This window comes from Euleptes europaea, chromosome 6, assembly GCF_029931775.1.
Source record: "Euleptes europaea isolate rEulEur1 chromosome 6, rEulEur1.hap1, whole genome shotgun sequence".
Classification (NCBI taxonomy): domain Eukaryota; kingdom Metazoa; phylum Chordata; class Lepidosauria; order Squamata; family Sphaerodactylidae; genus Euleptes; species Euleptes europaea.
The window spans coordinates 50,629,596-50,701,684 of NC_079317.1; the positions used below are offsets into that span (position 1 = coordinate 50,629,596).

The following is a 72,089-nucleotide window of genomic DNA, read 5'->3' on the forward strand; positions in this document are numbered from 1 at the left end:
TGCGCTGACAAACTCTTGTGCGGGGAAAGTGGTCAGAATCCGGCCCCGATCAGCATCTAGGCCACCCCACCCTGATAGAATGGGTGCCTACAAGTGTCCCAAGATAATGCTTCGGTCCTATGCATGCCTACCTGGGATCCAGTCAACCGTGCTCGGGGCAGCGCTCTCCGCTGCTTGAGGCGGCCTGGGAAAACAGCCCCCCTGCGGGGCAGCCCCATCCCCTCTGCGACCAGCGCCAGACCTTTCTGAAATCAACCTGACAGCCTTGTTGCCACCGCGCCTGCCTGGAAGTGTGTGTCGGATTGCAGCCCTTCTTCCGAGTAGACTGGTTGAGAACTGCCTCTGGGCCGGTGCAGAGGGAGTCAGCGCTGTGCTCCCATTCGCCTCCCTGCCAGGGACGCTTTTGGCCATTTGCCCTTAGGCGATCTCCTTTTCCCCATCTGTGAAAGGGAATGAGGCGAGCCCGTGGCAGAGGGCTGTGTATGGCCGCTGATGTAACAACCACTTCACAGCTACCAAAAGCGATCATAGAGGACTCTGTTATTTATGTTTCTTGCCACAATAAATGCCCACTCTTACTTGACAGTGTAAGCCCACTGAATTCAGCTGGGTTGCTTCCGAATAAGCATGCATAGGATCTGGCTTCTGGTCTGTAAAGTATCATAGAATCATAGAGCTGGAAGGGACCACCAGGGTCATCTAGTCCAACCCCCTGCACAATGCAGGAAATTCACAACTACCTCCCGCTGCCCACACACATACACACGGAGCTTCAGATTCTAGGCAGGGGCAATAAAAGCATAACTTCTGCAATACTGTGACCAAATTTAGGGTCCTGAGCTTGTTGGCCCTATAAAGATGCCGGCAACGGGTCGCTACTCTTGTTTTGCAAATGGGAAGCTGAGTCAAGGGATTTGCCCGTTCCAGTGACTTCAACCCGAATCTGATCCGAATTCTACACCCCACCGCCAGTTCTCCTCGGCCCAATGCCCTGAGCATCCTGCTCTGGGACACCTGTTCAGTCCCTTAATTCCCCCCCCCAGGCTTTTCTTTGGGCTTTCACCGCAGCTTGCAACCCTGTGGACTCCCAGCCTCCCAGCAGGGGACGCTGGGAATGATCTGGTTCACCATGGTCGAAATCCATCGCTCCCCGGACTTCTCAAAGTACCTGCAGCCAGAGGAGCCTCTCTTCTCCCCCCCCAAAAAAAAACACGAACACCACTGCGGGCACACTGATTGATCTCTCCACATTTGGCTCACTACAGGGCTTAACTCGAAGGGGAATCTTTTCGAATGCCCTTAAATGCGTGAAGTGTCAAAAAAAGCAAGAGCTTCTCCGAGAACGTGCAGAGTGCAGTTATAGCGGAAGTCAGTGGTCTCCATTTTTCACGTTTGCGCCCGGCTCCCGCACTTGGGGTGGGGTCAGAAGATGCTCAGAAAAGAGCAATCCTATGCAAGTCTACTAAGGTTCCAAATGAGGTCTACTCCACGGGGCTTACTCCCCGGAAAGCGTCCCTGGGATGTCACTGTGAATTCTGCGCGAGTTCTCTCCGGGGAGCAAGCGGGCAGATTGAAGCGGCTTCGGAGGAGGAGGAGGAGGGCCCCGAGCTCGTTTGGAGGAAGAGGGGAAGAGCTGGAGCTGCGGCGGCATCTGGCCTTGGGGGTGGGTGGGGAGAATGTCCCGAGAAGCTGCTACACTACATTGGGAGATCGATTTATTGAATGGCAGGTGTTAGCCCCCGAGCAGATGGAGAACTCGGAGGCATAAACAGGCATTTGTATGGAAAAGAAGCCATCGATTTGGAACCGAGGAGTCAATAGTCATCGTTATCCCATTGCGGAGAAAAGGCCTCGTCTTTATGGGTTAAGTTCGGAATAACAAGAGGAGGGGGGGTCGACAGCCACGGAGCCGGAGCCCGGCCCAACTCTCACATCCCCCGCCCCAGAAACTTACCAGCTTTTGCCGCCCAGAGTTCAGTATGGGGAGGGGCATTTGGGGACACTCGGTGCTTGTCCAGCGTGCACGACGGCCCAGCTCTCCCTCTCTCGGACTTAGAAAACGGACTTAGAAGGAAATGCCTTTAGGATCGGGCTTCGCCGGGTCTGTGCTGGGGAGGGAGGGCGGGCTGGGTTCCAATCCTGCCTCTCCTCTTCAAAGCCGCCGTGCAGCGCCTGGCGCAAGCTGCCGGGTGAAGAAACGAGGGACCGGTGAGGCGCCGTCCGCGGGTCACCAGGGCGCCCAGCCCGCTCTCCTGGCCTCGCCGGGCGTTCGTGGGAACGAGGCTGGCTTTCGCTCGTTCGCTGCACCTCGGGCGGTCTCAGTTGGCCCTCGGTAAAAGGGAGCCGCGGCGACCGGCTTGCCTCCTCCCGGGTCAAGGGGAAGAAAGGCCCTTTGCAAATCCAAAATCGCCGTCCAGGAGGGCGCGATCCTTGCTTGGGAAGAAACCTTCCTGAATCAAACATACAGAGGACCCTACAGATCGGTAGGGTTGCCAACCTCCAGGTAGTAGCTGGAGATCTCCTGCTATTCCAACTGATCTCCAGCCTGTAGAGATCAGTTCCCCTGGGGGAAATGGCCACTTTGGCAATTGGACTCTATGGCATTGAAGTCCCTCCCCAAACCCCGCCCTCCTCAGGCTCCGCCCCCAAAACCTCCCGCTGGTGGCGAATAAGGGCCTGGCAACCCTACCAATCGGTGAAGCCTGAATTAAGCCAGATCTTCCTTACGTGGCGGACTTTCATTCCCCTCCCACACACACACACACACACACACTAAGAGCGCAAGCGGGACCTCGGGGGCGCACGGCTGAAGTGCTTTGGGGACCGATCCGCGCAGGGCAGGGCAGGGCGCAGGGTGCTGCCGGCTGGGCAGACACGTGCTCCGGGCAAGCCGGCTCCTGGCTGCGGGCTGGCTGCCGGGGCCGCCGCCTCCAGCTGCCGGGGCTGCAGGTGGCCTTTGTGCGCTCCTGGGCTGTCCCAGTTGGCACGTGGCGGCCCGGACTGGCTCGTGGCAGCTCCCCTGCAGCAGATGAGGCACGCGCCGGCCTCATTACAATGAGAATAGAGCCATGTGGCAGCAACAGTTTGCAAATCTCCCCTCCTTCTGTGCAGATCGGGAAACATTTCCAAACACTTGTCTCCCAAATCGACCACATTAACACACCCACACACACCCCAGAGTACGCCACCGGGGGCGCGGGGTGGGGAGCGGCGTGGGAAGGGTGTCTAAGCAGGTTGGGAAAACAAGGAAGTGTGTGAACGTATGCTTTCCCCTTGGCTTGCTTCGATTCTTCAGCATCCAAAGTCCCTGGATCAGAGTGGTGGCTTTCTAATCAAAAGATAGTAAACTCTTATAGATTATAATATTACATGATAAAAGATAATGAGCTCTTAAGACCCAGATGGGGAGTTGAGAAAAGCTAAATTTTTATTAAAAAGTAAATCAAACGATATATCATACATTTTTGTAATCAGAGTGTTAAGTAGGTAATTTTGTATAACTAGATATGCCAGTTGAAGGTGTTAGAAATTTGGATATAAGCAATAGTTTGTTACGATATTGTGTAGTTTTATTAGACCATAACATTGGGGGGCAGGGTAGTAGTGTACACTAGAAGTCAAGATATTGTGTGTGTGTGTGTGTGTGTGTGTGTGTGTAAAGTGCCTTGAAGTCGCAGCCGACATGGCAAGAGACTAACAGAGGTGGTTTGCCAGTGCCTTCCTCTGCACAGCAACCCTGGTATTCCTTGGTGGTTTCCCATCCAAATACTAACCAGGGCTGACCCTGCTTAGCTTCTGACGAAATCAGGCTCGCCTGGGCCATCCAGATCAGGGCAGTCAAGATATTGGTATCACTATATTCTTGATGTCACACAGTATCCATAAGATGACAGTTGGGGTGGTAAATAAGTATGGGCTGGGATTGAACACGGATGTAGTATGTAGAATACCCTTTTGTTTTTCCCCTTCTTCCTTTTTGTACCCCTTATTGAAAAAAATAATAAAAACTAATTTTAAAAAAAGATATTAAACTCTTATCAGGGAAGCCAGGCCACACAGCTAGGGATACCATAGATGAAGGGGAACAGATTTTGAAAGGCTCAAAAGGTCTCAGGCCACATAATCATGTATTCCCACTAACTTCCCCAAGATTGCTGTGGAGTAAGTAATTTGAAGAGTGCAGTAAAACCCTACAGGGTTGTGATAAATCGGCTACAACTTGATAGCACTTTACACACACAGAGAGTATCAAATCTAGGCATGTGGGAGTCAGAGGGAATTGTAAATTTAAACTGGTAAAAGTAGACCCCTGTGCAAGCACCTGTCATTACCCATGGGATGATGTCACATCACGAGGTTTACTAGGCAGACTATGTTTATGGGGTGGAAAGCCATTGCTTTCCCCAGTCCTCTACACTTTACCCCCAGCAACCTGGGTACTCATTTTACCAACCTCGGAAGGATGGAAGTCTGAGTCAACCTAGAGTAAATTGTAAATTTACTGAGCAAAAAACTGACACCATGCTGGGTACACAATGCTGGATTTAATTTTTTGCACTGAGCTACTAAGGGATGGCCTGGTTTCAAGGTTAGAAATTCGATCTGAAGCATGGTCTGACCACTACCCACTTAAAGCCAAGGTAAATGTGGCTCCAATACCTTGCATGAGAAGGGGTCCGGTGGAAAGGGTCTGCCCATGGAGATTCATGACTCCTACTGGATTCCACAATGCTCTAAGGGATTTTAGGATCCTAAACCCATGCTCATCTGAGGCTTTAGTGGGAGTTTTTTGCTGATAAAATATCTAACCTGGATGTCAGTTGTAACTTATGTATACCAGTAGACAGGACTAATATACCACCTGGCCTATTCATGGATCATTTTGCCCCAGTTTCTGTCATGGATGTCATCAAGGTCCTAGGGTTGGTGAAGGCCACTATTTGCACTCTGAGTCCTTGTCCAACCTGGCTGCTAAAATCATATAAGGACCACATCAACAAATCCTTAGTATTATAAATCAGTCACTAACTCAGGGCACCTTCTCTCAGCCACTCAAAGAGTCCACTACTTTAAAATGATGTCCGTACAGAAAAATGATGTGACCATTTATTGCTCGGTCTCTAACGTGTCTTGTCATGGCAAAGTGATTGAGACTGCAATAGCGGACCAACTCCAGATCTTCTTGAATATTTTAAAATTAAGAATTGTTAAATAGTAATTCATATGTATTAATATGATTATTTAATTGATTGTACAGAGTGTTGTTTATATTGGTTGTAAGCCACCCCGAGCCTGACTTTGTTCAGGGAGGGCCAGGATAGAAATAATATATCTGCTCTATGTTGGCAGAGTGCTAATTATGCAGAGAAGAGGCAGACTCACTGATTAAAGATAAAGCTAAATGTTTATTGGAGAACTACATTGCAGATAAGAAAGCTGAAAGACAAAGAGCCTCTAGCTGTCTAACTGGCTAAGAATAGGGGGGAGGAGAGGGGGCTTCTGAGAAGGAGGAGGAAATTAGTCCTGAGATTATCAGTCTAACGATGGATGAAATGGTCTCTAACCTATCTAGCTGACCACTTGCCCGCTTCCTGCGGGGTCTTCTTCTCAGTTCCTTTGCATTGCAGACATTCTTCCAACATGCTAGACCCTTTTCAGTCTGGCTTCAGGCCAGGCTATGGGACAGAGATGGCTCTGCTAGCTTTAGTTGATGATCTTGGTCTGAGTATAGACAAAGGACATGCCTCCTTGTTGCTCTTGTTGGACTTATCTGCAACCTTTGATACAGTACATCTTGTTGAGGTGCTTGGAGGCAGAAGTAGGTATCAGGGGATGCATGCTAAACTGGTTCAAATGATTCCTCACAGATCGGACTCAAAGGATTGCTATGAGAGACCAGTTGTCATCAGTGTGGGACCTATCCTGTGGAATTCCACAGGGCACAATCCTATCCCCCATACTTTTCAATCTCTATGTAACACCCTTAGGACAAATCATTCGTAGCTTTGGGGGTGGATGTCACCAATATGCGGATGATACCTAGCTCTATATGTCCTTATCCAGATCCTCTGGTGATACGGTAGAGGACCTGAATAACTGCCTGGCTGCTGTGCTAAACTGGCTAAGAGTGAACAAATTGAAACTAAACCCTGGAAAAGCAGAGGTAATGTTGGTTAGGAAGGTGATCTTGAAGGACATTGCGCTCCCAACATTTAATGAAGTTCAGCTGACCCTTGCTGACTCAGTTGAGAGCCTTGGGGTTATACTGGACCCAACTTTATCAGCGGAGAAACAAGTTAATACAGTTGCTAAAAAGGCTTTCTTCCAACTCAGCCTAGCCACAAAATGGCCCCTTGTCTTGATACGGCTAACCCAACCACATGGACCCATGCCATAGTAACACAGAAACTACACTACTGCAATGCACGGTACATTGCAGTACCCTCAAAATCAATTTGGAAACTCCAGCTGGTGCAGAAGGCTGTGGCTCAGCTATTATCAGGAGCTAGATGGAGCATGTAAGCCGATTTGATTCTCCCTTAAGTGGTAGAGAAAGTCAGCATATTAAACCAACCAACTCTTCTTCTTCTCATCCTCATCCTGCTGGCACTTCACTGGCTGCCCATCAGTAACCAGGCTCAATTTAAGGTATTAACTATCACATACAGAGCTTTCCATGGCCTTGGACCCTCATATCTGTGAGACTGCCTCTGCTCCTATGCTCTGCCATGACGGTCATCGGAGCAGGGTCTTCTGCAGGTGCCAACCTGCAAATGGACAAAATCAGCAACTGCCCATGCATGTGGCCCCACCTTATGGAATGGCTTGCCTGAGGAGGTCAGGAAGGCTCCCACCCTCATGGCTTTTCACAAACTATGCAAAACTGAATTATTCAAGGAGGCTTTTCTATGCAGGCAACAGACTTGCACTGTACTAAATGATTCACAGAGTTACTTAGAAAAAAATATTAGGGACTGTGTCCTGTGTACTACTGTGTATAGCTTGCTGAAACTATGATCCTGCTATGGAATTCTGCATCATTTAATGTGTCATGTTAATACTTGTGCTTTGCTTCAGTTCTGTTTTTAGACTTCTGGCTGGTTGTACAACCCTTATCCTATTGCATTGTTTATTGAATGTCCCATCCGTCTAGCTATTGACCTACTCTCTGTAATCCACCTTGAGTCCAAGTGAGAAAGGTGGGGTATAAATAATGGAAACAAATAAATAAATAAACTAGGTCAGGTGTGTTTTTGGATAGAAGCAAATCAAAATCCCACCTGAACAGATGCCATTTATTAATACTGTTATTAGAACATATTTATGCAGAAAATTAATCACATGGAGCAAGAATGAGGATAGGTTATTAATACTTTGCATATTCATGAATGCCTGTTTTTCATTGCATGTCAACGGGGGTGGGAGAGAGAACAGGACTCAACATAAGGGGTGTAATACAACCCCCCCCCAAATTGCCAGTGTTACTGCTGAACAGGAGAGTCGCAATGGGTGTGCCTGTGCCAGTTTGCATGTTTCTTTGCACAGCTGGTGTCACCACCTTTCATTGCTCCACTTCAGTGGGTTGGGCAGGGCTTTCTGATTCTCCATAAGCATATACCTTGTTTGTGTGAGCTGTTTTATTAACGGTGTCTGCACTGGCTACCAACATAAAGGACTACGGAGACTGGGGTAGGGAGATAGTGGCAGAGGCTAAGGCTTTGCCACACTGCTACATCTCTTACCAGCATACTTCTCCCAGGCAGGCAGTAATGGTAGAAGTCATCCAGGAAGGGAGCTCAGTGTCACAATCAGACAAGCATAGTGAGATATGACCAAGAGGGAGGGTTTAGCTCCCTTCATCTGCATCCTACATTTTTGTCTCAGAACAGACCCATTCCCAGCTAAGGGTCCCAGTCATTGACATGCTTCCTTGGGCCCTGTATAGAAGAATTTAGTTACTTCTAAAATGGGGATGCTCTGCCTGAAATTGGGCTGGGAGGATTCCCAAACTGAGAGGTGCAAATCCTATGCTGGCTGGAAAACAATAAAAGTTATAGCCAGAAAAAAAAATGATTTCCATTGAATTGGTGTAAGTGAAATTTCTAAGTGTGTCCCTACTAAATAGCACTACATGTCTACTGGTGTTCTGGCTGTGTGCTTCTACTACAGCACCACTCCAAGCCACATGGCAACACAAAGATTTTTCAGAATCAGTTTGTGATATGGTATGGTGGTGTGTTCCAGGGACAGTTCCACTTAGCCTATCAAAGCTGATGGGTATGTCCAATAATATAGCTGTCTGGATTGTGTTCAAAGCCTCTTGATCTGGTACAGTCAAGCACCAAGATAACAATAGACCCAGTTTTTATTTTGCAAATAAAACTTGTGAACAGCATCAGTTCAGACAACCAGTTTCCTTACTGCAGTGGGACCACAGGTCATCTGAACACACAGTGAAACAAACAAACAAACAAACAAACAAGCTCTGACCTGACAATCTGACCTTGTGGGGCCCACATTGTTTCCTTTTGCATGCATGTGACATGAGCACAGGGCGAACTCAACAAATTCATTTTTTCAACAACAGAACTTATAAGATATACAGCCTTACAGGAAATCATGCACACCGTTTGGCTGCTTGTATCCCATTGAAGTCAATGGCCCTCAGCCAGATAAAGTTAGTGATATTATGGTTTTTGTCATTGTTGTTGCTATCCCTTTTTCCTTGTCAGCATATCTTACTGGCAGCGCAATCTAATGCAGAGTTAATCCAGCCTAAGCCCACTGGAGTAACTCTGTTTAGGAATGCACTGCTAATTACTCAGGTGACTGTTCTTTTAATATTGTCTAGTATTTTGCTCTTGGTCATTTAAATTGTTGTATTTATTACATTATTTTAAGTGATCTGTTGCTCTCAGTATTTGTTATTATTACAGGACGTTAAATGTTATATTTGAAATTAATTTTATTGTTTTTTAAGGGAAAAAATTGAGCTGAAAAAGAATCTTATTTGGCTAAAAACACAAATTAAAATGTGTTAAATGAATAAACAAAGTTCCATTGACTGCACACAGTATAATAGTGAGAAAAACTGAAGCCTCAGCTGACAAATCTTTAAGTAGGATTTAAAGTATGATGCAGAAGAATGTCATATGGATAAACTAAAATACCAAAATGCATAGGTAAATCCTATTGATTTGCATAGGGCTTGCCTACCATGTATATGTTAATCAGGTAATCAGTAACTCACTGGTTTAGAAGAAGAAGAGTTGGTTTTTATACCCTGCTTTTCTCTACCTTTAAGGCAGGGGTGGGGAACGTCAGGTGTGGGGGCCATATAAGGCCCGCGAAATAATTTGGTCTGGCCATGGGTCCTGGCAGATCTCTAGCTCAGAAGGATCTAAGACTGGCGATCCGCCTTCTCCCATGGACAGGAATAGCCTCTATTCAAGGTGGATGTGAGATTGTTTTGCCAAGAAAAGGAACCTTTTTTCCCCCTTGCAGAAACCGCCCAAGAAACTGTGTTAACCCTTTCCCACCCGGGCCATGGAGAAATGTATTCCCTCTGTACTACAATATGGCTGGGGGAGGAAGTAGCGACAATGGAGGGGTTAAAGGAGGCAGGGCCAGAATGCGCAGGGGGGGGGGGGAGTTCTTAGCCAGTGTGTCCTCATTTCATCCCTGCAGGCGGAGGTAGCAGGAGCTGGCTGTAGAATCCGGCCCCGACCATGCGGAGCAGGAGCAACTCCAGTTTGTGGCTGGACGGCTACTCCCGGCTGGTGCAACAGACCATCCTGTGCCACCACGTGGGCAAGTGCACCACTGGTTGGATGCCTGCCTGCTTGCCCGCATGCAGGGGGGGGTCATCTGGGGCAGCTGCCTGCTTGGGGTTTGGTCTGCTAATTTTTACGTTGATAATTTTGTATTGCCCTCGAATGATGTTATAAATATCGAAATGGCCCTTGGCGGAAAAAAGGTTCCCCACACATGCTTTAAGGAGTTTCAAAGTGGCTTACAATCTCCTTCCTCTCCCCACAACAGACACCTTGTGAGGTAAGTGGGGCTGAGAGAGTTCTGAGAGAACTGTGACTAGCCCAAGGTCACCCAGCAGGCTGCATGTGTAGGGGTGGGGAAACCAACCTGGTTCACCAGATTAGAGTCTACAGTTCATGTGGAGGAGTGGGGAATCAAACCCAGTTCTCCAGATTAGAGTCCACCGCTCTTAACCATTACACCACACTTCAGAAATGCCACTTAATCACCACACCACACTTCAGTAATTCACATCACAAATTCAATTAAACCATTCTTTCTGAAAACTGCAAACCATTCCTTTAAATCTAAATGGGCAATATGAAAAATATTTAAGGTATGAAAGTGCAAAGAAATCACATAGGACCTCATGCTTCTTCCCTCCATAGCTGCCAATTTTAATAATGAAAACCTGTTTTTGAATCACAGACATTTCACTCAAGATATTAAAAACCAAGCAATTTTACATTTTTAACATTTGGAAAAAAACAAAATTAAGCCCAAATTACATGAATGTTATACTTATTTGAAAGTAAAACCACTATACTTATGAAAACTGTTATTTCTTATTACACATCATTCAAAAGTGTAAATATGTTAAATTAGATTCTGACAAACATGAAAAAATTTACAATCATTTTCAACCTTTAGTCCCTACTTTGTGAGCGTATGTAGGCCATTGGAATACAAGTGTGCATTTACAAGATTTAGGGGGGAAAACCCTGACAAACCTAGTCCAGATAAAATACCTTTTTCTAAGGACATTAGAGTTACAGGCTTCAATGGATTGAGAAGGCATGAATCCTGCTTAGGTTGGGTTTCCAAGGAACCATTCTAAACACCACAGGAACAGATAGCCCACTTTTAACCATGCTGTAATGCTAAAAATAAAGGTAGCTTAAGGATAGTATAATTATTCTTTCATTACTGGTTTAGGAAGGCTCTAACTAGGGTTCTAATGTTTAGCCAATTAGCCAACAAGATTAATCAATTAAAATAATTTTGGTTATTAAAGGGTGTCCCAACCAGGCAGCAGATATTAAATTATTCGTTGCTGCTGCTGTTATACAAGCACCTCAGGTGTCAGCCATCATGTTGTAAGAGGCATTCTCTTTTCTCTGTCAGATAAGAAGCAATGCCTCTTCCAAGATACTTCTTGTTGTGACCCAGGCATGCAACTTTGGGAGCCAGGCAATGCTTTTTCCCTTTTCTTTCAGAACTATTGTTGTATTTGTATGCGATGTCATGCAGATTTAATTGATTAATTGTTTGATCGATGGATTCTTTAATTGGATGACTGACCTAGTTTTGCCTCTTACTGTTTGTAGATCAAAGGTACATGTTCTGGGTTAATTTACATGCTCTTAGATATATGGCAAACCCACCACCACCCTTAGGCCCCACATAAGCGAGAGAACACGCCCTCGGAAATGCTCCCAAAGAATTGGCTGCAGGCAGGCAAAGAACCAATAATGACATATCACTGTCCTTCGAGCCTGCCCTCAGCAAACTTTTCAGTCCACTTGCCTGATGTTACCTGATGCAACTTTTTATCTGTACTTTTTTTTGTCAATACAAAACAGATGGTCTCTTATAGTTCATGTTTATTATTTTACTGCAGTCTCTTTAATAGCTACAATCACAACAATATAATACCCCCAGACTTTCAAGAAGATTTCACATCTGTTCTGAGCCTCCAGGAAGAGGGATGCTATTGGGCAATGTGTGTCATTAGAGTAGTCATTCTCTGATTGGCGGGTGGGGGGGTGATCCCCAAAAAGGTTTGGAATTAAAACTAGTGCCAGCTTGAGGTTTCTAAGGGGGTGGAAACTTCACTGCCCACAACATAATATTTTGACCGAGGAAGGGAAGTCGATGCCTGACGCCTGCAGATTAAAGGTGAAATTCTATCTGCGAAGGTGCCGGTCGGGAGGATTGCAGTGAGGTTTGGCAGAGTTGTGAAAAGAAAAAGAGATCTGTTTGTCTTGCTTTAACCTACATTAGCTCAGAAGAATAGAGAGAGTCCATATGGTAGATGCTGCCTGTGGAAGTCCAGCACCAATGCGATGCCCTGCTCCTGCACGCCGCCCGGCTTGTGCCAGATGGTGCCTGGGCCAAGTGGCCATGCGTGGGGTGGCTCTGGTTAGCCTAATAAACCTCCAATACAAGTCAAAAATCAAAACACACACATACTAACATCTGCTAGAGCCTGCAGAACCCAGCTAGCCTTTCAATAGTGAATTAAAGAGCCCCACCGCCCTTCTGTTCCCCCTAGGTTAGGCACTCATTACCATTTATCAAGCACTGATGTTATCTGGCCTTCCATTTTATTTAGTACAGAAGCTATTAGCATCAGATTTGATTTTGACAGTTGACGCTGTCGCTAGTGAAGCGGGGAACCCTGGCTGGGCAGGAGGACATCAGAAGGATCGCCCAGTTCTTCTACCCTGACATTCCTCCCTTCCAATTTGTTTTCTTGGAAATGTCACCCAAGGTAAGCTGCTTACTTGAGAGTAACTTTCAACAAGACCAGTCTTACTTCCAAGGAAATGTGTTTGGCAACTGCCTTTAGGAACACTTGAAGAGCCGATGTGGTATAGTGGTTATGGGATCGGGCTGGAATCCCGGAGACCCAATCTCTGCTTGCCATGAAATTTACTGGTTGACCATGAGCCAGTCACTCTTAGACTAACCTACCTTACAACAACTTTGCTGGGTTGTCGTGAGGGGAAACTGAAGGATGGGAGAACCATGTACACTGCTTCAAAAAAAGAACAGGTAACACAAGTACAAGCAAGAGATTCAGATAAAAATAAAAAAGAAGTGGCAAAAGTGAGTGAAAATACTTTCTGATAACTATGAACTGCAGAGGAGGAGGAGAAGGAGAAGGAGAAGAAGAGTTGGTTTTTATATGCCAACTTTCTCTGCCACTTAAGGGAGAATCAAACAATCATCTTCCCTTCCCCTCCCCACAACAGACACCCTGTGAGGTAGGTGGGGCTGAGAGAGCTCTAACAAAGTTGTGACTTGCCCAAGGTCACCCAGCTGGCTTTGTGTGTAGGAGTGGGGAAACAAATCCAGTTCACCAGATTAGCCTCCGCCGCTCATGTGGAGGAGTGGGGAATCAAACCCGGTTCTCCAGATCAGACTCCACCACTCCAAACCACTGCCCTTAACCACTACACCACACTGGCTCTTCTCTTAAAAGAGAAATTGAGGCTGAGTGTGTGCACACAATGTTAATGGATCTGTGCCAGTGACCGCTGAAATCTTGAGCCCATACAAGTGCAGATAGTACAGGAGGGCGTCACAAGCGGACCCATCCTTCTTTTTTTTTTTTTTAATGAAATTTTTATTTTATTTTTCCAAATAATCATTATACATTCCATTGCGCATTTTAAAAAGTATAATTCTTTGACTTCCCCTCCCCCCTCCTCTGATCTTTTAGTTAACATTTTTTCCCTCTTTGTATTGTTTTTCTAATTCAATTATAACAAAGCCATCCATGCCCAATACATCCTTTCTGAATTAGATCAAAATACATTTGTTAATATCACATTTAAGTACATCTCTACAATAATTAATCCATGCCTCCCAATCTTTTGCAAATTCATTATCATCCTTTTGATTTACCGACGCCGTAAGTTTTGCCATTTCTACTAATTCCATCATTTTTTCAATCCACTCCGATTTGTTTGGTATATCTGTCATTTTCCATCTCCTAGCATATACCATTCTGGCGGCAATAGTAGCATACATCAAGGTGACCAGGGGTGTTCCCTTGTTACCGTGGTGTGTGTTAATGTTCCAGGGGGATGTCTTTATCCCCCTGGAATATACCTTCCCTTTCATACTGTGGATATTTGGAAGAAGAAACAGGATGTTTGAAGTAAATGTGTGTCTTTTAAAATGTTTAAGCCAATAGAAGCCCAGCAATTCACAAATGCTTACATTCATTAGCCTCCTTTCCCAGTTTTCTAGAGCCAAATAAGATGAACAGAAGTTTCCAACCATTTCTCAGTATGGCATCCACCCACCCACCCCGGCACCCATCAATTTTCTGGCATGCATGAATTTTACTTATCCACTGTTGGTGCATTATAAAAAAAGTTAATTGCACTCTATTCTCCTAAGATTTGCAGTAGGGATTGTCCTTCTACACAAAAGTTGCTTCTTTCTATGGTGCTCACGCATTAACAAACCTAAAATTGGCTTTTGGATGATTGGGAGGGGGGATCCACAACTTTTGTTTTCTCAGTCACATCAAAACTTGCTATTTCCTAAAGTCTCTTCAAGAATTAGTCGCATATACTAAAGAAAAGTCTACTGTCAAGGAGAGTGTTTTTCAAAAATAATGTATCAACTGGTTATTTCAGCTCTTTTTCCAGGTGAAGGGCAGCATAAACCTTCTGGACAGGGGCTGGCATAAAGGTGGCAAGACCTCATTATCATACAGCTGAAGGTTTATCTTCTCCCAGCTTCTCGCTGCCGCCCCCCCCCCCTTAACAAGCTGAAATAAAAGCCACATGAAAGGCCTTCTCTGTGCTCGGCTTTAATGAGGGACACGCGACCCAACAATAAGCACACATTGCAATCAGGCCAAGGGGTTTACTGGCACACACCAGCCCATGGCCAGGATACAATATGAGCTCAAGAATAGCTGCTAAGGTCTGCTTTGCAAAACCTAGGCGGAGTAATAATGGACACCACCCAGCTCCATTAAATCGAGTTGGGATTTTGCAGCTGAACAGGGTTGCAGGCAAAGAGTGTTCTTTATTTACGACCAGAGTTTCCCAACTTTAGCCAGAATTGGTTTAGTTCACCTAATTCCGTCTGGTGACAGAACAAATGTGAATACATGATGCCCTGCCAATTTTTTGCTCCCATTCTTAAATTTTGAGCTGTACCTACTGGAGTTTAAAACAGATACAAGGGTTATTAAGATAGGGAAGGACTTTTTCCACACGCTTGTCTCCTACTTAAAGCATGTTAATCTGGGTGGTTTGGCAAACAACCAGGTTGCTGATGTTTAGAGAGGTGGGACAACATGAAGTCAATGGTGTCTTTCGGTTTCTCAGGGACAGATTCGTTTCTCGTTTCTACTGGCTTATCAACTAGCCAGGTAACACTTGTTACGCAGAGAGGGCTAGAAGTACTCTGAGCAGTTGGTCTTTAGAAATCACCCAAGATGCATCATCTTGATAAAAGTGGGACTAGTGTGGAATAACCACAATGATAAAACAACACTTTTTGGGTGCCTGTTTGAGTCTCTATTGTCTGGTGAGTTGTAAAATCTTCTTTCCTCTCTTCTCCAAAGCGCCTGATTTGCAAGGGGACCGTCTCCGTTGTGAGTGCTGGAAATATCTCAACAGATGCTTGGCTGGTTAATAAGCAGCTCCGCTCCTTGGTGGTCAGTGCAGAAGCAGCAGCAGGGTATTAATTCTGGATCTGAGGCTCTCTGCAACATTTGGTTCCTTTTCCAGAATGATGAAAAAGGGGAGGGGCCGCCTCAGTCTGACTGACAGTTGACATAATGAGCTCGCGAGGACAAGAGGCAACTATATAAACAGCTCGAAGGGAAGCAAGTTTCCCATTTACCGAGCGAGCGCGGCCAGCCCCGGGAGAGGAGCCGTCCAGCGCGAAAGAGACCCCCTTGCGCGTCTTTCCACCCGGCTTGGGAGTTTACAAGGGCGATCGCAGCCAAAGTTTCCTGGGCGAGGACAGGATTAATCCCTTCAAGTGGATGGTCTCAACCCCCTGGATTATTATATCTTCCCGTTCGGACTGGGGAATCTTTGGAGCCGGCCGCTCGAAGTGAATGCGTCCGTCCGGCAGCTCCAGCCAAAAGCACATCCCCGGGCAACCGGAGGACTACGGCAGCGAACTAAACGTCCATCCCAGGCAGAGTTGGGAGCCTTAAGCCAACGGAGCAGGAGGATGGCGGCAGCCTCGCAGCTCTTGGCCTTGACGCTTGCCTTAACGGCGATCCTGCAGGTAACGGCGCGCCCGTCGGCGGAGGGGCTTCTCCGCAGGTGTGTTTGCTCCTAGCGGGAACCGGGGGGCAGCGACGAGCGGCAGGACCAAGCTGGGGTAAGGTGTGACCTGGCTGTTGTGTGTGTGTGTCTCCTCTTTGTGCAGAGGGCGTCCGGCTCCGGCGTCTTCCAGCTGGAGCTGCGCGAGTTTGTGAACGGGCAGCGCTCGCTGGCCAGCGGAGAGCCGTGCGCGGCGGGCTGCAGGACCTTCTTTCGCGTGTGCTTGAAGCATTACCAGACCGTCATCTCCCCGGGGAATTGCACCTTCGGGAGCGTCGTCACCCCCGTGCTGGGAACCAACTCCTTCGCAGTCAAAGAAACGGAGGGATTCGGCAGCCCCATAAAGTTACCTTTCAACTTCACCTGGCTGGTGAGATCTCACCTTCAGCGGCTTTGTAAAGGGGCGGGGGGGGGGAGGTTAAAGCCAAGGGCAAGGGTTCAGCTGCTCTAGGAGTCGCAGCTTTCTTACGTTGATGGCCATAACTTCGTTGAATATAAACAGCTGCTGCAGTCGAAAGGCATCCATTGCAAAAGCATTTAGAAATTGCATAAGATGAACAGAAATGTAAATATGTGTAAAACGGAGACATTTGTGTTCGTCTCAAAGTGGAAATAAAAGCCAGAGAGACTCCCCCTCTACACAATACAGAAAAGCAAGAGAAACGTTTTCCCAGGAGATGAAAGCTGTCCTGAGGAAGCTCCATTTCATTGACTCAGACAAAGTAATGCTATCTGCAATTAGATTAATTGAAATGTATATCTACGTCCTGCCAGCACTACCAGCCAGAGGTTTTCTGGTTTCACCCAATTGTTTTAAACTCCAAGGCGGACCGTGCCCCTTTCCGATCACTTTTCGAAAGAGCTTTCTCCTTGTCTTAAATTCTGTACCTTCCTCTCACTCCTTCTTTTCATTCACAGGGCACTTTCTCATTGATCATTGAAGCCTGGCATGCTCCTGAAGGTTACCTTCCAGCAGGTGAATATGTGTGTTTCACTCTGTAGTCACTAGGGGGCGACAGCTTTTCAAAACTCGCCTTTAAACTAATCTTTAAAAGCAACTAGTTAATTCAGTGAAAATCATGATAAAGTAGCTTTCACAAAGCTAAATAAGTTTACCGTCATGCAGATGTTTAGAATCTCTTTCCACTACTTGCTTTAGTTTGCAAGCCAGAGCCATTCCCTACATCAATTTTGCTTTGATTTTTGTCCCCTACTTAATCTCCACACAATTGCGTTTCCTCCCGTTTATTTTTGGCGTGGGAAAGAAAGGAGCTCTTTGGTGAGAAAACTACAAGGCTGCCAAAAAGTCCTGACTGCCTTTTCCTGTATTTTACACCTTTTTCAAATTCCGCCCTTTGGAAAAGGAATAATGGCTTTGGGATGTTTTTCTGACACAGAGGAAAAGGATATTTCAACAGTACAACAGTTCTTACTTTGAAAAGATTTCTGCAAAACTTTTCAGGAGCATGGTTAACAATAATTGATTCTGAAGCCCATAGAAAAATTATGTAGTACAGTACAATTTCTTCCTGGTTTCTCCAAACAAATGACTTAGCTTCAGGCATACCTAGTTGTCTCCACATACTACAGGCTGATTAATATTTTAATCAACATTTTTAGCTGATTACTGTTTTAATCAACACTACATGGATTGCATTCATCTGCAATTAATCTTCGATGACAAACTATTTAATGACAATTCAAATACAATGGCAAAGCTCTGCCACAATGGCCATTGGCAGCCTAGTTGATTCTCTTTACTTGGAAATCATTTGCATTAGTTACTCTGTTAAGTCTTCAAACTCTGTTAATGCCACCAATCAAATGGAACAAAGCTTTTTTTTTTTTTACTGAAGGCATGGCTGATAGATGGTACTCCTGCATTTGTATGCACTGGAGCATTGTTGCTGGTTACTGTTATTTGTTATCACTGGGGAGAGGTAGCTCGTGCAGGAGTGTAATAGGAGAATGGTTTTAATAAGGGTATAGTGTGTAGTAGCATTAGGCGCAGTAAAATGAGATGGCATGTTGTGTGGGGATTGCCTGCATTGTGAGCAGCAAAGGTGCATTGATAAAAAAAAGCATGGCTAGTTGTACAGTGCAAGTACAAATATATCAAGGAGTGACCTGTGACTCAGAGTTACTGTCTTGTGTCTGCCAGCGAGGAATAAATTCAACAAGTGGTGTCTGCACAGAGGAGGTAGTGATAAGAAAATGTTAATCTGTTGAGTTGTAGCTTGTTACTCAGCTCCTAAAGACATGGAAGCCCTATAACATTTTTTTGGGGGGGTAAAACTGGCTACCAACCTGTGAGGGTGCAGGAGCCGCTGTGAAAAATACTGCATCATATGTGGAAGATGGTGTTTGGGGAACTGACACAGGAGTGCAGTGGTAACATGGGGACTCTCAGAAAGTTAAGGGCGGCATGAACTAGATAGAGAGGGGCTGACTTGGAGGCCACAAGCGCTTTTTCTCTAACGAGAGTCGCTGGGTCTGGTCTGCCTGGAAGTCTTCAGGGTCTGCCTTTCAAGATGCAATAAATGGCACTGCCCAAACTCAGGGGCACTTGCCTTTGTTATTACGTCACATATTCCTTGCCTCATAAATTGTGGAACTCCCTGCCTCAGGATGGGGTGATGGCTGCCAACTTGGAAGGCTTTAAGAGGGGAGTGGACACGTTCATGGAGGAGAGGGCTATTCATGGCTGTTAGTTAGAATGGCTACTAGTCATGCTGCATACCTATTCCCTCTAGTATCAGAGCAGCCTGCCTATTATCTTAGGTGCTGTGGCACACAGGCAGGATGGTGCTGCTGCTGCTGTCTTGTTTGGGGGCTTCCTAGAGGCACCTGGTTGGCCACCGACCGCTGGACTTGATGGGCCTGGGTCTGATCCAGCAGGGCCTTTACTATGTTCTCATAACAGGAAAACAGATCCAGCAGCACGAATTAATTTCTGGGGAAGAATGGCCGGTGCTTTTAGGCTGCTGCAGGCCACCACCTGGGGTGCACGTGTTGTGGCAGCATCCCGCCGCTTTCTGCCTCCCCCTCCAACAGCGCAGGATGGCTCCTTCCCCCGCTCACCGAGCGCCTCTTCCCGCCGCAGGTCCCGAGCCGCCCGCCCAGAAATGGCTCATCGGCAAGCTGGCGATCCAGCGGTCGCTGGCGGTGGGCGAGGCGTGGTGGCAGGAGGAGCAGAGCAGCGCGGGGGCCCGGCTGAGCTTCTCCTACCGCGTGGTGTGCAACGAGCATTACTACGGCGACAACTGCTCCCGCCTCTGCAGGGGCCGCGACGACCACTTCGGCCACTACCTGTGCGAGGCGGACGGCCGCGTGGCCTGCATGGCGGGCTGGACCGGGAACTACTGCACCGAAGGTGAGCGCGGGGGGCCCCCCCGGCCCGGGGCTTGGAGCGGCGGCGGCGCGCGGACGGGCAGCAGAGCAGAAGGCGGGCCACGGGCTGGTGGCGGGGAGGCGGCGCGGCGGCTAAAGGCGGCAGCTCCCCCTGCTGGCCGAGGGCCTCCATTGCAGGCCACAAGCGGCGCCTGGGGCCAGGCTGCTGGTGCTTGAGGCTCGGTGGCGAGCGCGGGAGGGGCTTTCTGACGCCGAGGGTAGCCCGGTTGCTCTGCAGGTAGAGTCCACTTAAGGAACCCACAACTTTTGGGGGAACCAGCTTTCCAGAGTCAGCGCTCCCTTCGGGGCGTGTGTGTGTGGAGTTTGCATGTGTGAACGCATGAACACAAGAAGCTGCCTTATCACTGAATCCGGACCTCGGTCCATCCAAGTCAGCATTGTCTACTCAGACTGGCAGCGTCTCTCCAGGGTCTCCGGCAGGGCTCTTTCCCATCACCTGCTTGCCTAGTCCCTTGAACTGGAGATGCCGGGGATGGAACCTGGGACCTTCTGCGTTCCAAGGTGATGCTCTACCACTGAACCACAGCCCCTTCTTTTTTGCGAGCTATTTTGCATGGGTGCACGACAGAATTGAAGGGCAGATGGACTGGCAGGGCGGGCGTAAGGCAATAGCAGCTCCGAGTTTCATTTACAGGGCAAAAGCTCTGGGGTGGCTTTTCTTTCATTCTTTGCATTGGCTTGCTGAGAACCAGAAGTGTCACCCCGCCCTCCCGCCGCCATTGGTGTCAACACCTTCATGCCTGCTGGGGAATTGGGTGAGGGGAGAATTTGCCTAGCTTATCCAAAACTGACATGTTGCAGACACCCTCCCCGAGTTTCTCTTTCATGGGGAATATGCGCTTTTTTTGGTCTCAGAACGTAATTATCTGCATTACAGTGTACTTATTCTTTGGTATAAGTACTCGGAAGTATGGCACTCAGAGCAGGAAAAGTAATATGTGAAGCGCTTCTTAGTTCTACACAGCTCACTCTCAAAATGTCATTTGGAAGGCTTTGCCACCATTTCCTATGTCCACACTGCAAATTAGCAATTTTTTGGATCCATGTTCAAATGTTTTTCAAAATTTTTAGTTATAGTCACAGGAGCTGCTTCAGATCGTGCATATGGTGGCAACAGGTGTGCCTTCCTACTGGCTACAGGCGGTTTCCTGGCTACAGTCCCTTCCCCTTTCTCTACCCAGATCACTAAAACAAATGCCACTCTGTAAACTTATGGGGTGGGGGGTGGTCTATAGCCATGAAAACCACAGGATGGAAAGCCCTATTTGTCCGTGCCCTATTCTCTAGGAATAACAGGGTTTGTAGGGAAGGTGTGTGTGTGTGTGTGGCCCTGTCATAAATTATTCTTCTAATTCCTTCTGCTTTACTACTTCTACTTTAAAGAAAGCAGTAATTTTCAAGCTTTCACCCTCAGCACATTGACTACATAGCCACCTGCAACCGCCACTAAGGGCTTCTTAGAAGTACTGAAGGAAAAAACCCTGTTGTATCCCTGTCACTGGCATTTTAACTAACCTAGTGTATACATACTGCGAAGTTCAGAGCTTATACCATTGCTAAACATTGTGCATATATACCACTGTTGCCACCAAACCTAATAAAACTGAAGGCAGTGCAGCTGTAGGAGAGTTAAAAATACAAACACATTTTCCTCCCCCCACCTCCTTCATCTGAGAGAACCAAACCTATATTTGTTGTGAAAACAAATCCAATTCTGGCCTAAAGGAAATCTATATTTACATACAATGGCAGTGTTGAGGCCTTCCTCTATATCCTTTAAAAACAGTACATATATCTTGGTCGTACAACTTTATGTAAAACTGGTATGTTTGCACACTTTACATTGATTAGCATGATTCTATCCGTGACATATGAATATCTTTAGAACAGAACTCAAGGGGGGTTGCCACAAAATATCCAAGTTACAAACTGGCATTTATATGGGTGATCCAGGGCCAGTTACTCTTTGCCAGCATTAACTCAGGGCCAGTTTCCTCCTTCCCACCCTAACATAACTCAGAGTTGTTTTGAAGATAAACTGTGGGGGTGGGGGGCTCAAGATTATTGCAGGAAAGGCATGATTTAAATGTGACAAGTGTTTAGAAATATATTCAAGTGAGTTCGAAAAATCTAAATTTTAAATTGTAACTGAACTTTCTTTTTTTTTTTTTACAGCTATCTGTTTAGCTGGGTGTACAGAGAAAAATGGATTTTGCAGAAATCCAGAAGAGTGCATGTGAGTAGACACTGTATCTCACCTTTTATGTAAAACCCCCCCCCTGTTCCTGCGCCCATTATTAAAGTCTTATAACATTTGGTTTCCGTTAATTTTCGATTAATTTTCTTCCAGCTGTCGCAGTGGTTGGCGAGGCCGTTATTGTGATGAATGTGTTCCTCATGCAGGTTGCCGCCATGGGACCTGTAAGAAACCAGGGGAGTGCATATGTGATGAAGGCTGGGGAGGCCTCTTCTGTGACCAAGGTTAGTTGATGTTGTTATGGCAAGAATGGATTAATATCAATTCAATTTTCCCCCTCTTTTTAAATCATTGTGTTCTAAATGTTGCTACTGTCAAAAAGTCTGAATTATAGAGTTTGCAGGTTCTCCTGGATTAATGTTACTTTTGGAACCAAATTTCAAAGTTTCTCCTCCCTTAGTCATACTAACAATAATTAGATGAAAGCCTGCAGGAACTTTCCAAAATATCTATCTTCTTCAAAATGGATTGACATATTCAGCTTTCAGTTTGTCATTTGTTCCATACTAAGAGCCCGTACAGTCAGCTATGTATCAAGAGAATTCATTGAGGTTGTTTTCTGAACATTTTCCATAAAAATATATTTCAGACCTTTCTTATTTCTATCCATGACGAATAGCCCCATCCTAAGATACTGGTGATGTTGGCCAACTGCTGCTTTTGTGGTGTTGTTGCTTTGCTGGTGGCCCAAGTTGACATCCTATGGAATTGCAATGCAATAGAAGTGGCCAGAAATGTCTGTTGGAACAGGCCAGGGACCACACCAGAGTCCCAAGCTAGGGTGAGCGTGATAGTCAGCCGTGATGCAGCCGATCAGCCCCACCTGACATGGCCAGTGTCCCAAGGCCACCTGGATGTGTGACAATGGTGCAATTGGTTGTGGCAGGACAGGCTTAGAAAGATGACTAAGACCTGTTTTGCCCACATTACCCCCCAGTTTCACCTGTGTCTACAGCAGGATAATGTCTAAATTAACACAGCTCTGGCATACCTTTGGGATGCTGGTGTCACTTGGACATATGCCACCTGTAACTTGGACAAATGCAGAGTTTAAAATAAATTAAATCTCCAGGTTATGTTTTAAGGGACACTTTTGACTTTGCAGGTTACTTAACTTCCAAACTGGACTCAGCTGTATAACTATAAATCTCCAAAGTCATATAGATACATTTAAAACAGAGTTTTAAAATGGTTTTGATGCTATGTAATCCTTATGGAGACAGTTATAGCCTAATTAAGAATTATATGTCCACATAAGCAGTAAAAAATATTCTGTTTTGTCTGCATTTGGTTCTTTATTAACCATGCGTATAACCTGTCTACTTATGTTAGCTATATTTATTCTGTCAACTGGTCTGATTAACTGCAATCCTTCATTTAAAAATGACCCCAAACCTTTGTTTAAGCAATCTGCAGCTATTTATGCAAGTGTTAAAAAATAGAAATTTAATTCATAAAGCACAAGACAATATAGGATGCTGGTTTAGTTTCTTTCGTTAAAGCATCACAGAGTTAAACAAATACCTGGCAGATACTTTGTCAAGACAAAATGTTGGGTCGCACACACCTGTTCTGCTAACAGCAGCACCTTCTTTCTATCACCATTAGCAGAATGGATTAGCAGTATCCAGTCCAAACAGTGTGCTGTTGATACTCAGTGTTGTTGCATGAGCTTTTTCATAAGATATCTGCTGTACAGACTTACACTCCTCTCAAATGCTTAGTTCAATCGCATTATTGCTAATAGGTTTAGGCACGTACTAATGAGAGTGGGGGCTCCTAATGCACTAATACAGTTAAAGGCTTGTCCAGCCTCTCAGAGTTCAGGGCTTAGACATTCTGATGGTGGGCTCTAAAGCCATCAACCAAACACAAACAGTCACTAAGGACTTCCACTGATCCCCTTGTAATGGGAGGGGGCGTATATTTTGATAGGACTAGTAGGTAAAATGCTGACTGACCCCTACAATCAATGCATTGTACATATTAAGAGCATGCCATCCTTCCTTGGTTGTTTTGGTGACTCTGAAAGGTGATAACTTTTATTTTTCATGAGCTGTTCATTTGAGGTAATTCTAAAGCACACCCAAGGCCATCTCTTTTCCTGTCACTTTGATATGCCATCCTCTTGACCTGTGACAAGTGTGAGGGGCCATTGGCTGAACTGCCTCTGTGCTGTGTCTTCATTACACAGAGGAAAGCTTTCAACTTTGCTCATTCCAGTAAAAACTGAGAACCTTTCTGTGGAAGAAGGTTAAAGAACTGACCTCACACACCCCTTACACAAGTTTGTTTACTTTAGGCATGCAGAGTAGTCCTCTGATCAGGCCCTTATCCTAGTCCTTTTACTTCTAAACCCAAGTTAAGCAGTTTTCAGTGTTTCTATTGACAATAAATTAAAGGTGTTTTGTCCAAACTCTCGTTGTTTGTGGTGCCTCATCTGTTGTGCTGCCATTTGTTGAAACATAAATATCTCATTGACTGGAGGTTCCCCCCCGCTTCTTGTGTGCTTTTGTGTCCTTATAGATCTGAACTACTGCACTCATCATAAACCCTGCAAAAATGGAGCCACTTGCATGAACACTGGCCAAGGTAGTTATACATGTTACTGCAAAGAAGGTTTCACTGGCATTGACTGTGAACGGAATATCAGCGAATGTGACAGTAACCCCTGCAAGAATGGAGGAACCTGCACGGTGAGGACTAATTTTATATTGGAGATTGATTTGTGAAAAGGGGAATATTTTATTCATGCCCTGTCTTTCTCCTGAAGAGCTTAGGGCAACCTGGACAAGATTATCACACTTTACCTTGCAAAAACCATGCAAAGTAGGTTACAGTAAGGAATAGTCATTTACCTAAGGTCATCCAGTAGTAGGTAGTATCTTGGAGGCATTGTAGTATTAGTGAAAAAGTAAGGCCACCCTCTATGTGGATAATACAGTTACAAGCTGATTCAGAGATGGTGATACCCTCTCATGCTGTATTTTAGAGATTCCTTGAAATACCCAAAGCATGAACACACATACACCCCATAGGCCTTATTTTGATAATGGACTTGTCCTGCATAGTAGGAATGAAATGCTGTTATATAAAGGTGTTCTCTAATTCTATTAGTGTAATGTCAGTAGTTTTCATATGCACTGCTGTCATCTTATACTTTTTAGTCCAGATGGTATCTTCTCCAATGGCATTCTCAGCCTTACCTGTTTCATTTTGATAGTGTGTACATGCACAACTCCACAAAAGGTTAATGACCTAGTTCCAGCACTTGAAAAGAACATCATTCAGCATTTCTGTTGGAGAGGAAAGATGTAATTAAATTAGGTATCACTTGTACTGTCTCTTCAGTGCTGGTTCCCTAGGATACACGGTAGTAATGAATTATGATTTAATTATGCAGCGACAGCTAGTCAAGTATAAACTTAGCGCAGTGGCACTTCCAGTGTTTGTCCAGTAATAAATATGTAGTATATTGGTAGTATGATCTCTTTTGAGTATCATCGCTTAATCATTATGTTGGTTTATTTTTCTTTACCTGCAAGACAATTTAATTATGTTCTGAGCACAGTATTCAATAATAGCCCTTATTTGGTATAATGAAACTTACTCCTAGCCAAAAATAACAACTCCGAAGACAAACAGGTAATTCGTGATCACCAGCGTCACCCAGCAATCTCCCGTGGCAGATGTGAATCCTGACTCTGCCATGGAAGCTTGCTGGGTGACCCCTGGGTCAATCACATACTCTCAGCCCAACCTCGCTCCCAGGGTTGTTGTGATGATAAAATGGAGAAGAGGAGAACGATGTAAGCCTCTTTGGGTCCCCAGCGAGGAGAAAGGTGGGGTATAAATGAAGCAAGTAAAATAAATATTCAACATTCAGTGATTAAATAGTATATTTGATTAGCTGCTTCCTCAGTCCCCATCAGTGTAACAGCTCAAGCTGTTTTGGGTCCTCTTTGAAGAAACCACAGTATTTCATGTTAACAGGAGAAGCAGAAAAGAATACAGAGCTGACTTGCTTCTTCAAAGTGCCTGCAGTTCTATGGGTCTAAATTTGAAATGTCTTGTGCTTGGTTTTTTTCCTGCAGGATTTGGGAAATGATTACAAATGTACATGTTCCCCAGGATATGATGGTGTTAACTGTGAACATAGCGCCTTGACTTGTGCTGACTCTCCATGTTTTAATGGTGGCACATGCCTGGAAAAAGAAAAAGGAACCAGCTATGCTTGCCTTTGCCCTATGGGTTTTACAGGATCCAACTGTGAAAAAAAAGAAGACAGATGTACTAATAATCCTTGTGCTAATGGTATGTCCTTACACTAGAAGGATTTCACATTTTAAAGATAATAATGGAAGCAACTTTAATCTAATTAGTAGGTTAGATCTGTCAGTTTTCCACTACTAGAATAATGTATACTGAGCATCTTCTCCTGGGCTCCATTTTTTAAAAACACACAAATCATTCTGGCAGACTGAAGGAATGAAACACACAAATCAGTCTGGCAGACTGAATGAATGGAAGAAGTTGAGATTAAGAGAAGCTGCTAACCCTTTACGGTACAATGATTTTTTAACCCAAAATTACCTTCTACAAACTTCTTGTTTACTTATGGGGTGGGGGATTGTGGAAGTGGCTTGAAATGCTGTTTGCATGCATATATGACAACAAAATATGACTTATAGTAGATGATACCTGAAGGGACAGAGTGATCAAGGATAAAAAAGAAGGATGTAGTCTTACTGAGGCACCGCCATTTATTTAATGGAATATTTTTGTAAATTAAAGTAATTATGAAACTATTTTTCTTTAAAATACAGAAACCTACCTGTTTCTCATAAGTAGTCTGATCCTATTTTTCCCATAGTTGCTGGTGCCTAAGCACAGGCTTCTGGTCTACTCTCTTTCCCTCAAGAGGTTCCTTTGCAATATTCCTGTAGCACACGAGAGCTTTTCTTACTTTACCTATGCAGGGGCAGGACCAGCTCTCAGAACAATGGGATGGGGGCTTAGTGCAGCAGGTGCAGCAGCCCAATAGAACTTGGCTTTTAGTGACAATTTTCACTCTTCAACAGTTTTCATGGCCCCCTTCTTTTACCTGTTTCCTGCCAGTAGTACTCATGTAGTATAAGTTCCAAGGGCAGAGATTTCTGTGCTCATTATGGTATACATCAAAGTACTAACTGAACTAGTAATTAACCAGGACATTACTCAGTATCTTGATTTTAAAGCTTTTTACTGTGTTTTTTTCTATACAGGTGGACAGTGCTTTCTTTTGGGCCTGATGCGTGTGTGTCGCTGCCGCCCTGGATTCTATGGACAGAAATGCGAGATAAACGTCAGCAAGTGTTCCAGAAATCCATGTTCCAACGGAGGAACTTGTCATGACCTTGTGGCTACACATGATTACACATGTACTTGCATGCCAGGTTACACTGGCAGGAACTGTGATATCAGAACTAGAGATGGGTGTACCTCTGGGCCATGCCAGAATGGGGGAACGTGCTATTTTGGGCTTTATGCTACAAGTTTTGCCTGCCACTGCCCTCTTGACTTCATGGGCACTCATTGTGAAGTTCCGCAGAATAATACAGAGCTTCCCAAACCAGTTCCTTGGATGGCTATATCCATGGGAGTCGGGCTAGTTGCTCTTCTCATATTGTGTTGCATGATAGCTATAGTTATCCGGCAGATGCAGAGGCACCCAGAGCAGAGTTCAGAAACAATGAACAACTTGTCAGACTTCCAGAAGGAAAATCTCATCCCAGCTTCTCAGCTTAAAAACACAAATAAAAACAAAGACCTTGAAGTAGACTGTGTACTGGAGAAATCAAACTACAAACCTAAGAATCACACATTGGATTATAACCTGGTAAAGGAACTGACAAGCAGAGGAGCTCAGGAAGATAAATACCATAAAAGTGAAAAGTGTATAGGAGAGAAATCACCCTTCTGGTTACACAGGTATGAATTCAGTTTTTTCCTGTTCGTTTAGTATGCCTGTGTTCCAGTATTCACCTGCACAAGGTGAACAAGGAAGGTTGTGTGTGAGTGCTAGGAATCTGAATAGAGAATAAATTAGAAACAGGTTTGATCATTAGTGTGCAAGTAGATGGAAAATCTCTAATTTCTACCGTTTTGTATTGTGGACTTCCATCATGAGTCAAGTTCTGGAAGTAATTTACTTTCCTAATTAGAATAGCAAAAACAAAAAATGGAGCTAGGAACTAATTTGTTTCATTGAGAAGGTAGATAATCACATTATAGACATCTATATCAGTAGAACTCAACCAGTAGACCTCAACATTTTCAGATCTGAAACCCACCTTTATCCCCAGCCTTCAACATGACACCTTCCTTTGGGCCTTGCATGCAATATTGGAACAAAGTTGACCAAGGGTTCTAAGGCATCAGTTGATTTAAGGTGAAATCAGACATGTATTTTAAAGCACAAAAAAGGTGAAATATGTATACCAACCCTTTTGCATAGCTATCATCAAATTTAGCAACATGCTACAAAAGCATATAAAGCTATATTTCGGTTTTTCACATATCAAAAATGTGATGCTCACATATTGAGACATGCCTTTTGGTTTTACACACACGTGTGCCAACAGAAGGAGAAAAGCTGAGAAGCTCTTTAAATGGCACATTTGAATTCATGGTCCTGAGAAAATCTCTCAATCGCATTATCCCCTTTCTGAAATGTGAATAATATTATAACTCATGGGATTGTGGGGAGAATAAACAAGATAAATATTTTTAAATGCTTGGCATTTTACCATAGAAGTTCTGTAAAACAGATAAATATTAATAACTAGTGAAGTGCTTGCTAATCCCATTGACGGACTCTGTGTATGTAAAGGGAGGAGGGTCTCTGTGGCAGGGACCCCTCAGTGGGGTGCTAGTGCAATTAATCTCTGTACCTTCTGGGCTCAAACCAAATTTTCCCATGTTAGTGGAGGACAAACTGTTCTATGCCAGCAGCGCTGAGTGATTTTTCCTCCACTATAATATTGTTTCTTAGCGCAGCACCTTTTATAGGAGTGGGGAAAAGTAAAGGAGTGCATTCAGGAACGGGGGCGGGGGGGGGGGAGGTAAAACAACTCGTTCCTGGTAACTCTCCTGTACAAGGAAAGGGCAGGTTTCGACTGCTGTCACACGATCCAGATTACAGCTGTTTTATTTTGTTGCAGGATGGGATTGGCTTCCAATAGCTCTCATGATCTTATAGTCCAGCCTGGTTATACTTCTTAGTCTTGCTAGAGTGTAAATGAACCCCTGAACTGGCATCCTTATTTGTAATCTAATAGTAAATTGGCCAGCCTCTGTGTTGATAATGAAAGCTACACAACAAGGCCACAGTAAAGGCAGAGGTCTCCGCTTTTTTGGGTGGCTCCTCAAGTTGGCAGACAAAACATGATTTTTAAAAAATTGAACCAAATAGAAAAGGATAAAACCCTGAAAAACAGCCTGAGGACTAAATGGGCTCAAATAGAATGGAACGTTCAGAGCAGCTGGGAATCAATTACATGAAAAAAGAGGGAGAAGGAAATCAAGTCCCTGTAAGAATACGGGAGGGGGTGTTTTGGGGTGTGTGCTGGGATTTCCAAACTGTGCCTTCTCCCCACAGTTCCTCAATGGCCCCCAGCTTGTTTTTATATATCTGCAATCATACAGGACCCTTCTATACCAGCTGTGCTATAAGTTTAAGATCCTTTTTTCTGACATATGAAACTGGAATATTTTGTTCAAAGTTTTTATGGTGTTTGTATATTTTCCTACAGTGAAAAGCCAGAATGCAGAATATCAGCAATATGCTCTCCAAGGGATTCCATGTACCAATCTGTCTTTGTGATAACAGAGGAGCGAAATGAGTGTGTTATAGCCACAGAGGTATGTCATTCATGTATATAGACTATGTATGTAGTACATACAGAGAAGAGTTATCTAATTTTTTATAATGGAAAACTGAAAACAGCAATGCAGTTTCAAGTAGCATTTGCATACATGGCTAAATATTGGCAGGTGGAGCACGGTACTTTTCTTAGTGCTACTTCAGACCATGCAAGCGAAGGAACTAAATATGGAAAACAAAGAAATCAATAAAATAAATATCTGTCCTTCTTTGTTTAAGGGGCTCAGTACCAAAGAAAAGATACTGATATTTGAACATGCTAAACATAGAAAATAGAATCAAATTAATCCAGATAATAATCCATAAACTCTCTCATAGGTACTGAAGAAAAAGGTTTAAAATGCTTACCACAGAGCCTGCTACTTAAGTTAGGGATTGAATTGGAGGTACTTAGTCTAAATTTCCCTTGTTTTACTTAAAATATACATCGGACTACCTATGATGAGTTTCTGTATTCTCTGAGCTGGATCTATTGGAGAATTTCCAGAAATGGAAGGGGGAGGTTGCCAATTCCCCCTCTCCCATGGAAGACCTTCAGCTTCCCCCCCCCCCACTGTGTTTCTGGGGTTTCCTGTCCTCCAGAAGCTGTGCTGGGAGGATATTTTAGGATGCTGATGGGGGAGGCAAGAAAGTCATACTCTGCAGGTAGAACTAACTTCTGTCCAAGGAAATTCTTGGCTGCATTCAACTTCCTGTTTCTCTCTCTTTTTTTTTTATGGACAGGTATAAGAATGAAGGCAGTTCTGTTTGCACCTCAGACTCGGAGATGCCACAAGGTGGATGCTCCCACTACATTGTTTACAATTCAGAATTGGATTGGACTTGGATTTTTTAACTATATGCAATTTGCTGCTCTCAGGGGGAGACGGAAAGGATGGAAGTGGGTGAACTGGACAGTGAATTTATTAAAAGATGCAACAGAGCTTTTTGTTCCCTTTTCCCTTGTTTTGAAGTCTCATACAAGGAATGTAACTGACAACAAGGAGGAGACAAACAGAAATGACATCTTTTACTAGCCTTTGAAATTACATTGCTGCCAGTTGCTCATGAACTGTTAATGAGAGTTTCTGGAAATTCAGTCTTGGGACATGCCAGTAGGTGCAAAAGGCACTCAGTCATCACAGATGTGTACCAACAATATCTTGAGAAGAATGAATTAATAAAGAAGCAAATGTTGCTATGCAGATAATGGATACAAATTAAATTAACTCACTGTTTCTTCTGGATTTGAAAAAGTGCCTAAAGCTTGTCTGAGAATCTAGAGAGCCCAAATAAAGACAAACCTCCCTACAACCTTTTTACAGAACCCAAGCAGTATTGGCCAGGGTATAAACCTCCTCTTGCTCATCTGTTTTACATCCCTTTTGCCCTTTCATGTAATCCAGGCAATGTGAGAGCAGATAGGATGATGGATCTAGAAGTGACATTTTATCTCATATGACAATGCTTCAGTGAACCAAGCAGTAAAATTAGGGATTTGGTCCTTATTCTCAACCGCAGCCACATCCATGAAATGAAAATGAATGTGCCTCCTTCTCCTTGACATGAGGATACTTAATCCCAGTGCTCGCTGAAAGCCTTACAAGTGCGTAGAAAAGCAATCAGCTGTATTCACACCCTTTGCACTGCTAGTCACCATAAACAGAAGTGTGTTTCTTTTCCATCATACAAATTGGGAAGGAATTTGGATTTTGTGTTAGATATCTGAATCTGCTTCAATCACACCTAATCTCGAAGTCCAAACTGTCTTGTTGTCACAGGCAGGGAAGCAGTTACTAGCTCTGGCCCTGCTGCAGAACCATTACCACCACCACTCGCTATCTACAATTCACAACCCTTTCCGCAAATGTTTAACAGAAATACAGCAATTAAGGTGACTTCTGGAGCAACATACCATGGGGCAAATCTTAACTCTTTTGGTCTGCCCTGCTTTTTCATTCACGTTGCTGCAAGGAAAGGGATAAGGTTAAATCTTTGAGTCCAAAGGAGCAGTTCACACAGACTAACGTATACATTTACAGCAATAATAATAGACATTTCAGATAGGAAGCGCTGTGATGTTTGTAGTGATAAACAAATACTGTGGGAAAGAGAACATGGCGGAAGCAGAGAGAGGAAGCGAATTCTCATTCAAGGAAGCTGTGATTGTGCTTTCTGTGGTGGAAGAGTTCCTGACCTTGTAAATCTCAGTGTTAGATTAGTCCGCCTACAGTCTTGAATTGTGCAAGGAAATCTTGCTTGGAATGTTCACTACTGACCTTCTGTTCTGGCCATTATGAAGATGACCTTCAGAAATCAATAATATGGTTTATATTAGTGTCTGTTTGTAGCTTATTTTGAAGTCTAGTATTTCAGTAATTTAAAGAAAATCAGAAGCACTGAACTTTCTACATTTTGTAACATTATTTTGTATATAATGTATATTTATAATCAAAAACAGAAGTGTAAATATGTTTATTACTTCTCATGCAATGTTTTAATGTGATGACAAAGTTTGAATTTTATTTTTTTTTTCAAATAATGAAAACATGTTCCTGCTACTACAAAGTTTAGTGTGGTTAATCGTTATATCATCTGGCCTTCATGATCTTGTTATATTTACAGGGTATCCCATATTCATAGAGACAAAGAGGTCATACTGTACAAAGGTCATGTGGGTGTTCTTGGTAAATGCATTCAGTGTATTTTTTGAGTTGCAGGCAGTACAATCCTGAGGGCTGTCATGGCAGAGGCAGCTTGTTTCTGACACAAGAGTAGCACTGCTGGATTGTTCCCTAGCATGGGCTGGGGACTGGGCATACGGCCTTGCAGTAGGGACGCATGGGCCATGCCTGCATTAGCAGCCCCAGCAACCATGCTGTTGTACCCACAAGACATCACAGTAGGATTGCCAGTTCTTCTTGGCCACCAGTGGGAGGTTTTGGGGGCAGAACCTGAGGAGGGTGAGATTTGGGGAGGGGAAGGACTTCAATGCTATAGAGTCCAATTGCCAGAGCAGCCATTTTCTCCAGGTGAACTGGTCTCTATTGGCTGGAGATCAGTTGTAATAGCAGGAGATCTCCAGCTTGTATCTGGAGGTTGGCAACCCTACATCATAGGCATGACGGGGGAGGCAACCAACCACAGGGAGGCAGCCATGTGAGCCAGCCCCAGGGACACGACTGGAGGGGAAAGGTAGGGCCATGCAGCACCAGCCCACTCCAGCATCCCGCACCCCCTTCAATGTGTACCTGCCACCTGCCCATATCAGTGACAACCAAATGGAATGGAAGCAGTGACAAAGGGAGGGGATAGGGCCCTCACCATCCCACTGTCACCCAAAGCTCAGTTGTACCCCTGGGCCCATCCGGGTCCAGACCAATGTGGGCTCTCACAGGAACATGGGGCTGATCACAAGCGAGTGACAATCAGCAGCAGGGGCACTTCTCAGCACCATGGGCAGGTTGCAAAGCCTGGCCTCAGGAACTACCCCAGGCACCCCAGCTGTTTTCATTGGAGGGGGGGGAGGCTCGGGCAGAGGCTGGCAGAAGCCCATGGAGCACTACTGACAGGTTTGCAAGCAGACCTTCAATGTGTACCTGCCACCTGCCCATATCCATGACAACCACTAGCTATACAAGGTGGCTGGTAGCCATCCCTGGACCACTGCAAAACACTGCTGACTTGGGTCATAGTATTCCTTCGCTCGCACCTGGTCTCCAGCCACCCCTTCCCAATAGCTGCATTAGAAGATGGTGAGATGCACTGTGCAGGGGGTCAGGCAGAGGCTCTGAGTCCACACACCCACCAGGGACCACACCAGCCAAAGCATGGGGCCAGTGGAATAGAGGAGGTCTCCCAAAGCAGCCCATGCATCTAACAGGCCCCCTCTCCAAGCACTGGACGGCCTGCGCCAGGATGGTGGCCCTTCCACATGCCACCCCCACCCGGGATCTAGATGATTCACTTCTTGCATGTGCTGTACATCTGGGTGGCACAGCAATGCCACAGGAGGCACCGTGCCAGGTATTGCCTTGAGTGCATCAGCACCTTGTGTCTCTTAGCTCTTTCCAGGTAGCCCCCGCAATGGAGAGAAAGGCCAGGATGAACCCCATTCACAGTGCAATCCCAAAGCTCTACTGAGTCTACAACAAGGCCAAATGATGCAGTGACGAGTGTTCATTTAGCTGCTCAGCTGTGGAGTTGCCAACACTTTTTCTAGCCTGGCTCCTGTACCATTGTAAAAAGCTTAACAGACAGCTCTGAGAGAACATACTCAGATCTTAAGACTGAGCTGTAACAATGCAATTCTCTGAGGACTGCAGTTTCACAAATTAATTTCTCAGCTTCACCATCTGTTAACAGTTAATAAAGAACCATTACTGACTTCTCATTGCTGACTGTTCTAACAGAAGTGCAAGATGTATCTGACCATCCATTCCAAAACCCTGTAAAAGCGGTATCAGTAATAAGGCGAAACATCATATGCAAGATAATGCTAACCAAGTCTACTGTATAAACTGCAGATGTGGTACCATAACTGACTGAATCCTTGTCAGGCATCAGGTTGGTACAATCTTGCTTCTCCCAAGAGTGGCAGGTTCACAGCCCCATGGACAGGGAGAAGTTCCTTACGGAAAATATACCTAGGCATCAGGTTGGTACAATCAGATGGCTGCTTCTCCCAAGAGTGGCAGGTTCACAGCCCCATGGACAGGGAGAAGTTCCTTACGGAAAATATACCTGGGCACTGCAGGTTTTACACCATGGTTTCTGGCCACCATGTAGATCCTTTTCATCTATTTGGACTAGCAACAATCAGTATGGAGCCTGGGTCCTTACTGTGTAAATTGCAAGTGGAACGAATACTTTCAGCCCACCTGTCACTTGTAAAAGCTCATATCTGATGTTTCCCTAACGTAAAAAAGGTCTACTAAAACTATTATTGCTGACTTATTATCAAGTAAGTTTTTAAAAGTAAGTCATTAGTTCACAGGGTTGTCATAAGTCAGAAGAAACTTGACAGCACATAACACACAGAGATCTACTGAAGTACAACCTAGTTGTAGGTGATGGGAAAGACCCCTGCCTGAGATCCTGGAGAGCTGCTGCCAGTCTGAGTAGACAATACTGACTTGGATGGACCAAGGGTCTCATTCAGTATAAGGCAGCTTCATGTGTTCATGTGTGTGTATGCTGGAGTACTTGGATTGAAGCCCATGAAGTTAGTGGAAATAACAGTGCACCCTAAGCAGAGTGAGACCCTTCTAAGCCCTTTGACTTAGGGCTATACTGTCAATCAGTTTACACCCAGCTTCGTTGGCACATAGATTTTAGTGCGTATTTTTCAACAGAATTTGAAATTACAAAAAAACTTGACACAGAATTTCTACCATGTTGTGAACCAATGGTCACGAGAACAAAACATGGTGAGTGTTCTGTAGTGTTCTGTAGTATGCCCAATCTCTTTTACTGATATGCAATGTTGTTTACTTTTTCAAAAAGACTGTGCATGTGTGTTTCCCTTTTAATTCTTTTCTTAGTCAAATCAGTTGAAAATCTTAATCAGCCTCCTTGACTACCATCTGAGGCAAACAATAATCAAGATGGAATACAGAAATAAAAGACCCCTCCCATCCCCAAACACTCACCCTGTAAAGCAAATTATGAAAACAAGCCATTGACAAAAAGCTGAGCAGATGCTCCTGATTTGCAGACTTTCCTTGGCAATGTGAAATAAACCCAACAGATGCTTCTTTTAATTGAACGTACGGATTACACACACACACACACACAGTCTTGCTTCAACCCCCCCTCCCCAAAATAAAAACATTGAGCTCTTCTTAAAGTTTAAGCAAGCAGAACTGCATAGAATGAACCAGGCTTTTGGATCTGAAAAATTAAACAGGAAGTCATATTTTAAGACAAGGCTAAGAGTATACTCCCAGTTTCCATTGTACAAACAAAAAAATTGTTTTCAGAACTTGTAAGAGAAAGACAAGAGGTTCTATATTTCAATGCTACATCATTCTTTGGGCTTTGTATGCTATGCTGCAGCTATTCCAAAGTGCATGTATTCCATAACAATAAAGATTTAATATGTAGTAGTGCTAGGGTTGTGTCAGACTTCAATATGTTGCGTTTCTTTCATAGGGAACTTCACTCCAGACGTAGTCGCAAGTTTAAAAGTTTTATTAAGAAAGCCAGCAAGTTCAGTAGGTCCATAGAAACATAAGGCTAGAATACAGACGTGGGGAAACACCGGTACATTTATAGGGTACATACAATAGGATTGATTATGTTCAGGGCATAACACAAAAGGACAAGGTGTGGCAGAGCTGTCTTGATACTTCAGCTACAAGGAAACGATACGGAAGGTAACTGCTGGTAATTACTCATTGAAAACGCATACAAGAAATTAACGTGTGAAATAGCTAGGCGATCTCCAGGGCTCCCAGGCATTGTTCTGCGGGACCTGGTATTATAGTAGTGATTGTCCGGGCGGGTCTCCATTGAAGTGCAGATGCCGGGGGGGGGGGGACAGAAAGCCCTAGCTGACATCTTGCCTCCCCCAAGACCCCTCCCCCGGGCCTCTCGGTTTGGTGGGGCAATTCCGGTGGAATTCAGCTATCAGGGTTTACGTGCACAGCGGACACCCATTTGTCATGGCTAGAGTTCAGGTGTTTCCAGTGCACGAGGTATTCCAGCTGACCCCTCTATATTCTGGAATCTAATACCTTGGAGATTTCGAAGTGCTGTTCCCTTTGAACCATAATTGGGGTTGCCGCCATGGGTTCGGGGTGTCAATCGGGGGCCGGCAAAAAGTGTTTCAACAAACTCACGTGGAATACTGGGTGTACCCCCTGTAAGGTTTTAGGGAGGTCCAACTCTATGGTGACCTCACTGATAACCCGGGAGATTGGGAACGGGCCCACATACCTTTGTGGAGAGATACACCTTTTCCCCGACCCTAAGGTCCCATTGGGGCGCTCTGTGTTTATCCGCCTGCGCCTTGTACTTTTCCTTCGCCTGCTCCAAAAGCTTCACTAACTGGGGCCAAGTATTCCTTACTGTGTTAGCTCACACTGATACTTCCGGGGGATCCCCACCTGGCGGGGAAGGAATGGCACCCAAGGGATCAAATTCCATACCATAAACTGCCTTAAAAGGGCTCAAGCCTGTAGCTGAGTGTACTGAATTGTTGTAGGCATACTCAGCCAGCGGTAGCAGGTCGACCCAATTGTCCTGGTGGTAATTTACAAAACAACGTAAGTAGCATTCTACCACCACATTAACCCTTTCCGTTTGACCATCAGTCTGCGGGTGATAGGCCGACAATAAACCTTGTTGCACTCCTACCAGTCCTAAGAACGCCTTCCAAAATTCTAACACTTCTTGCCGCAGTTTCTGGGGGACATAAGTCTTATCCTTCAGGGGGCTATCGTCCTCCCCCACCTGAGGAGGGAGGGACTTAGCCCTTCGCTCCTCCTGAAGGGCTTCCCCCCACCTATTGTGGATGGCTGCGGGAAGATCCCTTGGGACTGCTAGGGACCGGGGGGTAGAGTCAGCCCCCTCCTGTGAGGAGTCCGGGACTGGCTCCGGAGCCGCCGCACGGGCTTGAGCTCTGGTCAGAACCCCTGCGCTTGCCCCTTCTGGGTCCAAGCCTAGGTGTTCCGGGGTAAAGAGTGACCCTACCAGCCGCTCAACCTTGCAGTCGTACTGTGGCATCCGGGACAGCCCGTCAGCCAGGCTATTCTCCCTCCCCGGGACGTGCCTAATTGTGAAACAAAACTTGGAGAAGAAGTCCGCCCAGCAAAGCTGTTTGGCCAACAGCTTCCTCTGCCCCAAGATAGCCTCCAGATTTCGGTGATCCGTCCAGACCTCAAAAGGTTCACCTGCACCCTCTAGGAACTGGCACCAGATCGTGAGGGCATGCTTAATCGCCATGGCCTCCTTTTCCCCAATCGGCCAGTTAAGTTCGGGACCGGAGAATTTCTTAGAAAAAAAGGCGCAAGGTCTGAGCACCCCCTGAGCATCCCCCTGAAGGAGCGTGCCTCCCATGGCCTTCTCTGAGGCATCCACCTGAAGGGTGAATGGACACGAATAGTCATGGTGGGTTAGAATGGGTTCGGAGGTAAAATGCCTTTTCAGACTCTCGAAAGCCGCCTGACAGCGGTCATCCCAAGGGACTTGATAGTGAGCAGCAGTAGCCGCCTGCCCCTTCCCTTTAGTCTTAAGCAGGTCCGTGATCGGCAAGGCTACCATCGCAAAGTCCAGGATGAAATTTCGGTAAAAATTAGCGAACCCCAAGAACTGCTGGACCTGCTTGCGAGTCCTGGGGGGTTCCCATTCACAGAACGCTTGAACTTTCTCGGGGTCCATGATCAAACCTTTGGGGGACACGACATACCCGAGAAAGGACAGTTGGTTCTGATAGCACATTTCGAAAATTTGGCATACAAATGGTGCTCTCGCAAGCAGCGCAAGACCTCCCTCACCAACTCTCTGTGTTCTTCCAGGTCCCTGGAGTAGATCAGTATATTGTCAAGATAGACGATCACTCCCTTAAACAGTAGGTCATGCAAGATCTCATTGATTAGTTGCATGAAGCACGACGGAGCCCCCGACAAGCCGAATGGCATGACCATGTATTCGAACAACCCATAGCAACATGTTAAATAGGGATACAGGAAAAAAGGAAAGGAAAAGGGAAAAATCCATCAGATAAACCATCAGTTAACCGTTCATCAGACAGCATTGCGCAGAGAATATATATATATATATATATATATATATATATATATATATATATATATATATATATATATATATATATATATAGTTGTATCCCCTTATAAAGTTCAAATTACCATCACTTATTAACATAATATATTTGGTCGTCCACTTAGCTAGAATACAGACGTGGGGAAACACCGGTACATTTATAGGTACATACAATAGGATTGATTATGTTCAGGGCATAACACAAAAGGACGAGGTGTGGCAGAGCTGCCTTGATAGTTCAGCTACAAGGAAACGATACGGAAGGTAACTGCTGGTAATTACTCATTTAAAACGCATACAAGAAATTAACGTGTGAAATAGCTAGGCGATCTCCAGGGCTCCCAGGAATTGTTCTGCGGGACCTGGTATTATAGTAGCGATTGTCCGGGCGGGTCTCCATTGAGGTGCAGATGCCAGGGTGGGGGACAGAAAGCCCTAGCTGACAGGTTGCCACATCAGGGTTAAGAAATTCCTGGAGATTTTTTTTGGGGGGGGGTAGAGTTTGGAGGGGGGGTTGGGGAGGGAAGGGAAGGGAAGGGAAGGGAGCTTAGAGGGGTATAATGCCATACAGTCCACCCACCAAAGCAGCCATTTCCTCCAGGGGAACTGATCTCTGTAGTCTGCAGATCAGTTGTAATTAGGGTTGCCAGGACCCTCTTCCCCACCGGTGGGAGATTTTTGGGGAGGAGCCTGAGGAGGGTGCGGTTTGGGGAGGGGAGGGACTTCAATGCCATAGAGTCCAATTGCCAGAGCAGCCATTTTCTCCAGGTGAACTGATCTCCTGGAGATCAGGTGTAATAGTAAATAGGGGGGATATCCAGCTAGTTCCTGGAGGTTGGCAACCCTAGTTGCAATTCTGGGAGATCTCTAGGCACCACCTGGAGGTGCCGACCTTACAGTACAACCTGATCTCCTGGAAGGTGTTCAGACTGTGTGACAAAACACATGTCTGGTTGTTGCATGGGCCTCAGAAAAATGACTTCATCACTCACTGCCAGTCCCACTAATTTGTTCACCGTAACTTACAACTGCCGCAGCAGGTACTATGGTTGCACCTGCCTGCTACCTGCCTGCAAGACAGTAACCAGAAGTGGCAAAGCGCAGTAGTTAATGTCAACATCCACTGGACAGCAGACAAGGGAAAGCTGTGCTGCCCAGGAACTCATCCTCTACTGCTGGTTGAAATCCCTTTTTCATATTAACTTTAAAAGTTATCTGGCATTCATACTTCCTCTAACTCCTGACATGCTTCAGTTTCTCTAGCTTTTGTGCTGAAATAGAATAGATTTTAGCAATCTGCAATCTTTTCTTGGCTTCATATTTCTTATGCATTTTTATTCTTGCAAGTCTGATTTCCAAAATAAGCCTAAAGAATTCAGTCACACTACATGCAGTGGGTGATAAGTACCCACTCAATTTCTAGTTTTGAAAGACAACAACTATAAACCGTTAATTTTAGGCCAATGTTCATGTTCATACCAGGGAACAAATAATTCTTCCCCACTTCATAATAGTTTGGAGCAAAAATCTATTCATCAGTGTTTGTAGATGATTTTCTAGCAAGCCTTGCTATGTAAGTGAATATGCATAGGAGCGCAAACTCTTTCCCAGAAAATAAAACATCCAGGCTGAAATTGTTGCAACCAAAACAGTACTAGTAGGGGAGAATTTTCCCTTCAGTCTCAACCCAAAGCAAGGAGAGATCTCATTGTGTTATAATCATTGCTTCCTGTTTGTTACCTAATGACATCATTTCCTGTTTCCTGTTTGATTACATCCTTGCCAACTGTTTTTTCTCAAGCATTAACCAACTTCCCACTCGCCCACCCCCTTTCTTGTTAAACAAAAATACTATAATAAATATTTCATTGGTAAGAGGTCCAGACAAAAAAAGAGTGTGGCTCCCTCAGTTAACCATTCTATAGCCAGTAAGCTCATCAGTCATAAACTAAATATTACTAAGTAATTTACTTTTGATGTATGATTCAAGGTATATTATGATTTTTGATAAACATCTGTCATGGGGGCCTATCTACTATCGTACTGACCCTTTACCATTTAATGTGCACATTTTATTTAATTGTATATTAAAGAACATGTTTTGTACCCCCCATAGGGTTGCCAGCTCTGGACTGGGGAAATACCTGGAGATTTTAGGGGTGAAGTTTGAGAAGGGCAGCATTTGGAGAGGGGAGGGACATCAGTTGGGTATCATGCCATAGAATCCACCTTCCAAAGTGGCCGTATTCTCCCGATGAACTTATCTCTGTTGCCTGGAGATCAGTTCTAATAGTGGGAGAGCTCCAGCCGCCACCTGGAGGTTGGCAACCCTACCTCCCCCACCCCATCCACCGCCTTGATTCCACCACAGGTGGGCCTGACATTCTGATCCCTGCTTTCCCTTGCTTTGCTCCAGTTTGTATCCAGTGGCATTATTTTCCTCTGTCCATTACACTCCGCAGAATTTATGACCAGCATCTTGGCAAACAGTGTGCAGTCTGACAAATATGATACACAGAACACACCCTTTCAGAAGCAAAAAAAAAAAAAGGATGTTAAAGGGCTAAACAAAAAATGTATGTCATCCTGAGGTCTGTGAAAACCTCAAGAGCTTAGTCCATGATTTAAATGACATAGCAGGCTTTTATCTAAAATCTGCCTAGAAAGTAAAAAAGGAATTGTATGCACTGAAGTACTTACCTTAGTTCCCCCGATTTCTTGGACCCTTCAGGTTGGGAAATTCTTGGAGATTTGGGGGTGGAGCCTGGGGAGGGCAGGGTTTAGGAGAGGAGAGACCTTAGTAGGGTGCAATCTCTGTGATCTGGAGATCAGTTGTAATTCTGGGACATCTCCAGGCCCCACCTGGAGGTTGGCAACCCTACCTGTATTAGTGAGATTGGGCCTGGAGGAGGAAAGTGCTCTGGGTAAAGAAATGGGCTTGCTGAAACACAGAACGTAGAACAATGATGCCTGTTTGTGCCCTCGGTTTTGGAAAACAATCCTATTTCCTTCCCATTCAGAATTGGTTCTCATACTAGCTTTCTACCAAGTTCCATGAACATATGAGGACAAAGTCCTAGATTTGTAATTGTAACACCAAAGCATGGGAGGAATCCTTTTTGCACCCTGTGCTCAAGTGTAAGACTCGTTGAGTGGACTGAAACATGATCCTTACTTGTGAGGATAGGGTTACTGCTTTCCATGGAAGTAAATATTTACTTTGAGGTACAGCTGGGTAGGCTTAAGACACAGCAGCTGAAGAATGGCTGCTCTCCCTTGTTTCAGAGGCCCTTAGGTACATCTTTCACACACACCCAGCAGCTTCAGCTTGTGTTTACAAGCTGGGTCTTGGGCATGCACCTGGAAATGAGGGAGGTCCCTGAAAAGGGCGGGTATTGCTCATTTCCCCAGAAAGCCCCAGAGCAGCACAGCGTTGGCATATCGGCTAGGGATCTAACTTTTCCACCCTTGAATTCTGAAGTTCCCTAAACTGGTGGTTCTCAACCATTTATACCTTGTGTCCCACCAGTCATTCCGTCAAAGAACCTGGGTCTCACCTCAATAGAAGAGTTTCCAGGCATTCTGTTATTACTACTAGCAGGGCAAAGCTAACAGGTGGATCATCTAGGGCAGGTAAGGTCACCAAGAGACGGCAGTCACATCTGCAGGTAGACACAGGGATTGAGGGAGAGCAAATTCTTAGGTTAGCTCAATCTTGTTAGATCTTGGAAGCTAAGCAGGGTCAGCAGGAGATATCCAGCCACCACTTGGAGGCTGGCAACACTACTGAGGACAGCCAAATGCTTTTTGGGCCAGGGATCACCAGGAGATTTTCACCAGATGAGCAAAGAGCACTTTGGGGGGTATATTGGGAGAGAGTCCCACAGGTACAACGGTCCCAGACCGTTTAGGGCTTTAACCGTCAATACCAAAACCTTAAACCTTAAACATTCAATACCAAAACCTTAAACTCAGGAGCCAGTGCATTTGGCAGAGCACCCAGTTGAATGTGTGCCTTCCGGGAGGTCCTCATAAGCGCCCATGCCACTGCATTCTGGAACAGTTGAAGTTTCCAGAGCAGTGTTAAGGGCAGCCCTGTGTATAGTGAGTTACAGTAGTCTAGCCTGGTGGTTACCATTGCATGAATCATTGTAGCTAGATCAGAGTGGGAGAGGTAGGGCACCAGCAGCCTAATCTGGCATAAATGGTAAAACACCACCCTGGCTGTATTGGTGACCTGTGCCTCCATTGAAAGGGAGGCATCCAGAGTCACCCTAGGCCCGTGTTGGCGAACCTATGGCACGGGTGCCACTTCCGGCACTCGTAGCCCTCTCTGCCGGCACGCGCGGCTCCTCCAAGCCGCTGGCCTTTCCGGCTCTGCCCTGTCCCGGATGGGGGAGGCTGTAGCCCAGGGGTGGGGAACCTCCAACATCATTGGCGGTGGCCCCCGGACTCTCCCACAGAAGCTGCCGCCATTGCCGCTACTGGAACGTGCGTGGCCGGCCAGGTGGGTGGGAGAGCGGGGAACAGAAGCCGAGCGCTCACACTCGGCATGGCCGGCGGCTTCTCCGGCGCCCTCTGGGCCTGTGCGGGTGGAGGGGCGCGGCTGGCCGGTGGGTGCGAAGGAGGCGTCCTCTGCCCTACCCTGCTCGCCTCTCACAAGCCTGCCGCCGCCGCCACGCCCCACCGAGTGGCAAATCCAAGGCAAAACCTCCCATGCATAAATGGCCTCTTTCTTTTTCTGTCTCCCTCTGTCCTTTTCTTTCCCTACTTTTCTTTCTCTTCCTTGCTCCATTTCCTTCTCCCTTTCTCTCTCTTTTTCTTTCTTTCTCTCCCTCCCTTCCTTCCCTTTCCTTCTCCCTTCCCTTCTTTCCTTCCTTCTTTCCCTCCAGCGGCTTCTCCGGCGCCCTCTGGGTCTGTGCGGGCGGAGGGGTGTGCAGTCCTATTCCACCTTTGAAGTGCCCACAAGCCATCCTTCAAACACCTTTCCATTTGTCTTGATATGTAGAGAGAAAACACTAAGGAACTAGTTGCCAATCTCCAGGTACTAGCTGGAGATCTCCTGCTATTACAAGTGATCTCCAACCAACAGAGATCAGTTCCTCTGGAAAAAATTGCCACTTTGGCAATTGGACTCTATGGCACTGAAGTCCTTCCCCAAACCCCGCCCTTCTCAGGCGCCATCCCAAAAACCTCCCACTCATGGCGAAGAGGAACTTGGCAACCCTAGCCTCTCCCTCTGGGCCCCCTCTGGGGGTGGTATTCAGGTTAAATTGCCGCATTGGCACTCGGCGATAAATAAGTGGGTTTTTGGTTGCAGTTTGGGCACTCGGTCTCTAAAAGGTTCACCATCACTGCCCTAGGCTCTTGTCGGATGCAACTTGGCATAGCACAGATGGATAAGAGTGTTGGATGGGGACCTGGGAGTCTCAGATTCAGATCCTCAATCAACCAGGAAGTGTACTGGGTGACGTTGGGCCAGTCATTTTCTTTACCTAAGCTATCTCACAGGGTTGTTGTGTGGACAGAATGGGAAGAGAATGATATTTGGCACCCTCAGTTCTTTGGAGGAACAGCAGAATGAATGAATGAATAAGACATAATATTATTTCTGCTTTAATCCTTGCTGGCCTTTTGAGAAGGGTGCTCTGGGAGCCCTGTTGAGCTGGGAACATGATGTAATTAATAAGACACATACTAACAGTGGGAGACAAGCACATGGGTAGTTACAGAAGGTTCCATTCTGCCTTGAGTCCTTTGCAGAGAAAGGTCAGTTAAAATATGTGTTAAATAAATAAAACTGCCTTAAAATAAATAAACAGGAATGTTCCTGTTCCATTTAAAAAAAGGAGTTTGACTCCTGACAAGTAGAGGCTGCTGTGGGAATCCCTTGCACATAAATTACTTGTTTGGGTCACATCCAATGATGCTAAAGCATGTTACAAATTAAAAAAACATGTATCCTCAGCCAGCTCAGTTAAGACTCTCTGTGGTAGCCCTACTTCAGGTAGCCTTCAAAAGGAAGTCCAATCTGTGGGGTTTAAGAACAGGGATTTTTCTATGGAATGTCATCCTCAGAAAGGTTTGTCACATTGACTTATAGAAGGTTTGTTAAAATTCTTGTGTTTTTGCCAGGCTTTGGAAGATGACTTATGCTTATGTTGCTACTGAACCAGGTTTGGTTTTAGGATTTGGTTTATGGCTTTGTTAGTTCTAATGAGTCTTTTATGATTATTTTATTTTAATGACATGTCCAGGGGCAGCTGGTTGGCCACATGGACAACAAGATTATGAACTAGATGGACATCTGATCTAATCCAGCTGAGTTTTTCTTGTGCTTTAGGCTGCTATAGCTAATAAATTTGCATACCACTTTGGGTGCTTTTATGTGGAAAGATGGCCCTGGTCACTGATCTTTCATATGAGCAGCCCAATAAAGCTAACTGGAACAGTATATACCTCTTTTGACCAACATCAGTGGTTACAGATTGCTCATGCAAGTTCCAAGGCAGTACACTCATTCATTTATCAAATTTACTTACCTTGGGACATTAATTTTGATGAAAAAAGGATTATTTGTCATAGATTTGGAAAACTGTTTAAAACCTTTCTATTTGCTCTACCGTCAGAGAAATTCTTAGCTGTTGTATCATTCATAAACAATACATTCTCCTATAAACATTGAAGCAAATGTTGCATGACTATAGTTAATATGATCAAAAAATATTATTATTATTAATTTTGGGAGTCCAGAACATGACCTGTAGTATCGTAAGAACATATTGGTGGTTGAATCATCCAGTGCTTAGTGAATTCTGCTCCACAACCAAAGGCTCCAAAGTAACATTGCTGGGATTGCTTGGTTTCCACAACCCGGGTATCCTTGTAGAAACTTTTCTGCTTAAAATATGAAAAGTTAGAAAGACAAGAATTCTGAATTTCTGCTTTCACAGCCTGTATTTATACTAAAAATCAAGATCAAGCAAGGTTATGCCCTTCTGCTGCATAGGAAATACTGTCCTCCCTGAGGTCTCCTGCAGATCCCTTTAGCACAGTTAATTTATTTAGACCCCCCCACACCAATTTTGTGATAGTGAATGGACAAACTGTATGGTATGATGATTTTGCAGAAAGTGATGTCATCAGTGGTGCCCAAAGTAACCACAATTCTTTTCATGAGTATTAGTTTCAGTGTCTTAGTATTCTGCCTATTTCCCATTAGTTTTAGTTCTCTGAGCTAGCCTGGCTTTGACTTTAATTGCCAATATTCATTTAATTGCCTCCCTGAATATCTTTTGCTCTTAGGGCTGCCAAATGTTGTTAGATACGGGAGATGTCCTGCCCCCAATGAACATTGCCTTCTAACACTCCAGCAGCCAGAGGGAGGCAAAAAAATAAATGTGATCAGCAATAGTGTAATGACACTTCCAGGAAAACCATAGAGTTTTTGAAAATTCCTGACATCACATCCAGGGCTGGCATCACATCCAGGTTTTTCCTGGAAGTGATGTCACACTGTTGCTGATGGCCATCCCCCTTACCGCCGTCTTCATATTTGCACAACAGGTTGTTCAGTCTACTTAGATAAACTTTTTGAGTTATATTAATTTTTTCTTTGGGATATTCATTTTTATGTTTTAAGATGTTTTCTTTTTGTTACACACTTCTGATTATGGTTATACCTTATAATAAAAACAAAAAGGCCCTTTAGTAAAAGTCTATGACAAAAAAGGAAACAATATTTAGAAATTTAAAAATAACTATAACATTAAATGTTGCAGGAATAGTGTTTCATACTGCCTTTATCATGTAAAGTTTGCTTTGTCTTTATTCTCTGTGTTCAACATGACAGAATAATGTTTTTGAAATTTCTCCTCAGCCAAGGAAGTACTTTATGGCCTCAACTGATTTCCTTTTGTTTGTATGACTTTTATTTTGTTATATCCATTTATCAAATGCACTTGTTTATGCCAGTCCATAAGTAGTGGGGGATGGTGGAGGTTGTGCCCTGCTACAAGGATGCAGGACTGATTCAGGCTTCCTGTTGATTTGGATCCTGTATTTGAACAAAAGTCAAGCAACAATAACAACAAAATCTGGAGAGTCTGTGCTTGAGAAGCTGTTTGTTCTGCAACCGTTAACCAACAGAGGGCGCTACAGGCACACTTCTACAATGTCAACCAGTTTCTCAAAACAAAGGGGACGGGGGGGGGTTTAGTTGTACTTTGTGATTCTTACAGGCATTTTCCTAGTGATTTATAGGCTTGGGGCATGCTGTCTCTCCTTTAGAGCCCCCTTCGGTCTGGCTAGCCTACACATGGAAAGCTAACATTAGCAGAGCAAGTGGACCACTTGAAGTGGGCTATTTAAAGCCACAGGGTTCCGTGAACGTCGACTACACCATAAACCCCAGCCATACTTAATCCACACAATCTCTGCCTAGCAGCCGACACCTAATCTCCCATGCCTACAAACCTACCACAGTCCAGTAGAGAGTTTCTGGGGGGGGGGGTGTTCATTTGCTATTCAAGAATTATATGCTCAGATTAGGGATGCCAGCCTCCAGGTGGGACCTGGGAATCCCCCAGAATTACAGCTTATCTCCAGATTACAAAAATCAGTTCCCCTGAAGAAAATGGATGCTTTGGAGGGTGGACTCTACGGCATTGTACCCCACTGAGGTCCCTGTCCTCCCCAGGCTCCATCCCCCAAATCTCCAGGAGTTTCCCAACCTGGATCTGGTAACTTTATGCCTCCATCCCCCGCCAGTGGCCAGGGGGGACCTGGCAACCCTAGCTCAGATACACACACACCATTGTTGAACAGGGATTTGAGATCTCTCACTATCATCATTCTCTTTTAGAAAAGTCTGGGACTTGTCCACCCATTACAGGTGTTAACTACCTTGGCAAAACTAGTGAATGGTCTCTGTACGTTTCTTCATTAGATCTGAATTTTACAAATTAAATTTTATCATGTACTTCCTTTCATGGCCCCTTGACCCTGCAGGTTTGCTTATGAAGATCCACCATATTGTGTCTAAAGAAGTGGACTTTAATCCATGGAACTTTATGTTGGAATAAAATCTTGTTAATATTTAAGGTACCATAAGAGTCCTCTTTATTTTTGCTACAGCATGATTACCCCAAGCCCTCTAAAATACCCTTCTTAGGTGGCTTCCACATGCTCTCATTGCCGCTGTGACTGCAGAGGCATTCTCAGCAGCAATGGAGCCTCCAAGCAGAGATAATTTCCACGTTTTCCCTTCACACCCACCAGTTTTCCTCCCTTGCTGCCAGCAGACTTTTTACTAAGGTTGCCAAGTCCCTCTTCGCCACTGGCAGGAGGTTTTTGGGGTGGAGCCAGAGGAGGGCAGGGTTTGGGGAGGAGAGACTTCAATGCCATAGAGTCCATTTGCCAACATGGCCATTTTCTATAGGGGAACATCAGTTGTAATAGCAGGATCTCCAACTAGTACCTGGAGGCTGGGAATCCTACGTTTTATCTTTTTTTTAAAAAAAATGGTAGTAAGTATGCCACTACAGTGTTCATTAAGGTTGCCAGCCACCAGGGGGCTGGCGTTCTCCTGGAATTACAACTCATCTGCAGACTGCAGAGATCAGTTCCCCCGGAGGAAATGGCTTCTTTGGAGGGTGGACTGTATGGCATCACACCCACACTGAACTCCCCCCTCCTCAGGCACTGCCCCCAAACCTCCAGTAATTTCCCAAGCCAGAGATGGCAACCCTATGCTAAAGCACTGTATCTACTACAGATTTAAAACACGGCAAAAAGGTAGGTGGAGCGAGTGTGCTGGATATAGGCAGAGAGGATTGGAAATCTGCATCTTCCTGTCCACATAACAACCGAACCCACTTTGACTGGATCTTTCAAGATGCATTATTGAAGATGGAGAATATGTGCATTATAGAGAAGATAAAATACAGTGTTTAAAACTCTAGAAATGTTTGCTGATCTTTCTTAGAGCCAATGTTGTGTAGTGGTTAGAGACCTGGACCGCTGAGACCTCGGTCTGATTGTCTGCTCAGGCCATGAAACTCATTTGGTACCCTTAGGTCATTCACTCTCTTTCAGTCACCTAGGCTCCTCACAGGATTGTTGTGAGGGTCAAAAATGGGATAGTCCATCCATGAACACCATCCTCAACTCCCTGGGAGAGAGGTGCAGTATAAATGTGAGGAATGAATGAGGTACTTATACATGGCCCAAAAGACAGTGGCGCCTCATTCCACAGAGTAAGGGGTCCAGGTTATCTAGCCTTTCTATTCCCTGAACTGGGTGAATTTAAAACCCTGTTTCTTTCCTTGTTTCTTCAAGAAGTATTTTGGGAGTTATCATTTGGGAGTTTATTCTTGTAGGATTTGTTTCTTACTAGGCAGGTTTTATCTTATGTCTTGTATCTTCCTCTAATGTGGATGTTGCATCTTGATTTGTCTCTTACTCAGTTTTATTTAGTAAAGACATTCAACTTTATTCTTATCTCAATTAACAGGTAGGACAGTTACCTTCAAAATAATTCAATGACAGTTGGCAGTATCCTTAAATGGGGAAATTCTTGCTATTTGGTCAAAGGCTTTCATGGTCAGAGTTCATTGGTTCTTGTAGGTTATCCGGGCTGTGTAATCGTGGTCTTGGTATTTTCTTTCCTGACGCTTCGCCAGCAGCTGTGGCAGGCATCTTCAGAGGAGTAACACTGAAGGACAGTGTCAAGTGTGTAGGAAGAGTAATATATAGTCAGAAAGGGGTTGGGTTTGAGCTGAATCATTGTCCTGCAAAAAGTATCAAAGGTAATGTGTTAGTCATTGTCCTGTAAGTATCAAGATAATGTGCTAATGAGGGTGTGGTATGTTAATATGGAACTATTGTATCCTGAAGTGATCTGTTAATGTGTGAAATCCAAAGCTAATCCGCATGATACTTTTTGCAGGACAATGATTCAGCTCAAACCCAACCCCTTTCTGACTATATATTACTCTTCCTACACACTTGACACTGAGAGACACTGTCCTTCTGTGTTACTCCTCTGAAGATGCCTGCCACAGCTGCTGGCGAAACGTCAGGAAAGAAAATACCAAGACCACGGTCACACAGCCCGGATAACCTACAAGAACCAATCTTGCTATTTGGGTTTCTATCATTACATATTTTGACTGCTGTGTGTTCTTGAGGCAACAGGTGCTTGTGATAGGGGCTCTTTTTGAACCTAGGAAACTGGAGTGAAGCAGATAAATGCCAATCTGTATATAAACTATCTGATGCCTTAGAGGAATTCGAACAGACTCCCGATATACCTGCTGCCTGATCCCAAAAATATATGAAGAGGAAAATTCATTTCTTAAGAAATGAGCATGTGCCCAGAAGCAAGACAGCTGGTGTTCCTTGAGACTTTTTGACCTCGTTGTTAAGATGCATATAAACATCTCCTTGGATTTAATCCTGCTAAGCTACTTGACCCAGAAATGTCCTGTGGCAATGCATTCCACAGGCTTGCTGAAGCTTGATCAAAGGCAGCATCCTTTTATGTTAGTTGGTGTTGCTGCCTTTTCCTCCATTGGAGCAGGTCTGTTTCTTTTCTTATAGAAGAGGCTTAATACATAACCCTGCAATCCACTTAAAAATATAAGAGTTGACTTACATAGGACTGACCAATGGTCCATCCAGCACAGCCCTCTCTCTGTCTGCCTCTGGCCAATGATGGTTACAGCGACACCAATTCTGTGTTTTATTGCCTTCTCTTGCTTAATTATTTGATGGTGTTTTTATTATTTATATTGTTTATTAATTGTTTGTGTTTTTATTCCGCTACGTGGGTTTTATATATGTGTTACTTTGCATATACTTTTTGGAGAATGCCTAATAAGTACTTTGAATGGAAGCTTTGCTATTAATAATACTGCCCACTTGCAGCTTCCACTGTTAGCAAGAGGATGTGCGCCCTCCCTAAACTACAGCACAGTCTTTGCAGGGCCTCTCCACCCCATCTGACCCAGGTTCTTGATATCCAGAGCAACTTAAGCTGGCTTTGTGTATTACAAAACGTAGCAGGAAAGAGGGAGAAAAACACAGATTCGGGTTTCAGAGGATAGCCCGTGCTGTTCTGCAGTAGAAGGGCTAGATTCAAGTCCAATCACACATTAGAGAGCAACAAGCTTTTCAGGGTATAAACTTTTGAGAGTCAAAGCTACAAGTATGGTACAGTTTTTCCGTGAGTGCTAGAGCATCCCCCCAGTGTGATGTCAGAACTTCCGCATAAACCGAAAGTGACCACATCGCATAGATGATGCCAATCGCTCCCCGCCCTTCCGCCAGCCTGCTTCCTCGCCATCAACTAGCTGAGAGTTGGCAGGCAGCAGAAGTGACTGCCATAACCAGGCAGTTGGGAACCCTTTCTCAAGCACAGGCTTTTCATATCACCTACTACCTGATTATTTTAAGTGGAGATAGGGTTGCCAACAGGACCTTGAGACAAATGTGGAAATGAAGGTAAATAACATTACCTGATTCCATTAAAGATAAAGGTAGTCCCTTGTGCAAGCACAGGGTCATTACTGACCCATGGGGTGACATCACATCCCGACGTTTACTAGGCAGACTATGTTTACAGGGTGGTTTGCCATTGCCTTCCCCAGTCATCTACACTTTATCCCCAGCAAGCTGGGTACCCATTTTACTGACCTCAGAAGGATGGAAGGCCGAGTCAACCTTGAGCTGGCTACCTGAAACCAACTTCTGTCGGATCAAACTCAGGTTGTGAGCAGAGCTTTTGACTGCAGTACTGCAGTTTACCACTCTGCACCACAGGGCTCTATAATGTTCCATTAAGCTTCTATTAAAGGGACAGGGCTTTTTTTTCTTTCTTTCTCCAGGCATGTTAGCAATCCTAACTGTAGATGCCACGTATTGAACCTGGGGCCTTCTTACAGTTGCCAAGTCAAAGTTGGTAAATTCCTGGGTATTTGGGGAAGGAGCCTAGGGAGGGCAAGGTTTGGGGGGAGGGACCTCAATTGGGTACAATGCTATAGAGTCAACCCTTGAAAGCACTCATTTTCTCCAGGGAAATTGAACTGTGTAGTCTGTAGATCAGTTATCATTCTAGGCTCTTGGCTTGCTAGATAAAGGCTTCCCTCCCCAGTCCACTCACAGTAGGCTTGCATGCACACAGTAAGGGATGATCAGCATGTGAATTGCATTTTCCAGATCACAGCACCAAATTACCTGGAAATAAATTCAGTGGATTTCAAAATAATATACTTCCAAGTAAATGTTTAATATTTCCAAGCCCTACAGAACTATACCCATGGATCCTAGTTCTACACAAAGGCAAGAAGCTGAGTTTGCTATTGAAATTACATTGGGTGTGTAGAGAAGAGGTAAAGAAATGCAAAACAGAAAACTGACTCAGTTGCATGAAATGGCTGTATCCAAACCGACACTTCTCCAAATGCTTGCTGACACTTTGCCATGCAATTAAGACATATCACCATGGAGTTTTTTTTTTTCTGCGCGGCCATTACGAATGGAATAATTCCACTTGGTTACTTTTATTTCCTTCTTGTCAAATTCCCAGTAATTTAACCTTTACATAACCACATAGCATGGGGATTACTTGCTCCTTTTGTGACTGAAGTGTTCCAATTATGATGCAATTATCCAGTCTTTTCTATTTCTGTGTTAATATTTACCATACCTAAGGTTGCCAACAGGTGTAGAGAAAAATGTCCTATCCCTTTAAAAGAAGCTTAATGGGCTGTTATTTACCAAGTGATGCTATTTACCCCCATGCCAGGAAAAGCTTCAACTGCCAATTTCCATACATCACGATTCTATTAATTGTCCAGGGTATTTTTCTTCAGACCTACTGAAGAACCCTACAGTTCATATAGTATGTATGCCTAGTGCAACCATGGGGTTGTGTTTGTTCAGACCCAATATGGGGCCACAACTGTGGGTCAGGTGAGTCTGAGGCTCACTGTGGGTCATGTGACTCTGAGGCATGCTCAGACATGTCACCTGCATATGGTTCTTCCCTCTCAACACTAAACAATGAGCCCAGGTGCATCAGACATGGAGACCCAATGGCCAGGCCAGCAGACAAAAATGTGCCTCTGTCCCAAATATCCTGGCAGTTTTACGCTCTCTGTGTCTGGCATAATAATCCTGCCTCTGTACTCATGTCACTCTCCTTTGGAAATTATGAGCACGCCCCCCTCCTGAAACTCCTTTTCCAAGGTCCCAGCATAAGAGAGCCAGCTGGAGCACGGTGTGGCAAATTTGTCTGAAGGGAATGAGGTTTTTTTTCCCAGGTGAGAGAAGGTGCCTGCGCAACTAAGGTGAGCCAATTGCATTTAGTGGTTGGAACCTTAATGCCTTAAGGGCTGTCTCCTTAGTTGTTCTTTCACCTGATACTATCCTGTTGCTATTTATGTCACCGGGTACCATTTTTGTGCAAAGCAACGAGTCATAATCAGGTTATCTTTCCCCTCAGGGGTTACATTTCCTTTTCTCTTCAAGAACGCCTCCCACAATTAATGTTATGTAATGAAAAAGCAGTTGTGGTTTTATGGTCACGAACTGACTCCTGTCTTTTCTACATGAGCAATTTCTTCTGAGTTCCTTTGCTACTCACTACCTGATACCACATTCCCCAGCATTAATCCAGAAACAGTTCCTAGACAATCTCCCTTTTCCCCCAATGACCAAAATAGATTAATGTGTATTGTTGGACCCCAGGTCTGACTGCCAAGGAATTAAGGTGGAAATGATGCATTCTTTGCAGTGAATAAACCTCAGACCAGATATTTTTTTCTTGCCTTGCTTCCCTCTGTGTTGGATCCCCAAGAAGGTACCATGTGTGATATCATGGTAACTGGGTTCTTAGAGGGAAGTGGCTGTACTCCTGAGAGCTGCTGCCAGTCAGAGTAGGTAATATGTAGCTAAGTGAAGCACAGTTCTCTTTGTACAAAGTATATTATTCTATATATTCAACTAATAACAAGCTCCCATGGGAGTTCTAGACAACACAGGAAGCTGCTTTCTACTAAGGAAGACCATTGGTCTGTCTGGGTTAATACTGTCTACTCTGACTGGCAGCAGTGCTCAAAGTCTCAGGTAGAGGTCTTTCATGTTACCAGCAACATGACCCTTTCAATTGGAGGTACCAGGGATTGAATCAGGGACCTTCTGCTTGCAAAGCAAACGCTCTACTACTGAACCATGACTCCACCCCTGAATCTAGGTGCTAGTCTACAGTATGCTTGAACATACATAGGGAGTCTATTCTGAAAATAATGTGCTTCTTACAATTACAGTCTTGGGTTGTGATCCAGGCTCCTCTGTGCAAGGGTTCTTCTAGTCATGCATACTGCTACCTTCAAGCAATACAATCCCAGGGTATAATTCGAGAACACATGATCCATCAATCTTGCTGAAACCAAGAGTGTCTGGACCTGGATGGGAGACTTCTTGGAAACTCTGACATGTATCCAACCATCTGTGGAGTTTTCAAAGCAGGATTTCCCCACATCCCTCTCCTGCTACAGCCCACTGAGGCATACACCCCATCCAGTTTTGTTCCTGGGAATCAGAAAGTCATCAAGAAATTCTTGGGGGGCAAATGAGGGGTCCACAGTAAGAGGAGAAAATCAGTCAAAATTGCTATCCCCCCTTCCTCAAAGAAAAATGCCATTCCATCAGAGGAACTATGTGGTTGGATACCAAGCCCCTGTGTGTGTAATTCTGAATTCCACGATGGAAGAAAAGCAGAATATAAATATAATAGGCCTTGCTCTCTGTCAACCTTAACTAAGAACAGCCGCGCTTCCATTGACTTGGTAAGTTTCATACTTTACCTAGACTCAATCAGGACTCTAGGATCGTCTTAACGTTTAGAAGCGATACAGTTCCTAAGGCCTTATGGGGGAGAAAATCCCACCAGGCTCATTTTAAGATCTCACTCACAAGGGTCTTTCAAGATCCCTTAAAAAAACCTTTGTTCCCTGGGAATTGCATTATAAGACCCAATAACCATTTCTCTATCAAGAAACGCCCGCAGAGGAACCCCATCCACACAGGTGAAAATACCACTAAATCGCCTGTAGACCTTGTGGCAACGCTTGATCATAACCAATCTGCTTTCCCGCCGGATAACAACTTATCAACGTTCTATGAAAAATTGAGCACTATGAGGAACCAAATCCCCTCTTCATTATCACCTAATTCTACGGAAATGAATTTAGCCACTGTAGCAGATACCTAGAGAGCTAGCCCACTACGGGTTATTTCCACTTCTTTGAATAAGACACGTAACATCCCCCTAATAATTGAGGAAAATACCCTTATCCATCTCGACTCACCAGTTGCAGGATATATTGAAACCCCTGACTTTAACCCACCCTTGCAAACTTTAACCAAGACGGTGTTTACTAATGGGTGTGTCTGTCCAGAATCCCATGACTCTATAAATTTAATCACCTTGGAGGACTGACTGCTTCAGCAAAATTTACCTAACCCGTTTATGTCCACCAACTTGCACTTAGTTTCCTGGAACATCTCTGGCTGGGGGAGGAAATTTAAAGACCTGGATTTTATGAGATATCTGCACTCCTTTAACATTATATTCTTGCAAGAAACTTGGTGCTCTGATGACCCCTTTGCCCCTGGATTCACAGTTTTCTCTTTACCAGCTCATAAATCAAACTCCAAGGGACGCCCCAAAGCAGGCCTTTGTTGCTTGGTGAACCCTACAACAAAATATAAAATCACCTGCCTGCCACCTGAGCCACCCTATGCTCAAGCTATCCTACTTAGACATTGTACGGGCCTGTTTCTAATGATAAACGTCTATATCCCTTCTATACCCACGATCAAATTACGGATTGAGGCCTGGACAACCTTGAGGAAATATCTGGAATCACTGATTAATAGTTATCCATCAGCTCTCATTATTTTGGCAGGAGATCTTAATGCCAGAGTGGGCCCCAATAACGTTACTCTGACATCTCATATACCATGGATTCGTGACGAATTGTGTTCATCCTCTTTCTTTGCTCCAAGGATACCTAAAGACCAAGTTATTAACCATGTGGCTTCACTTTTGATTGACCTTTGCATCGGACATAATCTAAGGATCTTGAATGGCTCCTTCCCTGGAGACATTCCGGGGGAGTTTTCGTTTATCTCCCCTCAAGGCTCAAGTGTGGTCGACTATATTTTGGTTTCTCCTGATGATCTCCCCAGGGTGACTGATTTTTCATTTGGACTGCATTACGAAAGTGAGCATCTCCCCGCTCAGTTGACCCTATCGTTTGTCCCTCCGGACATCCATCACTCCGACGCAAATAATTCAAACAATTCGTACACAACCCATCAGAGAGTAAAATGGACCAGTAACCTGAGGGATGTTTTCCTTCAGTGGTCATCCACAGACCAAGCCATGATGCTGAAATAGACCATCTCTTTTGATGGCTCTTTACTCAAGGTCCTAGAAGCATATCAAGATGCCATCAATTCCATTTTTGGCCTTGTAGGAACAACAGACACTCCCAAAAATGGCAAAGGTCCCTCCTCATGGTTTGACTTTGAATGCTGGACTGCTAAAAAGAACTTACAACATCTTTATCACCAACTACATTCTCACCAATTGAACTAAGTGCTGCTTGTTTTGAGGCTAGAAGATCTTGTTTACGCTTGTTTGAAGGAAAAGAACATGCTCTAGCCCTGACGAAGTGGTCCCACCTAAACCAGGCATTCCGAACTAAGAATATGAAGGATTTTTGCGGTGAAGTTTCTAGGCGAAATCATTCTGCCTCTGCCACACAACCTTCTCCAATCTCTGGATTGGGCACTATTCTAAAGTTTTTACTGATCCCATATTAGCCGATCTTCCCGAAGATTTTCAAATCCCTACTAATATTCCTCAATGGCCTCCCGTGTCTAAAGAGGAAATCCTTGACATTTTAGCCTCAATGAAATCAGGCAAGGCTCCTTGCCCTGATGGCATTCCCCTGGAGCTGATTAAAAATAATCCCAATTGGTGGGCTGATCCATTAGCCCATCTATTTACCCTCATTGATAAATTTGGGATACTACCAGACTCCTGGTTAAATTCCATTATAGTCCCAATTTTAAAAAAAGGCGACGCCAAAATGCCCGGGAACTATTGCCCCATAAGCCTATTATCAACCATGGGGAAATTATACTCAAAACACCTGCTAGGCCACCTGACTGAGTGGATGAATAAAACTAATCTGCCGGGTAAAGAACAAGTGGGATTTTGCCAGGGACATTCTTCCATCGATCATGCCCTCATTCTTTCTTTCTTGGCGGAAAAGTATTCCATACATCTAAAGGGTAAACTTTACGCCACTTTTATTGATCTCCGTGGGGCCTTTGACTCTGTAAATAGAAGCCTTTTGTGGGATAAACTCGCTACCTTAGGAATGGACAAACGTTTACTTTTCCTGATTCGGAAACTCCACTCAGTGAATAGCTGCCAAGTTAGACTTGATAAAAGTGGCCAATTGACCGGGAAATTTCCTGTTTCCAAAGGAGTGAAACAGGGCTGTTTAATTGCCCCGGCTTTATTTAATTTGTTCCTGTCAGATCTTCCATCTCATTTATCTGCATCTGAAGGCCACGCACCTAGGATGAACTCATTACCAGTCCCCCTTTTGTTGTATGCGGACGATGCAGTTCTCCTATCTATCACCAAAATTGACCTCCAACGACTTTTATCTGCTTTTTCTGCCTTTTGTTCCCAGAACGATTTAGTAATCAACTTTGAGAAATCTAAGATCTTGATTTTCTCTAAAACTTGGAAAGGCCATATATGGAGAGTGGATGGCAACCCTGTAGAACCTTTAGATATTAGTGCCTCCTCTTCCACTATAATCTTAACTGGTCTTACCATTGGAAAGCAGCTATTATTACATCAAGGAACCAATCTCAAGTGGTGGTACGATTTCACTATCAAGACAGGCACCAGTTCATCCCTGCGGCGACTCAGATCTACATGGCGAAAGTCTCCAACCAACTATTATACAGGATTCCTCTATGGATCCAGGCTCTTACCCCTGACATTGACTGTAGCTTGGCCATTTTCCTGTGCCGAATTTTGGGCTTGCCCAATATGATTAGACTCTATACTCTCTGTAAAGAGCTTGGGCTCCACCTTTTGTCTACTAAAGCTTCGATTGCCACTGTCAAGCTGTGGCTTTGCATTCATTTCCGTATGGATACATCCACCCTATTGTATGACATGTTAAGTGACTCGTATGTCTCTAAATGGTACCAACACATCCTGCTGAAAATCAACTCCTTAAGACAGGGGTGAGGAACCTTTTTCCTGCCAAGGGCCATTTGCACACTTATAACTTCGTTCGGGGGCCATATCAGGTCTAAGCCAAATGTTACACAATATATACACAATATGCTTAAGCTAAATAAAAAGTCTCAATTGAACAAAATAAAATCTGGGCAAACTTGCTTCAGTGAGTGAAATCCAAGCCGGGAAAAGAATCATCCCGGTGAGCAGTAGTCTTGTCGAAGAACGCACACTCTCAGCACTGACGAAGCGGGTATACAAAAGACCCGGAAAAAGGGTTCCGGAGCCTGAAGTGCAGTCAGGAGAATTGCAGGCGAGTGGAGCCTAGAAAACCTGATGTTTTTGGGCGAAGTAAGCCTGCTGGACCGGCAGTACGTGGACCAAGCCAAACTGCTTATGTGGCTTCAGAGGCAGGGAAAAAAACCTGCTTATCCCGAGATAACTTGCAATTCAGTCGGATAGCGAAGGAAGGAAAGGAAGGAAGGAAGGAAAGAAGGATGGATGGAAGGAAGGAAGGAAGGAAGGAAGGAAAGAGAGGGAGGCAGGCAGGCAGGCTTCCCCCCCACACACACACATGCACTGGGATCTCTCTCTCTCTCTCTCTCTCTCTCTCTCACACACACACACACACACACACACACACACACACACTCACCAGGCTACACAGTGGCCCGGGGATCTCTCGCGCAAACACAAATGCACTCACTGGGCTGCACAATGGCCTGGAAATCTCTCTCTCTCACACACACACCCACACACACGCACGGGGATCTCTCGCGTAAACACGCATGCACTCACCGGGCTGCACAATGGCCCGGGGATCTCTCACTCTCTCACTGGGCTGCACAACGGCCCGGGGATCTCTGTCTCGCGCAAACACACACACACGCAGTCACCCGGCTGCACAACGGTCCGGGGATCTCTCCTGCACACACACACACACACACACACACACACACTCACCCGGCTGCACAATGGCCCGGGGATTTCTCTTGCGCACACACACACGCACTCACCAGATTGCCCCGCTGCATGGGTCAGAGGCAAGCTAGGGGGGTGGGAAGGAAAGTTTGAGGCTGGCATGGCTGGAGAGCCAGCTTTACCTTTTGTCCTCAGCCTGGGGGAGAGCAAGGGGAGGGCCGTGTAGGGGCCCACCGAGCCGGCGGAGGGAGAGGCCAGTGGCAGGCAGGCGAGGGGGGAGATGGTGGCATAAGCTCCAGGAGCCCAAGCAGCTTTAAGTCGGAGAGTGGAGGGCCGCGTAGGGGCCCACTGAGCTGGAGGAGCAGGGCATGCCACCCACTCACCTAGAAACAGCCGGTGAGACAAAGGGGAGGGGGGCTTCCGGCCAAGCGCACTTTTTGGGCAGAAGTTGTGAGTCTCTCAAGGAAGAGAGGAGAGTTGGGAGAAAGGGCCCCACAGTCACTCAATTGGCAAAGCCTGAACTGCTGAGGAGAGAGCCTAGCTAGCGAGAGCTGGAGTAGCATGGCCCTGGAGCTCCTGGAATCAGCACAGGGGCTGGATAAAATGATCTCGCAGGCCGGATCTGGCCTGGTGGCCGGAGATTCCCCACCCCTGCCTTAAGAATTAGTCTAGACTCCTTAAGCAACTGCGGCGAGTCTCAAACCTTCTTTATTATCCAGCAAAGAATCAGGGATATAGAGAAACAGACTATAAATGCAGGCATCAACATGACATGTTCCCCTTACTTCTATGGACTGTCAACCACTCGGCCTGGAGGAGCATCATATATTCAAAATGTCACTAACCCCCTTCATCGGCGGGCCTTTATGCTCGCCAGGTTAAATATTTTTCCCTCAGCTGTTCTTTCCGAGAGATTTCACAACATCCCGCTTGGAGACAGACTATGTAAATATTGCCATCTTGAACCTGATTCCATAACTCACATTTTATTGTTCTGCCCTCTCTTCTCTAGCTTAAGACATCGTTTTAGTGATCCAACTATTGTGAATTTTTCCAGCTCAGCGAAGAGGACTACTCAATGTCTACTGGCTGATAAGTGCCCTAATTTGGCAATTATTTTAACTAAGGGTCTTGGTAACGATAAGTAATAGTCCATTTTATTGCCTATTTTGTTCATGGCGTTTGTTGCGGAATTTTATTACCGAATTTGTACTGATTTTGATTGGTACTGTATTATATTATATTATTCTGCTTTTCTCTTTGTTTTTTATGCCATTAAAGATTTTGAAATTGAAATCGAATTCCACAATGGAAGAAAAGCAGAATATAAATATAATAGGCCTTGCTATGGCAATCTGAGGCCTTCTGCTGAATAGTCCACTGATCTAAGCCCCATGCATAGAGACTGCACACCTGCTAGGATCACAGGGGTGTGAATCACCCATGGGACAAATCTTGAATCACCACCAGGCTATCGCCACTGAGTGGCAAAGAGAGCACATCTGGAACAGCAAAATGCAAGCGTACCTGCATGGCTGTTAATTGGGGGAGATTCTACTGTTTCTTTATGGGACACTTCTGTCCACTAGTAGTCTATATAGCTGAGAAGGTTGACTGGAGGACCAATGGAGACATCGGCATGGCTGGCTTGACACAATGTATATTGAAATATGCTGGAGAAAGGGTGCCTTCGTTTTCCAGAACAGTGCCCAGCTAGAAGACCTGGCAGCTGCCTCTTGGAATACCCCACTTCAACCCACCCACCCCCACACACCAGGGTCTTTCACATGGAGATTTTCCCATGGTTTGGCTGCCAAACTGCAGGGTATTTTTCCCACTGAGATTCCTCATGATGTCATTTTCCATATGTTGTATTTCCTCATAGTTTCGCTGCGCTTTTTCAACCCTCCTTTGATCTGATTTGAGAATGCATGGAGGAACAACCAGGAAACCATGGAAAGATAACAAATGGAAGTGTTGTTCAGTTCAGCACCCAAATGGTGGGAAAACCTCCATGTGAAAAGTCCTGATCCCTGCCTAAAGCAGGGTTGAACTGATGGGAGAGACGTGTGTAACCAGAGGACTGGTTTTGCCACAAGCATCAGGAAGTGGGAAGGGCTGTTACTTAACAAAGAGATAGGATCTGTCAGATGGAATTGGTTCCAAAACAGCCTGCAGCTGAGAAGAAGAGAAAATGTATTATAACCCATCTGGGAGTCTTGGGAAAACGGAGTGTTCTGGAGTGAAGCGGCTCCCAAATAGAAAGTTGACTCAGCTGGTTCCACGCTTGACACCAGGCCAGGACACTTTTGGACTCTACAGCTGCCAGTTCTTGCAACATGATGCAATTCTGACACCGTTGTGTCACCTGTGTATCTAGTGAGCAGCACAATTATCTTTGTGCTCAGAAGACACATTCCAATACGATGGTTATGTAACGATGTGAATGTTGTCTGCTCATGTTGTGACTCTGATATTCCATTGTGAGTCACAGTAATCATCTGCCAACATGTGAGCCTGAAATGGTGGTGGCGTGGGGGAAGGGGAAGAATAATTGTATTTATTTTATAGATGATGTAACATTGTGCACTCTTTTGCCTGCGTGAAAGGGTCACCTAAAATGCATCATCTTGTCTGTTTTCCCACTTACCCATAAAATATGATGCATTTGAGGTGACCCTTTCATGCAGGCGAAAGTGTGCTCAATGTTACACATAACACCTTGGCAGTAGAATGAAAGATTGCTAATTATTTTAAGAGAGAAGGGTTGTGCACTAATGCAATTTAGGCGAAACTGAACAATCACAAAACATTTAGCTCATCTATTACAACCTTTGAAGAAGTAGAAACTGCTACAATGACCCAAAGGACAAACTACAGTATGAACTGTTTGGGCCCACTCCTATGCATGTTTGGGTGGAAGTAAGTTTTACCGAGGTCAATAGAACTTGCTTCCAGGTAAGGGTGCCCATTTTTTCTTCTAATAATGTCCCAAGTAGGGTCATGTAAAAAAAAAAATTGGTAAATCTCAGATTCGGGTTTATTGGGACCGATTTTTTTCAGTAAACTTGGAATAAGCTGAATACCCATACCAGTAAAGGGGTATTTTGGCTTTATTTCTGGGTTTACAGAAAACATTCGGGTCCATTATAGTCTCTGGGGATTTTTTTCAAAGCTCCTGTGGGGGACATTTTTGGAGGTAGAGTCACCAAAATTGCAGCGTGGCTGCAAGGGACTCTCCTTAGACGGTCACTGAAGTTTGGTGAACTTTGGGACAGGGGGTCCAATTTTATGGGCCAGCAAAGGGGTCACCCCCATCCTCCAGGCATTTGCGAGCCAAGCTATCCATCGGTTTTCAGGTTCAGAAGTTGCCAAAGGCTGGCAGAAAGAGTCAATTGGCAGGCTGATGCCTCAAAGTCTGAGGCTCCCTTTGTATCTGGGGCACATAGCATGATGGCTATGCAAATCAGCTTCCAAACTGAGGGAAAAGGTTTAAATGCAAGAAAAATAAGGCACAGAAAACATTTCTTGTGAACAGTCCTTTATTACAGTCATCAAAAATCTGATTTCAAGAGATGGTCACCATGCGGGGAAATGAAGCTACTACTCAGGGTGACCTTCTTTTTGAAAGCAGGTTTTCATGGGGGGGTGATATTGGAGCCAGCCAAAGTCTCAACCACAGGGGCTGTTCTGAAGGAGACTGGTCATCCGTGTGGGTGAGGAAGTCTCCTTCAGAAGCCTGGTGGTGAGAGCAGTTCTTTTTAGTTGGAGGGTATATTCCTCCAGATGGGACTGAGTGAGCCCCGTCTTTTAAAGAACCCTTATGCTTGATCCAGATTAACCCACTGAATGGTGATGGTTAGTCAGACCAAGTTGGCTCAGATTACACGGCCCCTACCTCAAAACCAGTCAAAGATAGAAAAATGGAAGAAAGCATAGAGCTGTGCATCTGAGCAAAGGCAAATAGCCTATTCGGAATCGCCTATTCGATTTCAGGCAGATTCCAGATTTTGGTATTCGGTCAATCCGAAACTCGAATATTGCTGAAATGGCTAATTTCGGGTTTTTTTTCGATTCGGGTATATCGATATGCACAACCCTAGTCCCAAGAGGTTAGCCCCACGTGAGAAGGATAGGATCACCCATAAGTGGCCTTGCACCGCAGCAGCACAGGCTTTTTCTACTCCAGCAGCCTCATGTGGCAGTTGTGCCAAGTTGGCATGTGGGTGCAAGAACATCTGCAGGATACAGAATGCTAGAGGAGGAATATTAGCAATAGTCAATATGATATTCAGATCAGCACCACGTTGGTGCATCTGGAATACTAATGTTAACTTACAGTACAGTCAGTGTATAGCTTGACTGGGCAAACAACACCTACATGCCATCCAGGTTTCTGGGCTGGGACAATTACATCACTCAGCCCCAGCAATTATGTCCATTATCACATCCCCATTGCAAATGGACTGAAAAGTTTGAGAGTTGTTTGGTTTTAACTTTTGTTTACGTGGAACCGTTGACTCTAGGGCCACTCCCTAACACAGTGTATACAGTCTGCTGAGGAGATTCTTTGAGACACCCCTGGGCACAAGCCCAGTCCTATGTGTGTTTACCTTCTTCCTATCTCTCATTGTAATACACAATCAAAGCTTTAAGTCAAAGCAAGTTCTTTTTCTCCCATGACATTCTGGCACCGTCAGAAGCCTACCTTAAAGACTGCGAGGCCTGTCTTGCTCTGCATAGTTTCATACAGTTCAACATCTAGTGCTCAAAAATGATACCCGGTCTTTAAGGCCAGCTACACCTTTCTGCAGGATCCCCAGGCAAGTGATCATCAGGGTCCTATCTCTGCAGGGTTGCCAACCTCCAGGTACCAGCTGGAGATCTCCTGCTATTACAACTGATCTCCAGCCGATAGAGATCAGTTCACCTGGAGAAAATGGCCGCTTTGGCAATTGGATTCTATGGCATTGAAGTCCCTCCCCTCCCCAAACCCTGCCCTCCCCAGGCTCTGCCCCAAAAACCTCCCACTGATGGCGAAGAGGGACCTGGCAAGCCTATATCTCTCCCCCCCCCCCATACTCTACTCATTTCTACAATCCCTAATCCACCTTCCCTGTTGATCTTCCAAGTGCCCATACAGCTGTGGGAAGGATGGATTAATGACTGAAGTAGAACAAATGACATTCCTTCATATGGGAAAAAGCTGTTTATCCAGATCCAGTTAAACAACAACAGTGAACTTCATGCATTGTTCATACAGTAAAATTGCCAAGATAGCAGCAAGAAGGAAGGCTCGAGGAGGCATTGTGTTGAAACCAGGACTTGATGGGCCCTCCAAACATCCCTGGGCTACTGCCCAACCTTGCTGGGTGCCGAAAACAGCCACACCCATCGTTGAAACATGATGCCTTTCAGTATACTTTGCCCCATGCATGAAATATCCAAGATGTCTTTGTAGCTACATTTGCTCAATGCACTGATCTAGAAGGAAAGCAAACAAGCTCTACTATTTATCAGATACTTAGGAACTGCTTTTCTAATAGTAAGAATAACAGACCCCAATCCTGATTATATGTGTGCCCCCCCCCCAGTGAGGAAAATGGCATCCCCGGGGGACATTTGGGGTCAGGAAAATGGCACAAAGGGAAGGCTGAAGTCCCCTTGCCCCATGCATCAGAGTCCTAATCCAAATTGGTGTCTAATGCACTTGGGAAATGAGGTCCCAGTAGGGCCCTCGCAGTGGATGTGTTACTGGCTGATTCAAAACCAGGTCATCGAAAACCGTTATGTGCAGTTTGGCTCTGAGGGCCACATTCCAGTATAGCCCAAGAGCAACAAGAGGTCATTTTTATAGCATATAAACAGAATATCTTATTTAAAAGTTGCTGGGTCTGTTTGTACCATTTTTAATTACCGTTGTCATCATCATAACCCCCCCCCCAATAATAGCAACACAGCACCTTTTTTTAAAGGAATAACTTACATGTCACAAAGTGGTGAGCATTTTTTTTTTTTAATTTCCTAGACCTGGCTGGACATTTTCTGAGGCTGGATGTTTAGCATGCATAAGTACCGTGTTTCCCTGAAAATAAGGCATACCCATAAAATAAGCCGTAGCAGCATTTCTAAGCATTTGTTTAATATAAGCCATACCCCGAAAATAAGGCACCCCGGGGCTAGTGTGGAGAAGACCAGGAGGAGCCCAGCTGAGCAGATACAGTCTCCCGCGGCTGCTTCAAAGGCCCGGCAACCAGCGCGCCCGGGGCTGGGGTGGAAAAGACCAGGAGGAGCCCAGCTCAGCAGATGCAGTCTCCCGCAGCCGCTTCAAAGGCTCTGCAACCAGCGCGCCCGGGCCTCTGGGGGCGGGGAAGACAGGAGGAGCCCAGCTGAGCAGATGCAGTCTCCCGCGGCCACTTCAAAGGCCCGGCAACCAGCGCGCCTGGGCCTCTGGGGGCGGGACCGGAAGGGGGTGGTAAGGGGAGAACGGGAGCCGAGAGGGAGGACAGTTCTGATTCCCTCGGAATAAGACATCCCCTGAAAATAAGCCATAGTGTGTCTTCTTGAGGAAAAATAAATATAAGACAGTGTCTTATTTTCGGGGAAACACGGTAGGAAATGAACGTTCTCTGCCTAACCCAGTAATTTACAAATTAAGAATGTACAGGAGGTGCTTACAAAACTCTTCTCTGACCTTGTAATCCCCTCAGGGGAGGCATACGCTTCTCCCTCCGCTAAAATAAAAATGAAGTCCACTCCAGGTACACATCTGAGGGCATGTGGGTCTCTGGATCAACCACATTCCACAGCTGGAGGCTGTGAGGCTGGTTCAGTATCAAGGGACTCTATGCTGGCAATCACCGTGTTATCCATGCACAAATACAAGGACCCTGGTTCAGCACAGGAGAACATTTGCTTGTGCACACGTTTCACCCTGATTGCTATACAAAAAGCTAATGTCTTTTTTTTTTTAAAACCACTAAGCAGTTGCAAGATAACTTTTGAGCAGTTACAAAGACTATCCAAGTGGCAGTAAACAAGAAACTTGGATGGTGGGTTGTAGTCTCTATCTGGTGTAATGTGCAGAAAGTGGCAGCAAACCTCGGCCGAGGCTGCAATACTATGCCCATTTACCTGGAAGTAAGACTAGTTTAATAAAGTGGGACTTCCTTCTCCAGTTCGCCTACTAATGGCTCTTTGTTGCCCTTCCTTTGAGCAAAAAATAAAATAAAATCAGATGACGAGGAGTAAATAAAAGCAAGGTCAGAGTTTTATCGCTCCTTTAAACTTCCTTTTTTTTCTTCACTGCGTCAGAGTTCTTTCATGAGTTCACTTGGATCAGAACAGCTTATGAAAATAAATAATGTTACCCTAACTGAAAGTGCTGCATCACAAAACCCTCAGTACCCAAGACAATATGCGCAGAGAAACAATTGCTTCTTTCTTTCTGTTTGGGTTGGTTGTAGAACAGGTTTACAGAAGCACTTAGCAAAAAAATTGCCCAAGTTTGGGGGGGGGGTCTTTCCCTTGGCTACTCTTCATTTATACCTACTAATTTAGCATTTTATTGCTACAACTCCACTGTAAAACAACAACAAAAAAGGCCGGGGGGGGGGGGTGCTTTCAGACATTGCAATCCTGTGCATGCTTACTTGGGAGGGACTTCTGTGCCAGTAGTAAATGCTCCCCCTCCCCCTCCTCTTGGTCAGGTTCACAGCGGGAGTATTGGCCACTCAGTTCAGTTAAAATGAAAGAATCCCACTGCGGGGCTGGCGGGGGCTAGTGACGCATTACAAAACAATACACTGCAGCCAATCACAAAGCAGCTTTTTAAAGAGGAGGGACTCAGAAGCTCTGCATTTTCACTGGGTGTGCATAATTGATCCCAAGGTACTCCTGGAATTTCTTGGGTGGGGGGAGGAGGGAAGCCCCCATGCACAGAATTTTGAGAATTTGGATCAGAAAACTGAGCATCTGCAAGGAAACGCAAGGCAAACTTCCCAAGCATAAATGGCCTCTGTGTGATTGCTCGATTAATTCCTGGTGATTGCCCTGTACAGGTATTAAAGCTTGGAGGGCTTTAAGAGGGGAGTGGACATATTCATGGAGAAGAGGGGTATTCATGGCTATTAGTTAGTATGGATACTAGTCACTTTACTCTCACTGTAAAAAAAAAAAAATTCCCCCTAATATCCAAACAATACCTTTCAGCCTGTAATTTAAACCTATTATTGCAAATCCTATCCTCTGCTGCCAACAGGAACTGCTCCTTACTTCCTCTAAGGGAGCCTTTCAAATCTTGAAGAGAATAATCATGTCCCCCCTCTACCTCCTCTTCTCCAGACTGAACATTCCCAAGTCCCTCAGCCTTTCCTCGTAGGGCTTGGTCTCTAGGCCCCCGATTATCCTCATCGCTCTCCTCTGTACCCACTCCACTCTGTGTACATCCTTTTTTAAGTGAGGCCTTCAGAACTGGAATATTTTAATTCTGGAGTTGAGGTAATAGCAACAATAACATGAACTAATTCTGATTTAGATGTTCTGGTAACTCAGGCCAGCCTCTTTCTTCTTCTATAGCTAGCTGGGCCATTATTTTGCTGACTGATGCAAATCCTAAAGCTGTTATTGCCCCCAGTGCCATTTTCTATGAGCAATATAACACACCACCATAGTCCTAAAATCCCCATTCTGCAATTAGCTATGTGCTCACAGCAATGCAAGAATAACCCATAATTAATTGTGGAAAGAAAAAGAACATGAAATGTTATGACTGAGGTCATGACGGAAGACTTTCAAACAGACAGGTTTGGATGTTGACTCTAAGAATCGTTCCTCATGTCCATGCATTTCTAGAGCTGGGCCGTATCATTCTGCAAAGAGTTGGCCCAGCTGGCTACAAAGCAAGAAAGAGACTGGCCTGAGCTACAGGCCCACAAACTTACTGTGTTGGTTTATATTCTGCTTGTCATTACTTCTCCAAAACAGGACAGAAAGTAATGACACATTACTCAGTGCTCGCACTAAGGTGCCCCCTGCTCAGGCCAATTAGGGGTTTAAACAAGGTGATACTACTTAGAGAACCTGGTTCATCTCCTAGTGATAAGGGCTGTGCCAGAAGGGTAGCATACCAGCAGGTGAGAAAAATCTAAGAAAGTAGCTCATTCAATGAAACAAATGTTTGCAGTTATCAAAGGCAAGGCTAAAACTATACATGAAAAAAAAAATAAGCAGGACACTTGAATTTAGAGTGTGGGTAAACCTCTCACAAGTATTCTGAGCAGCTGCTACGGAAGGTGTCAATGCTGCCCTCAACTCCACCCTTATTATTCTCCCACATTCAGCAGCTGCCACTGGGGTACTGTTTAGGGAAAGCAGTGGACAGATTTGTTCCCTGCCCCTCTATGGAAATTCCCTGTAGAGAGCCCACCTGCCTGCAAGAGCTTCGTCATTCAGTTTAGTGGACAGGATGGCTCCACAAGACTTTGAAATACAAGCCCAGCTTTTTTTCCCATGATGGGAACACCATCAGAGCTAAGGGCAGGCTCTGGATGTGAGTTTTTGTTTGTCTCTAGTGTAATGAGAATAGCAGTCATAGCCTCCAAGCAGAACTGGAGGCAAATGTGAAAAGGGACCCCAGCATCAGCAGCTTCTGCACTAATTCTGGAGGGTTCCAACTAGGGTTGCCAGGTCCCTCTTCACCACCGGTGGGAGGTTTTTGGGGGCGGAGCCTCAGGAGGGTGGGGTTTGGGGAAGGACTTCAATGCCATTTTTTCCAGGGGAACTGATCTCTATTGGCTAGAGATCAGTTGTAGTAGCAGGAGATCTCCAGACACTAAAAGATATAAGGGCTGGTTTAGAACACTATGTATTCATACGCACACACATGGAAGCTTTGGGAAGTTGGCATCTGGGAGCCATGAACCAACAAATCATGCTCTCTGTGCTTGGTACGGCCTTTCACCAGTAGAGAGCTCTGAATTACCTTCATCCCTAGGAATGTGTTTTCTAGTTACTAAGATCACAAGACCTAGAACTTGCTTAGAGACAGCCTTCGGCCAATATCTATGGCTATGCTAATTAGAGTGAAGTAGACACTTAATGTGCATTGGTGCTTTTGTGTATCAATCTGCTTGTCAGCAGCCATGGGCCTGCCCCATGTGAATGCATAAATGATACTGACTTTCCTTTGTTTCTCGGGTAACTCTGCACATCTTATTTGTGGGTTATTTCACCCCCAGGTCTGTGTTTAGCTAAATAAAGAACTGTTGCTCTTTTTAACCTCCTCCTAGTTGTCTTCATTGGACTCTATAAGACAACATGGCTCTTCAGCAATCCAAGTAATATGTGATTAATAAATAGCCCGGTGGTTTAATGGTAGGGCAGGAAAAATAGGGAAGGTTGTAGCTGCACGCACAGCATTGCGGAAAAACTGACTTTGGAGTGTGACTTCTACAGTTACTAGTTTACCAATAGAATTGCACAGGCTCAGCAGTCTATCAGGCCTTTCTTTTCCTGGGCTGATCACAACTGGAATTGTGCCCCAGAGCGATCTCTGGTTTCAGTCTGCTGATCCCTGAAATCTTCCACTCAAAGTCTCCAGAGTCCTCATTTTAGGCCCTAGTCCTTTCTAGTGTTTCTCTCCGTTTTCCAGTTTCCAAAGGCAAGGCTCTTTCCTCTCCCTGAGAAAGAGCAGATCTTTTTCCCTAGGTCATAGTCAGATTCAGATTTAGTTTAATACCGTCCAAGACCACAATAAAAACATAGTCAAGAAATAACTGCTGTTGGGAAATGTATTCCCTAGACTCAGCATTACCATTACTGTAGACAGGATGAAGAGGTGCCATTCTACCCTCCAGTCAGTGCAACACGAGTCACTATTAGCTGTACGCACTTTGCAGTAGAGACTAGTGGGATGACAGGCTTGTTCAGAAAGCCAGTTTCCCATACCAGAGGTCATTCTCTAAACATTTGAAGGAGATGGTGCCTCTGGGGATATACAAAGCACTTTCCCTCACCCGTGAGTAACCATAACAATTGTTCCCTACATATTTGAAATGCTGAGGCAGTTTCCAAATCAGAAAATGTGAATTCCAGGCAAATCTCTTAAAAAAAGAAAGAAAAAAAGACAGCTCTCTCCTTTTCACTGTTTTTGACATCTTTTGGATCCCTCTCATGTGGGCCCACAGCAGGCCTCTGTGGTCTTGCTGAAAGGGTGCATCAAAATCCTGAATAATCTTCCTGAAGGTATGCCTCATTCTATGAGCAACTGTAAGAGAGATTTCTTAAAATTAAACCAAGCAGTTTGCTATTAGCAATCTGAAGATATCTAGCATAGATGCAAATCACCTTTCTTAAGTTTTAAGGATAAAATAACTAGTGGGACTTCACACACAGGTCAGATCTTTCATGGAGATCAACCCAGCTCCATAGTTTGGTGCAGTTTCACCAAGTTCTGCTCCATTGCCCAATCAACTGCACACATGCTGAGCAAACTGGGACCTTAGGAAGAGAAAGTGATTTTCAACCGTTTATTTATCTGCACTGTTCTACAGACTGAATGTCAAACAGAAAGCTGATGCAATCCAGATTAAACTGAACTGAGATAGCATTGCAGAAATGCTGGTTGCTATCTTAGTGTTCTTTGTACAGTACAGTCTTTTAGTGGTTCAGTTTTATTTGAATAATACAGTCCTGCTAATCACAACCTTGGATCCACAAGCACAGCCCCAGTTTGCTTATACATGTAAGATATCTGAAGCTGCAATACCCATAATTTTTTTGGTTACCGTTTGTTCTCATGCATCACCCCAACTCTGTACGTGGCCCTCTTGCCTGGCTATGATTCACCAGTATCTGAAAGGAACCTAGCCACACCAGCACATATGAATCAGCCACCTGAGACTAACACACAGAATGTTCACCCTGGAGGGATCATTTGTTTACTAAGTAGAAACTAGTTTCCCTTCTCCCCACACCCCAGCACAGGATTAAGCTGCACAACTCTAGTCTTCAGCCCATTTGTTCACAACTGTTATTACATACCAATTTGTGTTTGTGTGTGTGTGGGGGGGTGAGGAATTGATATTGGAAATGGTACAGGAATGCAATTAAATTACTATTAAATAGTAGCAAGAATATTCTGACAAGTTCCAAGGATTCTTTAACGTTAAAAAATATCATCTATAAATAATACGTTAGGGGGTCAATTATAAGTTTTTTGCTAGATGTTTTCAACTTGGCGTTAAATCTGGCCTCTGCTTTTTATTTTAATGAAGGAATTTTGGTATATTTCTCTCATTTTTGGTCCTTAATGGTACACAAACTACCATTAGTTAGACTAACAATGACTTGGATTCATCAGTAATTTCTGTGGACCGAATTTCCTTCAGCAGAGCAGGACTTCCTAAAAATGCTCCTGAAATGCTGCTCCGGGTGGGGGGGGGGAGGGAACTCCAGGAACAGCATGAGGGAGGAATTGGAGGGCTGCACCCCGGGGTGGGAATAGGCAAATATCACCCCTGTTCCAGCTGTGGAAATCCTTCAATAGATCCCAGATCATTCATTCTTGGTAGTTAACAAATCAATTTTGAAACATTTTGAAGTAACTTACTTCTATATTAATAAAACCAGACTGGTTTGTGCATCTTGACAGCATGAAGAAAATAGTACTCATTAAATACAGCAAGGAAATGCAGGTTGAGAAAAACTAGAAACTGTTTGGCTTAGAATGTTTTATGGTTCAATCATTTCCTCCGTCATTGCTTTGACTTTCCCCCTTTTGTTTATTTTATTAAATTACTTGAAAGATGTTATGGGACTGAAACAGCTTTGGTCACCTGGGTGGATGACCTATAACAAGAGAGGGACAGGAGTGTGTTGATTTTCCTGGACCTCTCAGTGGTGTTTAATACTAGTGACCACGGTATTCTTCTAGACTACCTTTTTGGCCTAGGACTGGGAGACATCATTTTCCGGTGGTTCTGGACCTACCTGGAGGGTAGGTTTCAGATGGCAGCACTTTGGGACTAGTGCTTAGCCCATGGTATTTGGCCTATGGTGTCCCACAAAGTTCCATCTTGTGCCCTATGCTTTTCCATATCTACATGAAACCACTGAGTTGTCACCAATATGGGGATGACACTCAGTTTTACCTTGTGCTTCCAGATTATTTCAGGACAGCTGTAGAAACCCGGAACCCTTGCGTTAGTCATTCTCAACTAGATTTGCCAACAGACCTGGAGAAAATTGTCCTATCCCTTTAATGGAGGCTTAATGTGATGTTACTATATTTTCTCGAGAGGAAGACAACCCTGAATGTAAGACAACCTCTTTAAAAAGTTTATATAGACATTTAAGGGGGTTCTCTCTCTTTATGTATGTATACACAAATATGTATATATATGTATA

General features: G+C 44.8%; 1 protein-coding gene across 1 annotated transcript; it reads left to right on the top strand.

Annotated features, from left to right (window-relative positions):
* The first annotated feature begins 15,969 nt into the window (after window positions 1–15,969).
* On the top strand, window positions 15,970–30,706 carry DLL4 (delta like canonical Notch ligand 4). The gene is made up of 11 exons (XM_056851877.1): window positions 15,970–16,026; window positions 16,171–16,434; window positions 16,983–17,040; window positions 19,168–19,437; window positions 21,651–21,711; window positions 21,826–21,956; window positions 24,259–24,428; window positions 25,827–26,046; window positions 26,997–27,702; window positions 29,526–29,634; window positions 30,380–30,706. The coding sequence occupies exons 1-11, from the start codon at window positions 15,970–15,972 to the stop codon at window positions 30,383–30,385; spliced, it is 2,052 nt and encodes a 683-aa protein (XP_056707855.1). The 3' UTR covers window positions 30,386–30,706.
* The last annotated feature ends 41,383 nt before the right edge of the window (window positions 30,707–72,089 follow it).

Excerpts from the sequence above, each read along its gene's own strand:
- DLL4 (XM_056851877.1), top strand. The coding sequence starts at position 15,970 with ATGGCGGCAGCCTCGCAGCTCTTGGCCTTGACGCTTGCCTTAACGGCG. Across the intron at positions 21,957-24,258 it reads AGGCCTCTTCTGTGACCAAG|ATCTGAACTACTGCACTCAT; the intron begins GTTAGTTGATGT and ends GTGTCCTTATAG. Across the intron at positions 24,429-25,826 it reads AGAATGGAGGAACCTGCACG|GATTTGGGAAATGATTACAA; the intron begins GTGAGGACTAAT and ends TTTTTCCTGCAG.